Here is a 70,187-nt window from a genome sequence, read left to right on the forward strand (position 1 = left end):
GCCAGCAGGGAAGTACAGATTGAGGCTAGTAAACACACAGGTTGAAATGACCTCCTGGAAAGCACCTGTGAAGCAGTGAAAGTACATTGTCAGGAAGAAAATCCCATGAGGAAAGCCTTTCACTTAGGCTTGGAAACAGCTGGTCAGTTTCATTTTTTAAAGGCATTCCAGCCTGTCAATTTCACAGTTTCATGAACCTCCACTCCACACTGACTGTGGTGACCCTGATAAATGTCACATTCTTCAGTAAAGCTGCCTTCCAGCCGTCAAAGAGCTCTGTTGAAGTCTGTGTTAATTGGCTCTTTAACATGTTAGAACACAGTACAACACAGAAATGGGCCCTTCGGCCCACAATGTTGTGCCGAACATGACGCCAAATTAGACTAACCCCTTCTATTATTTATTTAAGATTTAATTGTATATCAATGTTTGTACTTTAGAGTTTTTTTTTATTTTTGTTAACTTGTAAAAATGTTAAATTTCCAATAAAAATATCTATTAAAAAAACTAACCCCTTCTGCCTGCCCTTGGTCCATATCTCGCCATTCCTTGCATATTCAGTTAAAAATCACACAACACCAGGTTATAGTCCAACAGGTTTAATTGGAAGCACACTAGCTTTCAGAGCGACGCTCCTTCAGAGCTAGTGTGCTTCCAATTAAACCTATTGGACTATAACCTGGTGTTGTGTGATTTTTAACTTTGTACACCCCAGTCCAACACCGGCATCTCCGAACCTTGCATATTCATGTGCTTATCTAAACGTCCCTTAAACACCTCCTATTGTATCGGCTCCACCACCACCCCTGGCAGCGTGTTCTAGACTCCTACCACTCTTTGTGTAAAATACTTGCCCCTCACATTCCTTTAAATTCCCCCGGCACCTTAAATACATGGCCCCTGGTAATAGAAATTGACATTGAAATTACAGACGCAGCAACTCCATAGATGTTTTCTGTGTGCCTGTGAACACACCCGAATAAAAGCTGAAAATGAACAGAATCACGTCAACTGCCTTCCGCCCCAACCTTTACCCGTTAAACTGCTGCCACACGTAGAGAAATCTTGTTCTCAATTTTTATTTATTGGGCATGTTATAATTTCAACAAGAACAAACTTTACACTCTATTGAAGCATTTACACAAACAATTAAGAACTTTTTTTTCTATCAATCTTATTATTAAAAACTACAAAAAAAAGCTGGAAAAATACACAATTATGCTAATACAAAACAATGAGCAACCAATAAATGTTCAGCACTGCAAACTACACAAACGTGTATATAAAAATGAAAATAAATCAGATGAAATAAGATTCAAAACGATGGAGTAGTCCACCTTTCTTCTCAACCATCTCTATTTCTTTGTGACATCTTGATTAACCGCATCAATTGCGAACTGACTCCACTTGCGTTCTCGTTGACTTTTGAAAGGGTTTGTTAAAATACTGTTTCTTTTTTCCTCCAAACTGTGCTATTGTGTTTTGGTTTTGAGGTACATCTATGGATGAGTACTATGTTTTTGGACCTCTTAAAGGAGCTCGGTTGTTTTTATTAAATCTCCATTCCTCCCCACTTTTGAAATGTGGTTTGCCTGTTAGCCAAGTGGCTGCTGTCCACATTTCTGAGTTTGATGGTTGTGGGTTTTGTCCCACTTTAGGAACATTGACTGTGAAATTCTATGCTGATGTCCAAGAGCAGCATCGTTGGAGAGCTTTCTTTGTTATGACTGAAACTCTAGGCCCTACCTACTCTCTGACATGCACATAAATGATTTCATGGCACTACTTTGAAGTACAACAGGATATTTTTCTCTGCCGGATGACCTGGACAAAATGTATCCTTCAATCCAATATCACAAAAAACAAATTAACCAGTGAATAATGCTCCTGTTTCCAACATTGCAGAAGTGTCTAGACTCTAAGAGTACTTCATCGGCACTTTAGGACATCCTAAATTGTGAAAGGCACTGTATAGATGCACCTCTCTGTTTTCCTTTTCTTTAGTTTTTAGATGCAAGGTATTACCGAGGATAGCTTTGGCCTCTGACCTTTACAGATTTGTTTCGTATGTGAACCCCTGGAAATGATATTAATACATTAACTGATTAGAAGCACATTAAGAACCATTAAACAATAAAACTTCAATGTCATTTTGTAACTCTTGAAATTCACATTAGTAAATCCCCCTGTTCTGGTCACCAGATCTGGATTTTTAGGTATTAGGTTCTGATTATATTATTGATTGACTTTGTCTATTTGTTTGAATGTTTTGGGGCCTGACGATACCTAGCTTTGTTTCTGTGCACAGCTTTTGGGTGGCTATTTCTGCGTTCTTAAGGCCTACATCCCAATGTTGAAGTTTGGTGATTGAGAAGTCAGAGATTATAAAGCCAGAGTGTTTTGCTTTACTGTGAATCCTATAAGAGCTGTGCAGTCAATGCTACAAAACTGTACTGTTTTAGGATTTTGGACTTGCTCACAAGGATTTGTCATGCAGAAGACTAAATATATAGTGCAGCTTTCGAACACTTTAAAACTGCCTCATCAGGGCTGAAGGAGTTTTGGTTACCAAAGGTTTTTAGAATGGGAATTAGAATCCCTACAGTGTGGAAACAAGCCCTTCGGCCCGACAAGTCCACACCGATCCTCTGAAGAGTATCCCACCCAGACCCATTCCCATACAGTTACCCCTGAATCATGCACCTAACCTAAACATCCCTGAACACTGTGGACAATTTAGAACGGCCAATTCGCCTAACCTGCACATCTTTGGATTGTGGGAGGAAACCAGAGCACCCAGAGGAAACCCATGCGGACACACACAGGGAGAATGCGCAAACTCCACACAGACAATTGCCCAAGGCTGGAATCAAACGCAGGTCCCTAATGCTGTGAGGCAGCAGTGTCAACCACTGTGCCAATCTGCCACTGTGCAGCCAGTTAATCAGTGAAATGCTTTTCATTATTTGTGGGGTGGTTAAATTTAGGATTAACAGAATACACATTGATAGAATTGAATTCTCACTTTCCAATACAGTGACCTGTGACAGCGTTGCAAAGTATGCAAAGTCTTACTTGAAGAACAGACCAGTATAGTGATTTACAAAAAGCACTTCTGTCTGTGAGCTACCTCCTAGCAAAACACTTTCCTGATATGACACATGTCTGGAGGCATAATGCAGGTGATCCAAGTGTGCTTGGACATAATGGTGGAAGTAAAGTGAAAAATTATATTTGTGCCATTATTCACCCAAAGCTAAGAAGGACAAGCAGAAAGACTCTCTGTGAGAATTCACTTACGCTTTCTCAACCGTACACAATAACAGAAAGCCAGGATAACTTTGCAGAAGTGCCATGCCATAATAAGCAATAAAGAGTGGAAGATGGACAGCTACTATGTTTTAGCATGCCCAAAGGTAAACAAAGTTTGTTGACTCCTCCAGTTTTGTTCAATATCTTACTGATTGATGAAAAAAGATGTCCCCTCCCTTATTCTGCCATGAAAACTATGATGAGCTTTGATTACATTTTGCTCTGAGTTTACCCTTACTGAGTTCTGCACCAAGCTTAGTTATTGTATGTCTGTGCAGAAGTTAATCATAGTGTGTTTTGTGTATAAGGTAAACACAGTGGGATCTGTGTGGGTCTTAAGCCCAGAAACCCATGTGAATTTGAAACACAGAAAGTTAGTACTGCAGCGACAAATGACAAATTCTGACTACAGTTAGGCTCCGGGTAGAGTCAATAGAGGACTCAGACAGTTCCTACGCTGTAATGGTGTCAACATGTTTATGTCTCAACTGATTTTCCTTAAAGAAACACAAGGATTATTTATTTGGTTGGGTCTTCCAGTGAGCTGTGCACACAATATGCATGGAGATCACCAGTCTTCTCACCTTGATGTACCACATGTTTAAATTAATGGATTACAAACCAAGGCCTTCGCTTTATGTCTACAGCTCTTTGTGATCACTTGTCCTCACCAGAAGTGTTCAAGTGGGAACCAGCCCCCATCAAGACTACAATTTTGCTGCACCTCATTCTCTGAATAATATCCACTGCACCCTCATCATATTATAGCTTCCATCCTGGCAACTCATCAGCCCCAATGTTTCAATGAGACATTCCCCCTCTTTAAAAGCATGGGATAGCCAAACTTGCAAGGTGATCTATTCCTGGCTGATGCTGGCAGGTAGATCTTAAACAGAGTTTCCTTCCCTTTGCTCACTCACAGGGAGAATGCCTATTCTCAGTCCAATGACAAATCCCAACCCCGTAAAGCAAATGAGACTGAAACCCAGCCATATAACTACAATACTCTATAAATGGATTCATGATTTACATTGTGTGGCAATTAAAACAAAACAAAAATCTCTGGCATTATAATTTTAGAACCTTCAAAACGTTTAGCACTGCAGTGCAGATATATGCTCTACTTATTTAAATGCTTCACAGAGTGGCATAATGATTTTACAAAATACATATGATTCTAGCAAGGCTCTCGAAGACCTGAGTAACATAATTTTTTTTTGGTCAGTCTCTGATTTAGACGTAAGCTTTTGAATGAGCTGACTCTGTCTTTGTGTAGATCCGTTGTCCACTTTGGGCAGAAGAATATTTGTAGCCACTGTTGAAGAGAACAGAGTATCGTCATTACTTGTACTGGGACACCCCTCTCTACCTTCCACAAAGGCCGTTCCCTCCGTGACTACCTGGTCAGGTCCACGCCCCCCTACGACCCACCCTCCCATCCTGGCACTTTCCCCTGCCACCGCAGGAACTGTAAAACCTGTGCCCACACCTCCTCCCTCACCTCCATCCAAGGCCCTAAAGGAGCCTTCCACATCCATCAAAGTTTTACTTGCACATCCACTAATATCATTTATTGTATCCGTTGCTCCCGATGCAGTCTCCTCTACATTGGGGAGACGGGGCGCCTCCTAGCAGAGCGTTTTAGGGAACATCTCCGGGACACCCGCACCAATCAACCACACCGCCCCGTGGCTCAACATTTCAACTCCCCCTCCCACTCTGCCGAGGATATGGAGATGCTGGGCCTCCTCCACCGCCGCTCCCTCACCACCAGACGCATGGAGGAAGTACGCCTCATCTTCCGCCTCGGAACACTTCAACCCCAGGACATCAATGTGGATTTCAACAGCTTCCTCATTTCCGCTTCCCCCACCTCATCCTAGTTTCTAACCTCCAGGACTTGTCCGACCTGCCCAGCTCCTTTTCCACCTATCCACTCCACCCTCTCCTCCCTGACCTATCACCTTCATCTCCTCCCCCACTGACCTATTGTACTCTATGCTACTCTATCCCCACCCCCACCCTCCTCTAGCTTATTTCTCCACGCTTCAGGCTCTCTGCCTTTATTCCTGATGAAGGGCTTTTGCCCGAAACGTCGATTTCGAAGCTCCTTGGATGCTGCCTGAATTGCTGTGCTCTTCCAGCACCACTGATCCAGAATCTTGTACTGGGACGTACCACTCTCCTTCCTATGTGCCCTCATGCAAAACCAAAGCTTTGCTCCTGCCTGGCTTACATCATCCTTTCTACACACATTCATTTTTATCTTGATGCCCTCCTTCAATTTTCCTACAGGAATATAAAGGCAAACGGGTCTCAAAATATCATGAAAACAAAATAGAAATAAGAAAAATCAATCCAAACAGGTACTTTGACAAAGCTTAGCAAGTCATTTTATAATGGATGAAGCTGCTGCAGCAAAAATAGCCTTGGGCAGTAGATTAATTTGTCAGACACTGTTTTGGCCAACAATGAACAATTATGCTATCTTCCTTGTTAATGGAAAAGAAGTCTCTATGGAACTTGCTCGGGCGGAGTCTAGTATCTAGCCTACTCATAGGCACATGCAGTGCTGACACACAGTTGGACCTATGGAGAGCCAGCTTATCACTGAGTCTATTTAGAATCTACTAGTTATGAGACCTATCTGAGGCTATATCAGCGGGCTGTGTAAAAAAAAAAACAAGTTATTGCAAACCTTTAAAGAGACAACTCATCATTTTGAGTTCAGGAGTAAAGAACTCTTGCTTCAATTGCATACAATACCACTCACATGACACCTGAAATATTGTGTGCAGTTCTAGTCCCCTTGCCAAAGCAAGGATATATTTGTTGTTGATGGAGTACAGTTGACATTCACCAGACTAATTCCTGTGAAAGACATGACTGTCCTATAATGGGCTATTGAGGAAACTGAGTAGGTAGCCTCTGGAGTTTAAAAGAACGGAATCCCTACAGTGTGGAAACAGGCCCTTCAGATAAACAAAGTGTAACCTACCAAGACCCATTCCCCTGCCCTATATTTACTCCTGACTAATATACCTAACTTACACATCCCTGAATACTATGGACTACTTAGCGTGGCCAATTCACCCCAACCTGCACATCTTTGGATTGTCAGAGGAAACTGGAGCACCCAGAGGAAACCCACACAGACACAGGGAGAATGTGCAAACTCCACACAGACAGTTGCCCAAGGCTGGAATTGAACCCAGGTCCCTGCCGCTGTGAGGCATTAGTGCTAACCACTGAGCCACCCCTGCTGCCCCAATGGGAGTCTATCTTATAAAAAAATGCAAAACTCTTAAAGGGATAGTCAGGATGGATTAAGTAACCAACAGGAAAAAAACACTCACCTTGGTTGCGCATTTCTTTTACAGGAACAACACAAGAATGCACCTCCCAAGATGAGGAGAGATGCTCCAGCCCATCCAATGTAGAGAGCAGATCCCAGCTCATATCTGAAAACAAAGAAATCATTAAACTTATGAATCTTAAAGGTAATCATTTACGAACCAACTGGACCAACAACCAATTTTTGGTGACACTTTAAACACTAATGCCATCAACTACTATATTTTATTAACTTACATGAATCATTAAGCCATTGATTACCAATCTCTGCATGTTATGTTTGGGGTGCTACTCAGGCAAGGAGAATAACAGGATCAATCAGCTTTAATCTCTATCCAGTATATGGACATTGAGAAAACATTTGAACATCAAACACAGTGATCCTTATGAACGGTACCTTTGAAAAGTAACATACTCAGACAGAAACTGCTGTCAACCCACATATATGATATTAAGGCTGATGAGGATATTTCTTGAAGGAAGACAGAGATGTAAAGAGCCTGGAAATTTAGGGAGAGCATTCCGGAGCTTTGGCCAACTTAAATAATGAAAGCCTAATTGTCATGGTGAGGCAATGCAAATCAGTGATGCTCAGGAAGTTGTGGAGGACCTCTTTGAGGAATATAGAGTTCAAGAAGGTTGCAGAGAGATAGAGAGGGGGTGAGGCCATGGAGATGAGAAGCTATAATTTTGGGTGTTGCTGGAGCCAGTGTGTCAGTGAGAATGTCTGTGACCGTTGCTCATATGCACTCATCGCATAGATAGTGAATGGTCATGTGGCCTTTTGTGGCGGAGGTGTTTCTAGCGAAGGGCAGGGCCTTCTAGGTGAGAACAGCAAATTTAAACAGATAACTTTTGTTGATTGACACAGGAAAGCAAATTTGAACAAATAACCTGTGCTATTAAGCTCAACAGGTTTTATGGATATTATCGTCTCCATTTACTGTCAGAATATCTTTAGTCGGCTTAAACTCACAAGATCACAAACTGTTCCTTGTTTCTGACAGATTTCTTTCAACTAAATTACCAGGCTGTAAATGTGCTAAATAGCAAGGCCCATATGAACAGTCAGCACCTGCTGATGTAGTTAATAGACTTGCAAGTAGGGAGCTTATCAGTCTGCTTTGGAAACCAAACATTTTGGCAACACAAGGTGATGAACTAGCAAACACAGTGAACATTTTTGTACAGAGCCTTTTACTACGTCATGACATTTAGCCTTCTAGTCTCAACTTTGTGATCAGCAACTTCAACTTGTAACCAAGCTATTACTAATGAATTGGTATGTGCCAGCTATATCCCTATTTGCCAGATCCTTTATTTCCTTGCTCATTCCATTACAAACTCCCTTTGTCTTTCACATCAACCTTTTAAAAAAAATTTAATAACTTCTGCTACCCAGCGTGGATGATTGCTTTGATCTTTGACCCTCGAGTACAACTACATTCATTGAAGTTTAGAAGAATGATGGGTGATCTCATAGATGCTGATAAAATACAAACAGGACTAGACAGGATAAATGCACAAAGGATGTTCATGATGACTGGGAAGTCCAGAACCAGGGATCACAGTTTAAGGACACAGGACGAAGATGAGGAGAAAGGTCTTCACTCAGAGAGTGGTGAGCTTGTGGAATTCTCTAGTGCAGAAAGTGTTCCAGACCAAAACATTGAATGTTTCCAAGAAAGAGTTAGTGATGAAGGGCCAAACTGATGAAAGGGTATGGGGAAAAGCAAGAACAGAGTTTGCAATTGGATAACAATCATATAAAATGGTGGAGTTGGCTGAAAGGGCCGAATGGCTTACTCCTGTGTATTCTATGTTTCTAGTTTCCAGTTCCAAGAAAGGTCATTGACCTGCAATGTCAAATCTGTATGTCTCTCTCCACAGATGCTGCCAGTCTTGCTGAATGCTTTAATCATTTTCCCAATGTACTGATTGCAGGGCATAGAAATTTAAGTATATTTTGCAAGTACAAGTATTTAATCCTAGTAAAAATCTTTACCCCATCCATTTGTTCTCCAATATGCAGATACATGACTGCCAAGCCATTCTCAAAGGACAAGGCAGAAAAATTGATCTGTTGTTCCTTTTGAATGTGTTTGACTTTTGAAAGAGTACAGCTGATAATACCACACTTTAATGAAATGCTATGTACATACTTTGTTCCACCGTAGACAGGATTGTAGAACTCCATAGTGATGTTGTAAGCATACCAAGAAATGGGAACCATTGCACAAATACCTGTCAACCAAGCAGAAAGAATGTGTCAAACTTCAGACGTAAAAGCAGATAATGAATGGAGCATTTTTACTGATTTGCTTAAGTTCTACTTAAGGAGTGAATCACAGAATTGTAGAATGGTCATATCACAGATTGAGGCCATTCGGTCTGTCAAGTCTGTACTGGCTGCTGCAATAGCAGCTGAGTTAATTGCACTCCACCTCCCATTTCCTACAGCTCTGCATCTTTTTTTATAGATGGGCTCATCAAATCCTCCTTTGAAAAACACGCCTGACTCTTCCTTTAGAGTATTCCAGATCCTAACTACTCACTGCATTAAAAAAAAATCTTTTCCATGTGTAATTGTTTCTTCTTTGAGTGATTACCACAAATTGGTGCCCTCTGGATCCTAATCCTTTCATTAATGAGAAGTACGTCAATCGGCATGCCCCGTGATTTTGAACTCTTCTTCTCTTTACCTCTTCTTTTCAGAACAACCCCAGATTCTTCACTCTATCCTCATATTTGACATCCTCCAACCCTTGAACCATTCTTGTAAATCTTCTCTGTACCCATTTTAGTGAAAGACTTTGCTGAAGCCTTTTAAGACTGGAGCCCATTCTCCAGCTGAGGGCAACCCCTTGTGTTTTATACCCGTCTCTCATAGTATATTGGGTTACTACTCAAATATTCCATTTTTCAAGCCTGGGATCCACATATCTTTTTAACCACTTTTTCAACTTGCCTGGCGAGGTTCAACCATTTGTCCTTATAGTCCTGCAAATCTCTCTGTCCCTGAAAACCTCTGCAAAGACTGTAGCCTGCATTTTGTGTTGCCTCCATGAGACCAAATGAAGTAGGACCACAAGGAGGCCATTCGGCCTCTAAAGCCTGCTCTGCCATTCAATAGGACCATGGCTGATCCGGCATTCCTCAATCACAATTTTCTGCTCTTTCCCCCTAACCCTTGATTCCCCGACTAATCAAAACTCTATCTATCTCAGCATTAAATATACACAACTCTCTGTGGCAAGGAGTTCCAAAGACTCACAACTCTCTGAGAGAAGAAATTCCTCCTTGCCTCAGTCTTAAATTGGCACCCCTTCATTCTAAGATTATGCCTTTTGTTCCTAGACTCTCCCATGAGGGGGAACATCCTCTCAGCATTTACCCTGCCAAACTCCTCAAGAATTCATTATGTTTCAGTGAGACCACCTCCCCTTCTTCTAAACTTCAATGAGTAAAGTTCCAACCAGTTTAACCTTAGTTTATAAGACAATCCCTCCATACCAGGGATCATCCTAGTGAATTTTCTCTGAACTTCCTTCAAAGAAGTGATATCTTTCCTTAAATGAGGGGACCAAAACTGCTCACTATACTACAAATACAATCTCACCAGCACCTTGTACAGGTGCAACAAGTCTTCTCTACTCATATACTTCAATTTCCTCGGAATAAGGGTCAACATCTCATTAAATTTCCTGATTACCAGTTGCATCTGTGTAGTATCTTTCTGTATTTCATGCACAAGTGCCACCATATCCCTTGAGTTGCTGCTTTCTGCAGTTCTTCACCATTTAGCTAATACACTGTTCTTCTGTTCTCCCTTCGAAAATGAACAACTTCACATCTTCCATCATCATACTGCATTTGCTTAACCTGTCAATATCTCTCCATAAAGTGTTCCTATCCCTGTCATAGGCTGCCTTTCCACCTACTTTGCCACTTCCTGCCAACAGAATCGCTCCATAATTCTCTACGTTAAATTTCATCTGCTAAGTGTCTGCCTGCCAGTCAATGCCAACTTCAAATCTGTCACTGACCCCTCAAAGTTCACTTTCTACTTAAATGCTATCTGAAAATTGCCCTCTACACCAAAGTCTAATGCATTAGTATTTATCAGGAAAAGCAAGAGTCCCAGTTCTTGTGGTTCTGTTCACTGAGCTGGGAATTTGTGTTGCAGACGTTACGTCCCCTATCTAGGTGACATCCTCAGTGCTTGGGAGCCTCCTGTGAAGCGCTTCTGTGATCTTTCCTCCGGCATTTGTAGTGGTTTGAATCTGCCGCTATGGGTTGTCAGTTCCAGCTGTCCGCTGCAGTGGTCGGTATATTGGGTCCAGGTCGATGTGCTTATTGATTGAATCTGTGGATGAGTGCCATGCCTCTAGGAATTCCCTGGCTGTTCTCTGTTTGGCTTGTCCTATAATAGTAGTGTCCATCCGCATCAATGAACACCAACTAGCCACGAAACGACATGACCAGCTATCTTTAGTAGCCACACACACAGATGATAAGCAACATGAATTCGACTGGGACAACACTACTATTTTTGGACAAGCCAAACAGAGAACAGCCAGGGAATTCCTAGAGGCATGGTACTCATCCACAGATTCAATCAATAAGCACATCGACCTGGACCCAATATACCGACCACTGCAACGGACAGCTGGAACTGACAACCCATAGCGGCAGATTCAAACCACTACAAACGCCGGAGGAAAGATCACAGAAGCGCTTCACAGGAGGCTCCCAAGCACTGAGGATGTCACCTAGACAGGGGACGTAACGTCTGCAACACAAATTCACAGCTCGGCGACCAGAACCACAACAACGAGCACCCGAGCTACAAATCTTCTCACAAACTTTGAGTCCCAGTTCTACTGAGAAACTACATTGTAGACCCTCCTCCAATTCGGCAAAATTATATTCTGTTTCCTGTCAGTCAGTCAACTTTAATCCCAGAGCGTAACCTAATTGGAAGAAATTTCAATTATGAAATATCTTTTGAATAGTGACACTCATCCTTGGCAATGAATAATCAGCTCAATCAAAATTTATATGGAAGTTTTGCTAATGTTAAGTGGGCTATTCAATAATTGATCTCAACGCAGTTCCTGAGGAACTAAAGGCTATCTTCAATCACAGCCTCTGCATAAGTTGTCACTCACACTGAGTGGGTAAGAAGCTCGATTGCAGAGAGTCAACATTTGAACCATGATTGATTAGTACTTGGGACTCAGTTACTGTTCATGTTGGTGCTTCCAATCTGGAATCTGTTGTCTGAAACCAGGGTGGAAGCAGATTCAATGGGAACCTTTCAAAAATAAATGAGGACAGCTTCATGAAAAGCATCAATTGGAAGGGCAACATGGATTTGGGGGATGAGGGAGTGATAATGAGGTGGGACAAAATGGATAGCAGTTTCAAAAAGGCAGCCCAGGATCAATGAACTGTGTCCCCTCCTTTTTCTGTGCTGTATGTTTTTATGGTGATATAATCGCTAACTTGATCTCAAGGAGAAACACCAAGTAAAGCTTACTCATACAACTGGTACTTTTATTATCAATCTGGCATTTCAATTACAACTAGTCATTTACTTGTGATCTGCAGCACCCAATGTGACTCATGTATTTTTTACATGCAAACATATGGACATCCAAATTAGGAGCAGGATCCTAAGGGTCTATCAGTCCCTTTGCCATACAACAAGATAATGGCTGATCATATTGTGGCCTCAACTCCACATTCCCATCTAGCCCCTAAGACAATTGACTCCCTTCAGAGTCAAAAATCTATCGACCTCTATCTTTAACGTATTCAATAACGTACCTCCGTTGTCTGGAGAATAGCGGTCCATAGGCTCACTGTCCACAGAGAGAAAAGGTTTCTCTTCACTTCTTTCTAGATAGAAGATCCCTGATTTTTAATTCATGTCCTCTAGTTTTAGTAACTTCCATGAGGAGAAACATCCTTCAGGTTAACTCACCCGTCTGATATCAGTCGAGTGTGCCTATCCTGAACTGTTTATGATGCATGTACATTCTTCCTTAAATAAAGAGACCAAATCTTGTATAAAGTACTGGAAATGTGGCCTCACCAATACTCTGTACCACTCCAGTGAAACATTCTGACTGTTAAATTCCATTGCCTTTTCAGCAAACAGCATAATTCCATTGACCTTCCTAATCACTTGCTGTAGCTGCATACTAAAGGTTTGTGATTCATGTACCTAGATATCGAGATTCCTCTGTACTTCAAAGCTCCTCAGTCTCTCCCCATTTATCTAATATGCTGCTTTTCTATTCTTCCTGCCAAAGTGGACAAATTCATATTTCCCCCCATTATTCTCTCATCTGCTTTCTACTTCTGTCTGTAAACTTATCCTATCTATACTGCTTTGCAGACTCTTCTATGTCTTTTTCACACCTTGCTTTCCTATCGATCTTTATATCATCAATTGATTTAGCAATAAAACATTTGGTTCCTTCATTCAGTTCATTGGTATAGTTAGGCAATAATTGAGATTCAAACACTGATCTCTATAGTGCACTATAGAGTCATAGAGTCATAGAGATGTATAGCACAGAGACAGACCCTTCAGTCCAACTCGTCCATGCCGAACAGATATCCCAAACTAATCTAGTCTCACTTGCCAGCATCCAACCCATGTCCCCACAAACCCTTCCTATTCATATACCCGACCAGATGCCTTTTAAATGTTGTAATCGTACTGTCTTCCACCACTTCCTCCGGCAACTCATTCCATGCACGTACCAGCCTCTGTGTGGAAAAGTTGTCCCTTGGGCCTCTTTTATAACTTGCCCCTCTCACCTTAAACCTATGCCCTCTACCTCTGGACTCCCCCACCCCAGGGAAAAAAAACCCTTGTGATTTTATAAATTTTTATAAGGTCACTGCTCAGCCTCCAACACTCCAGAGAAAACAGCCCCAGTCTATTCAACCTCTCGCTATAGCTCAAATCCTTCAACCCTGGCAACATCCTTGTAAATCTTTTCTGAAACCTTTCAAGTTTCACAACATTCTTCTGATAAGAAGGAAACCAGAACGACACCCAATATTTCAAATGTGACCTAACCAATGTCCTGTACAGCCAAGCATAACCTCCCACTTCCTGTACTCAAAACACTTGTTAATTTGTGCTAATCTAAATACTGCCCATTAATGCCCAGTTTCTGCCAACTTGCTACACTATAAGCATATATTTTACCTTTGATATAGCATTTTGTCAAATGTCATCTGGAAATCTAAGTACAGTACATCCATCAATTATCCCAAGTCTGCCTTCTCAGGAAGATAAACACTATTCCACTGTGCTTTTTCAAAAAAGAGCAAATGAGTTCCTGGCCACTGTTTAACCCTCAACCATAAGAGGCACCATCTCGATGATTTTACAAATGTTTGTGTGTCCTTCTCATCAGCCTGCAGCACGTGTTGGGGGATTTTAAGTCAACACCCACGCTTTTCCATCCATGTGTTCTCAAACTCCATTTAAAATATATCACCAGCCATGGACTAGTTATTCCTTTTGTTCAGTATGTAACACACCATTCACCTGCTTAACCAATTGTTTGAAAGTTCTTGTCATTGTCTTACCTGATAGAATGAAGACAAGCCCACCAGAAAGGGATATCTTTCCTTTAGCTTTCTCATCCATGCTCCCAATATTGGTACATTTCAGGCCAAACAGAGCCATCAGTGTACCGATAACTCCCAGAATGATGGAGATGATCATGAGTGCCCGACACGCTTGGATATATGCTGCAAGAGAAGGAAATTATTGTTTAAGTGTTGGTGCAAGACTGAGCCAGGCGTGGTGTGGAAACAGCCACAAGGAGAGGTCCTTCATATGAGCCACCACAGTGTGCATGGAAACATCTGAACATTAATATACCCAATATTTTTCTCAACACAGCTTCAAGAGAATTTCCTTCTTCCCTTTCTAGCTACCTAATCCAGACAATATTGAAGCATGCAAATTCTTCTGGCCATAAGAATTATATGTGAAGTGTTTGGATGAACATGAGCCACCCTTAAGAGGTCACAGCATGGGTTTGCCATGCTAATAGCCAATCACTCTCAGAGTTGGCACAAGAATGATCAATTTGTAATGTGGAGGTACCCTCATTGACATGTTTGGGACTACTCCCCTGAGGCTAGAAGACATACATCCTGATGGGTAGATGTTTGAGCGCTCTCTGTTGATTCTGACCCTCTTCTGCCTGTCCTGGGAGTTCTTCCCACTAAAATGGAAACCTGAATTTCCCCAGGGATGGGATGAGGGGCCTCTGCTGACTGGCATCTGTAAAGTTGTTGTTTTATTGTTCCTGCATCTATCCCAGGAATCAATTGATCTTTCTTTGAGTGTACAATGGTTGATTCATAGGATCTGCCCAAAAATAGGTAAGTTTTTAATTCCTCAACCCTTGAGGAACACAAAAAGAATCCCTTAAAACTCACACTAAAATTATTTAGCCATCTGTCTAGGATATTTGCAAAATGTTGAATACAATGATGAAATTTGTTGAATACAGCATGGATGCTTGAAGAACATTGTGTGCTGGGGTCCACATGTTAAGAAATCCCATGTTAAGCTGGACACAGAAGTGCAGTAGTGACTGGGAATATTCTAATTCCTGCCCCCACACTATGTTGAAAATGTGTTGCTGGAAAAGCGCAGCAGGTCAGGCAGCATCCAAGGAACAGGAGAATCAACGTTTTGGGCATAAGCACTTCTTCAGGAATTGATTCTCCTGTTCCTTGGATGCTGCCTGACCTGCTGCACTTTTCCAGCAACACATCTTCAGCTCTGATCTCCAGCATCTGCAGTCCTCACTTCCTCCCCACACTATGCTGTCAAGTCTCAAAACTTGAGATGCTCACATAATGGATCACTCCACGAACTCATGATCCTTATGGGAAGCTACATATAACAGAGTCACAAACTGAACACCTGATCACAGTGTAGATCACATTCAGGACTCTTGCTCATATTAAGCATGACCACCTTCCAGCATGCGACAGTGGGATCATCTCTTGTAATCTTATGGGCAGCAATTCTCCAAATGTGGTTTTTTCTATAATCCAGATAGAGAATTCAGAAGAAACCTCTTTATCTCGTGTAGTGAGAAAGAGGAACTTGCTATCATATGTAAGTTTGAGGTGAATAGGGTTTATGGTTTTCAAAGGAAGTTGAGACACATGAAAGGGAATGGAATAGCAATGGTTATGTGAAGATAAATAGGTGAGAAAAGCTGGAGGATACGCTAAATTGAAACTTAAACAGTGGCACGGACTGGTTGGAGTTGAATGGCCTGTCTATAATTTTAAAAATTTTAATTTTTATGCACGTCTTTTCTCTCCGTCTGTGTGAGTGTATTTGCTCCTTCTCTATCCTTATTGTAAATCCAATGAGCTGGCCTTGCCATATTGTATAAGATGCAAAATAGTAAAAATAGGATATATCCACAATATTATTGAATGTCCAATCGGAATATAGGCATAGGCTGTTCAGCTAATTAGCTTGGATCGTGTTTCACCTCCACATGAGCAGTCATTCTAATTCCATGTATTTGTCTTCTTCCCATTTTCCTTTTTCCCTTAGCCGTCAATATCCAACATTCCCATCCTGCTATCACCTCTGCCTCAACTGTGGCACTGGATTCCACAGTCTCACATTTCTCAGGAAAAATAGATAAAAGCTTCACTGATTTCAAAGTACATGTAAAACAGAATAGAACACAATTGGAGCTGACGTTTGACTCAGGCAACAGTGCAATGTGGTGTTAGTGAATTTGCAGCCCCTTTTACACACTGCCCAATTCATTTTCTGCTGTAAGGGCAGTAGAGTGGAATGCATTGTGGGCAGCATATTCACTTTCATCATTTCAGATTAATCCAATTCTAATTTCCTAACGCAAGGGTTAATACAAGTTCTAGTCATTATGGAATTAAAGATGTGAGTGGTTGAAATTAAGTTGGATTCTTGGGATGAATGATGATGGATAGATTATGTTCAATAAGACAAATTACATTTCTCACTCTTCCTTATATTGCCATATTATCTATTTTGACTCACTTTTTAAAGAGTCACAAATCTGTCAGATTCTGAGATTCTATCTGTCTCTCCTTCCTCTATTAATCTGAAATGCAGTATTGGTGTTATCTCACTGACATTACCTCAAATATATCTTCATTTGTTCTGCTTTCAATATTGCTGGAGTCTTCAACTTTGGACACGGACATCATTTTTTTCTTCAGTCTGATCACATTATGTGAGTACACACATGACCACTCACCATGCTCACATATAAATGCAGACATGTTGGTGGTGGCATCTTACAGTTCACCTAGACAATCCCCTAATGTATTCATGGTGCAGCCTGAAGCTATGGATAGGAATGGTAATGCTCCAATGCCCATGCCATCACACAGCTGACCAGGAATCTCTTCCAATCTATCTGCTTGGCATTGACATGTGTTGAAGGGATTTGCTGTTTGATACCCATCCTACTTGGCTGCAATATGAAAGCACATTGTTTGAGCATGGACTCTATGGGACTTGAACCTCAACACACTGCTTCTGGCTTAGAGGCAGGGATATCATAACGATGCTCAAGACACCCAAGTGTGCCTATGTAAACAAGTACATAGGCACACTTGGGTGGGCGGCAAGGTGGGCAGCACGGTGGCACAGTGGTTAGCACTGTTGCCTCACAGCGCCAGAGACCCGGGTTCAATTCCCGCCTCAGGTGACCGACTGTGTGGAGTTTGCACGCTCTCCCCGTGTCCGCGTGGGTTTCCTCCGGGTGCTCCGGTTTCCTCCCACAGTCCAAAGATGTGCAGGTCAGGTGAATTGGCCATGCTAAATTGCCCGTTGTGTTAGGTAAGGGGTAAATGTAGGGGTATGGGTGGGTTGCGCTTCGGCGGGTCGGTGTGGACTTGTTGGGCCGAAGGGCCTGTTTCCACACTGTAATGTAATCTAAATCTAAGTACAATACCCAATGCTGTATGAAAGCATGCATAATACCTGCAAGCAATGCTCCCATAAATTAGGTAAAGTTGTTGTCAGTAGACCAACGATAGATTTTTAACAAGATCATTTTTGAAATAAGACACTGTCACTGTCACAGCTGTTGACCTAAACAATTCTCTTTCTTCTTCCAGACCCATAAACTGTGATTAATGAATGAATAAATAATTCAATTGACTAGAATTTCTGAGTTTCATTCATAAGTGTTGTTAAATTACGTCCTTCTAAGTGGAATCCTTCAAATATTCTTGCGGGTGGAATTTAAGTCCAATTAGACTGCACCTAAAGAATGATTAACATTTATCAGCAACACCTTCGATCTTGTGAGCTTACCTTTTCCTTTTTTGGTAATTTTCCTAGGGAGCTTAACTCATATAAATTATGACACTAAACTGGTGGGCGAATATTTCACTCATTCCTGCGACGGCGTGTCACTTTTCGCAACATCATTGTCCTCGGTGAAGCTTTGACCTTGTGTCATGGATTTTCAACTGGTGTTATCCCAGATCAGTAATGCTACAGAAACACAGCTAGCCCGCTCTGATTCTCCTCCAAGTTACATTTTGAAACAAGTCAATGGCCCCATATGCCAGGTGGTGATAGGCACTTAATCTGTAATATATGTTTTATAGCAATCTTAAAGCCACACAAGCACCTTCCATCTGTAGCCTTCAAGGTCTTGCCGTAACAGGTTTTATATTTCATGGAACCTTCCTTGGTAGGGTGTATTGGCAGACATATGTTTAGGTCATAGCAAGGGTGTGTCAACCGTCCACAACCTAATTCTTGTTTGTTCATTGTTGAGCCATCCTACAACCTTTTGCTAACATCACAACTAATAAAGACAAAATAGGGATTAAACAGGACACAATTTAAGTAAATTTCTGGTCACATTGAGTTCGCCAGAAGACATCTATATCTAAAACTAATATTTCCACAAATTGAATTTCAATTCGCGCGGTTGGATAATTTCCTGAATCATGCAGGAAAGGTTCTCATTTTGTGACACTCCCTAAAATATCACCATTGGCTAAAGACATAGTACAGTGCATTGTACTTCTGCATGCTTCAGTGAATTGAAACATTTCATTTAGAATATCTTGAAGGTTGACGCATATTTGGTCATAGAATCATAGATTTGTAACCAGGTGCATGGACAGAAACAGTGGGCTCCAGTGCTGCTCCAGGCCCGGGCTCCTGGCTCCTGACCTCTGAGCTGAAGACAATAGATCCTTTAGAATTCGGGTTCTAGTTATCAGGCTCTGAAGTAATCCACCGTCCTAAGCCTTGCTTCCTGAAGCATAGACTTACAATGAAGAAGGGAGGCTATTCAGTTCATCATGATCACGTCAATTCTTTGAAGGAGATATCCAATTAAATCCAGATCTCACCCATCTCCTTCCCCATCTCTGTGCAACTTTCCCATTTCAACCATTTCTCTGATTGCCCCTGCAATTTGGTTTATTAGTAACTATGATGAGCGTACATTAAATGCATAAATATTTCACTATGGAGGGAAATTTCTGCCATGAAAGGGTGAGTTACATCATTAAGGTAAATTCAATGACCTTTGGTTGCCCATACCATGTCTTACAGGAAACAGAAGTGAGAGGCAAGTCTGCTTAATTGTCTGATTCCTGTTACCTTTCAATGAGGTTTAATGCTGGCAGTATGGGATCACTGAATTTATCCATTAGTTACCAGCACAGCCAAGGTTTTTATTTATATTCTTTCATGGAATGTGGATGTTGCTGGCAAGACCAGCATTTGTTGCCCATCCCCTACTTGTTACTGAGCTGAGTAGTTTGCCCTGCCATTTCAGAGATTAGTTAGGAGTCGACCACACTGATGGATCTGGTGTCATATGTAGGCAGGTAAGGATGCCAGATTTCCTTCCCTGAAGGACCTCTGTGAACCAAATGAGTTTTAAAAATGATAATTGGTGATAGTTTCATGGTTACCATTACTGAGACTGGCTTTTAATTCCAGATTTATCAATTAACTTCACATTCCATCCTCTCCCATGATGGGACTTGAACTCATGCCCTCAAAGCCATGCGCCTTCAACAGCACCTTCCAAACCTGTGACCTCTGCCTCCCAGTAGGACATGGGCTATAGGTGCACAGGAACTCCATCACTTGCAAGCTCCTCTCTGAGCCACATGCCATTCTGATGTGGTACTATATTGCCGTTCCTTCAAGTCACTGGGACAAAATCGTGGAACTCCCTTCCTTACAGCACCGTGAGTGTCCTTATAACCCAAAGGCTGCAGTGGTTCCAGAAGACAACTCACTATCCACTTCTCCAAAGCAATTAGGAATGAGTGATAAATGCTGGCCTTGATGCTCAAATCCCATGAATGATTTTTTTGTTAAATTGAAATGATCTGATTTTATCTTTTCTCACTCCTGAACCTTAGCCACTTTGATAAGGTCCCCTTGTAATCTTCGATCTCAATGTCTGGTCTCTCAACGTTTTGGGCCTCTGGATTATTAATCTAGTGACATTATCAATACAACACCATTTCTGAATCTACAAACATTAATATTGTCTCATTAATCTGACTACTATCACTATACTAGTGTTGGTAATGCTTGATTCTGTGCGTTCTATTTGTGGGCAAGAAAGACGCAGACATTTAATATGGGTATAATGCAGGGTAAAGAATGGAAAGAAGACCATTGGAAGGATATCTTTCCTCCTTAATTAACATGGAAGCACACAGCTGGACTCCTGTTTCCAGGAAGTGTCTATCTGTAGCTGGGTGTTCACTTGTGTTACATCTCACCCATTGTACTTTGGCAGTTCTGCTGTCCACGTGCCACTGGCACTCAAATTGTAATCTACCAGCCCTGCCATATTGTTGCAACCTAAGTGCAGGGTGGTTTAGCTGGCAAATGCTTGGTAAACCTGGAGCAGTATTGTACAATCCATAAAAGAACTTTTGACTCGTCAAAGGGAGGTCAGTTAAATGATCAGTGGGCTGTTAACTAATCATCCAACGGCATTTTGAAAGTTCCACTGCCCTTGTACCTGTAACTTCACCAAGAGGGCTGTAATAAGTACTTGTTTGAGGAAAACATTTTCTGGAAAAAAAGACAACTAAAGTTGCAGATAATTTAACATTACTCCCTCCAGTCCTGGCAACCCAATTCACTTTGAAATGATCTGGTTTTATCTGTTTTGCACTATTGAGCACCTTAGAAACTTTGATAAGGTCCCCTTTTAATCTTCAATCTCAATGGCAGGTCTCCCAACTTTCTTCATCTCAGTTTTGAGATGATTACTGCTCCTCATCTCTACACCATCCCCACTGCAGTTACAGCCTTTCAGTAGCGCAATTAGCATTCAAGTATGATCTGCCCACTGCATTGAAATACAAAGTTATAAGCTTCTCAGACATTCACCATCCCATCCTAGATATATTCTCACATGCAGCTTGTTATTTTAATAGATTCATCATCACATTTGAGCAGATGAATTTCATCAAAGTGAGGATCACTGATGGACACTTAATGTGCAAGGTATTTTTAATTTGTTTAGAGCAAAGAAGATTAAGCAGAGAATTCATAGGAGTGTTCAACAATTTTGTACAGAATTGATAGAGGAAATAAGGAGAAACTGTTCCCACTCATGGACACGTTGTTAAGTAAAGGGATACATTTAAGATAATTGACTAAAGAAACTTGGAGAGATTAAGGGAAATAATTTTACACAAAAGCAGTTATGACCTGAAGCTTTTTGTCTGAAAGGATGGTGGAAGCAGATGCAATAGTAACTTTCAAAAAGTAATTGGATTTATACTTAAAAAGCAAAACATTTTACCATTATGAGGAAAAAGCAGAAAGATTAGGACTAATAGGATAATTCTTTCAGATATTATGCTAAGAACAGTGGGTTCTTACTGACTGATATGGGTCAATGATTAATTCCTGCAGCATTATTTAATAGTGCAGCAAGTGCTCATTGTATGAACAATCAATGTTCAACTTCCATCATCTGAGGCTTAATTCTCTGTGACTTTTATAGATGAAAATGCTTTCTTTTAAAAAAAAAGATGAAAATCACTGACCTACGATGGTCACAGTTGACCTCTAATCAGGTTAGGCCAAACTTATGAAGCTATCAATAAAAAATATCCGGTCTGAAATTAACATGTCATTAAAATGACTGAAACCAGTCATTAGGACTTATATCTCCTGTTTCATTTACACCTTTTGAATGTTTTACATATTGGGATGAAAGTTACCTGCAGATTATCCAGCTTGGGAAAAAAAAATGAAGTTAGGCATGGGAATGTACAAATGAACTATATTTCAAATAACAGCTTTTGGGGCAAGCAGGGAGGGAAAATATACTTGTAACAGGAGAACTGGAAGCCTCTCTCTCTTCCTGTTTCACAAAACTTCTTTAAAAAAGCACCCAGTGAGAAAGCAAATTGGAAACATATCCATTTATCAAGAACGCAAAGATATCTACAAATTTTGCTCTAGTTGGGGGATACAGGTCATCGATGAAACAATTGTGGTCTCAAGTTAAATTGAACAGTTCAAAAACGCTAAAGACTTTTCAAATTGCAAATTCTTAATTCCAACCTCCCTTTTTAAAAAAACTAAACACTTTCTTTTTTAAACTTTACACCAGTGCTTGTGCATGTGTTTGATGTTGTCTTCCATTATTTTTCTTGCAGCTAGCAAGTACTATTATCCTTCTTTCCTTCAGTCAAGAAAACTTTATAATTAATTCCTTAAGATGACATATGCCAAAAAGTTAAATATAGTCCTTGCAGCTGAATGGGGGGATTAAAAAGAGGGGAGCTAATTCACCCCTCCTCACTTGGTTGCAACAATATACAATAATTTGGTGGATTTGAAGTTATTTCTTAAAAAGTCATCAATTTGCAGGATTTCAGCAAGCCAGAAATCTACTTGGAAACATCTGCTAAACTTGCATTGTCTTTCTAAACTGGTTTAATCCCAGTTACATAAATCAACCAAGAAGATTGTCTTAACAATTAGCTGATTCCTAGATGCTAATTAAATAAAGATTAAATCTAAAAAATAAAACTCAGAGAGTTAATAAATCTTAGATAAATATATATAGGTAGAACTAAGTCTTACTAATTGAGTAAAAGCTCCATTTGAGCCAAAATATACAATATCCATGCTGTACATCTCTCTGACTCTATGACTCTATTTCATGAAAATTCTAATGTTTCTTCCTTGAAAATCATGGTTTCAACATCTTATATTGTGTGTTTGATATCGTTAAAAGAAAACATCTTCTTCAAGGTTCGTAATCTGTGCCTATAATGCTGGTCTGGGTTTCTGCGCATCCATTTTGATACTTTCACAGCTCCTGCGTGGCACTGATGAGCCTCAAATCAAAATGGAGATCACGAACTACCTAGTAATAGCTTGATGGTCTTGTAAACCAACTGAAACTTCAATAATGATGTAACATTTCACTGTAAAGCAACCATAATGTTTTCATTGATATTTTTGTTGTTCCAAAGATTACAACCAGTTACCATCAGTTAGTCACCATACATACATCTCTTAAGCATCTACCTGCTTTTTAATTCTTTTTAATGAGATCACTTTGCTCAGAGGTGCAAAATATTGCCATCATTACTAAGTTGCTGGAGAAGTTAATCTAATAAAGCTAACGGTCATCGCAATTGACATAAGCGTTTGTTCCAAGCTACAAATTTCAGAACGTCACTGCTTTAGAAAGGGTTTAACTGAGAGCGATAAACAAAACATTTTCCTAAGAATTTAGCCTGCTGGCATTTACTTGTATTACAGTACCAATTGTGCCAGATGATGATTCGAAGTTTAAACTGTATTCACACAGATCAGCATTTATAGAGTCATAGTCATGGAGTCATAGAGTTCTGCAGGACAGAAACAGATCCTTTGGGTGCCAACCAGATATCCAATATTAATCTAGTCCCATTTCCTGTAACCTGTTGATTCACACATTAAATTCAGTTAAAATAAACACTATCCTACAACACAAATCTACATGCATATTATTAATACAAACCTAATTTCAATGAAAAAGCATGGAATTACCTTCAGATGAATAAGGAGAAAGTGCAAACTTTCAGTGATGGTACAAATGTAAGCCTTTCTTATCCTCATTCCTTTAGCCATATCAGTTTAAATAATAGGCATCACTTCATGTTAAACAAAATATAGAAGGATTTTCTTGAATTGACATTGACCAATGTCGCTTGTCAGTATTAAAATGCCAATCAATTTTTAAAGAAAAGAAGATTGAAAATTTAAAGAAAGATTCTGCAACAGTTCAATCCTAATTTAAAAGGAAGTCGATTGGATGAAAGAACACTCTTGCGCAATTATTAATCTACTACTTTTTAAAACGCTGGTGGCTAGTCTTTTTTGGCTAGGGAGATACTGTTCAGTTAAAATTACTAACTAACACTCAGTTACACATTGAGACCAAGCCACGAAGATAGAGTGATTTAAAAAAAAGTTTTAAAACAATCTCTTTGACTGGTAGCCATTCATACAACAGTTAGGTGGTCATCTACCAAGACTTTCAACATGTAACATATCAAAGTGTTTAAAAAGAAATTCTACTGTTATTAGTAAAAGTGAAGCACTTACAGGATAGACCAAGCATGGTCTCAAACATTCGGCAGTTGAAGACGCCAGTACTATCTTGGGCACAGCTTTTCCACAAATTTTCGTATAACCTGGAGCTTGTGATCACACTTCCAAAAACTGTAGAAATCTTCCAATAATTGTTCGCCAATGTGGATCCAGTCAGCATCCACCCTGCCACCCCCATCAGGAAACCAGTAATCTCAATAGCTGCTGCCATAGTCAATCTGTGTTACGGTGTGTTACTTCTCCCAAGATGGAAACCACAAAGAACAGGAATAAAGAAGCTCCTCTCGTTGCGAGCTTGAGCACTGGGAAACCTCTCACTTCAAGTTTAGGTGCTCTTTCCGTCTCTGTCACCCTGTCACTCTGCGTGCTTCATAAAGGCAACTCAACCTTCGCTCTCTTGCTCAAAGACCATAAAATGATAAGGTGGCACGTAAACGGTAATAACCGGGTGTGACCTGGGGTGGATGTGTTAATTACTCAGGTATGGAGTTTCTAGGGCAGAATAATGGTATTGATTCTACAATTATATGCACATTTAAAAAAAAACAGCAAAAAAGACTGACACAGTGGTATATTTATACATAGCTGTTAATATTGCACAGTTATTGATTGCAATGTGAAAGAAAATATTTGAATTGACATTCAGATGAAGCAATAAGCTGTGGATCAGGACAATCAAACATTTGTTTGAAACAATGTTTTGGCTTTCAACTGAGATTTTTGTTACTCTTCATAAATTTTGTGCAATGAGTTGAAACCCAAATGTTGTGCATTGACTCATTGTTCAAAAAGATACTCTGAGAGAAATGTTCTTATTAGTTTCACCATATTGGAACTCTTGAGTCAGACAGTGAAGTTCAGTTAATATTTGACAAGATATTGATCTACAGTATCTATACTACAGGGGACTTTCAGTGAAACTCGACATTGAGAGTGATACTGCAGGGTGAGCAGATGATTCACTTTGAGAAAGGATTATTATCAAAAATGCAGGAAGGTTGAATGAAGAGATATTTTGATCTCACAAGTATGTTGCAATGATTGGCAATCAGGAGATGAATTTTAAAAATAACACAGAAACATTGGGAAAAAGCCTGCCAATAGTTAAACAACTGAAAATCTCTAATATTCGAGCTGATGGACCAATGGATTCAGATTTTATTCAGTGGGATCGAGTTTAGATCCAGCAGGGAGACTACCAATTTTCTTGCTAAAATCAGTCACCTATTCTATCTAGCTGAAGAGTTTGGGTAGATTTAATCCAATCATAGTTGTGTGAAAAGTTTAGAGATTAGTCGCCTCTTTTGCAAAGAAGTGGCTGTTGGAGAAAGTGACAATGTTATTCCTGCATTAATATAGGTCACATTGGAATTGGAGGATGAAGTAAATGGCTGGGCTGAAGCCAAACAGATTCCACTTGGTCAAACCTGGGATGCGCATCGGGTGGAAAAGTGAAAAAGAAGGATTTGATTTTGGGGAATTCCTCAAATAGACAAACTTTAAACAGCTTTTCGCAATAAAAAAATGACGAGTTGTCAAAGCAATTTGTCTGACACTGACACACAATCACATGAGTACCAAATTTTAAAAGGAATAACAATGTGACATAAATTGTTGTTCCCTTTGAAATTTGCTATTCTAGCGTATCTGTCCTGATGAGTGCAAGATGAAAGGTTTCAACAGTATGTCATGCTTTCAGCAATACTCAAGTTCTGCACCAACAAGCAATTATACATAGATCTTGCTCTTCCAAAACTGGAAGTGTAAGCAGTGAGATCGGCACGATGGCTCAATGATTAGCACTGCTGCCTCACAGTGCCAGGGATCCAGGTTCAATCCCAACCTTGGGTGACTGTCTGTGTGGAGTTTGCACATTCTCCCTGTGCCTGCATGGGTTTCTTCTGGGTACTCTGGTTTCCTCCCACAGTCCAAACATGTGCAGGCCAGTTAAATTGGCCAAGCTAAATAGCCCATAGTGTTAGGTGCATTAGTCAGAGGGAAATGGGTCTGGGTGGGTTATTCTTTGGAAGGTCAGTGTGGACTTGTTGGGCTGAAGGGCCTGTTTCCAAACTGTAGGGGAATCTATTCTAATCATGATTTAATCTCCCAGTGGGCAAGTTAGTGAATATTTTCTAAGTTGTGGTACCTTGCCAGAACAATGAAAAGGTTCTATGTTCTATCTCTCGTATGTGCTGGGTTTTCTGACTTCATGACTGGAGAGGTCATGGGAACACTGAAATTGCAGTACCCCAGAATGAGCTCCTTACAGCCATGATGGACCTCCTTCTGCACATATGTGTATGTTTGGCCACTAGGTGGAGATAGCACTGGGCTGAATCAGATATTTAGATTCCTGATGAAACGTCGACTCTCCAGCTCCTCGGATGCTGCCTGACCTGCTGTGCTTTTCCAGCACCACACTTTTCGACTCAGAAATTTAGCTGCCTTACAGATATCGGCTTACTTGGGCAAAGTGCTAGAGGCGGTCATTGAAACTGAAATCTCGATGGTAAGAATCGAACAGAGGAAAGGCAAGAAAATTAGAAGTAATAAAAGAAGGAGGAGCACTTTCAAATTCCATCTTTGCCGATGTGATAGCAATTGAAGATGTGCTTGTCTCTATAGGAGATTAGCTGGGTTGGTCCACTTGTTTTCAGACAAGTGATGTGGCCTGTGATTGTCATTAACAATGAATCTGATTCTTTTCTGAGGTGCATTGGTCAGAGCCTGATCGGTCACCGGGTGGATTTCCCATAATTCCTCATCCTTCATTGATGTGTTTTCGAACAATCTCTCCATGTGTTGCAAAAGTCTGTTTCCCTATGCAGTTTCCACATTTCGCCCCTTTAACATGACATACACCCGAACTTCAGAATTTCCCATGTCCCAGAACATGTCATTCTGCAGATAATGGCCTGCTAAGTGTGCCTGAAATTCTGCTATCTGCATCACTTGTAGTTGCCAAGCCTGGATGTGGACTGCTTCTTACAATTTCCCCATTGGGACTCTTTGTTCTGAAGATATAACCAGGAATTCCAATTGCTATAGAGCATGGCATGGTGCTTCCTGTTAGCAAGGCTACAAACGAGCACCCTAAACAGCATTTAGGAAATGGAATTCACACCATTCTTTAGAAATGACAAGTATTGAATGATTTCATTCCCCATGCTGTGGGACTCAAAGACTCCAGTTATATACCCCAAGGCCAGGCAAGTCTAATTCTAAAAGAACCCACTGAAGAAGATGGGGTAAGTAGATAAGATTTCGAAGAATTCGTACCTTCTCAACCTTTGACAGCCAAAGTGCCATTTTTGGGGTTGTCACCATTGATCATCAACCAGAATAATTTTTGGTTGATGGTAGTGGACTTTTGCGAAACACACTGGCAATGGTATGAAGTGATGCTGATTTTCCCTATCATTTCAGTTTGCATGATGCAGCATCATGAAGTTTTGTTTGATGTATTCATGGAACACGTGCATCTCTGGCTAGGCCAGCATTTATTGCCTATCTGTAATTGCCTTTGAGATGGTACTGGTGAGCTGACTTCTTGAACCAATGTACTTGATGGGAGGGTGGGTGGGCGGGGGGTGGTCAGTGGTGGAGGTGTTCCCAACAATTCTATGAGGAAGGGAGTTCCAGTGTTTCAAACCAGTGAAGGGACAGCGATTATAATTCCATGTCAGGATGGTGGTTAACTTGGAAGGAAATGTGCAGCTGGTGGTGGTCCCCTGCATCTGCTGCCCTTGTGGGTTTGGAAGGTGCTGTTAAAGTAACCTTGATGAGTTGCTGCAATCAATTAGGTGAATCAGTTATGTGAATTGGCCATGCTAAATTGCCCGTAGTGTTAGGTGGAGGGGTAAATGTAGGGGAATGGGTCTGGGTGGGTTGCTCTTCGGAGGGTCAGTGTGGACTTGTTGGGCCGAAGGGCCTGTTTCCACACTGTAAATAATCTAATCTAATCCTTTAGATGGTGCCCAATGACTCCCATGTTTGCAATGGTGCAGGGAGTGAATGTTGAAGGTCATGAATGGGGTGCCAATCAAGTTGGCTGCTTTGTCCTGGGTGGTGTTAATCTTCTTGAAGCAGCACCAACTCAGCCTCCCTTGCCTATTAACAACACCAGGACTAGAATCAGTGGCTGGATAAAGTGAATAGATTGTATGAAGTTGTTGAACAACTGGAGCTAAATAGTAAATATTCATCGAGATGACATTTAGTCTGTCAGATAAGAATAAATATATTTCCAATTCCTAAAACTTTAGACCAAACAAACGTGACCCTTGAAGGATCTGGGAAAGGAGTTCAAAGTAAGAAAGAGTGAAAATTATGTATCAAAGCTTTGCAAGAACAATGGTGCAGGGATGTATGAGATGGATAGAAAAAAATGCTCAACCATGTTAGCAGTGTCTTCACTGTGGCAAAAGAGAAGTCTGAAAAGAAAAATATAACATTTGAAGCTAAGTATAACAGCTGAAGGAAATTCAGTTGTATAACAGTAAGGGAGAAAATCACAAAAGGTAACAGGCAAAATCGAATCTGAGGCTGCGCACAAAATCGTACATATTCTGAATGTCAATATCCCGCAAGTGAGAGAGTTGAGCAACGTGCCCTCTCGAGACAAAGATATCCCAAATCAAATTAACCACTTCATTGTAAATGTGATGCAAGTCCTAGACTGGCTACATTAGCTCACTATGATCAAATCCCTTGGCATGGGTTGCATATACCTCCCAAGTGTTGAGAGGGGCTCAGGAGAGGTTTTGCGGAGCACTAACAATTATTACAAAAGATTCATTGGAGGACTGGAAAACTATAAGAAGGTAATTTCTATCTGAAATAAAAAGGTGGTCAAACAGAGAAAGCAACAATTGATGTTCATCCATTCCACACAACCTCATGGGACTGGTAATGCCATAGTTACCTGTACATTAACAATCTACATAAACAGCATCCAGTAGATTCAGGAGTCTGTCTAGCTGTTGCCTTTGACTTCTTTGAGCAGGTAGCTGCCTGAATGGGCTGAGGGAAGCCCTATACCGGTGCAGTGATGGCAAAGGTTCAAGTGAATAATAATTGAGCAAGCTGTCAGGGGCTAGGATATGCCTGGGTATGGATTAGAAGTTGATTGAAGGAAAGGCAAAACTGTCGGCAAAGGAATCTGGGGAGAGAAAAGGCCCAGTAAAATAAATCATATGGAAAACGTTTTTGTTTTGTGTTGGCTGGAAGGAACAGGAATTGGCTTGCAATGGAAACCCATGAGGCCCCTGTATCCCAGGCCTCCTTCCCCAAGCTCTGACCATGACACCCTGTCATTGCTGCTCTGACATTGCTGCCCTGTTCACATAACTGACTGTTAGGTGCCATTCCTTCGGTCCCCACTGGTGGCCTCTGACTCCTGCCCAATAGTGAGGTAGACCTGTTGGCCAGGCTGATGTGATTGATTGACAGGACCTGTTCACGTTGAATCCCAGAGCCTTTCACTACGGAGAACCGGGTAGTTACCTAACCTCCTCTCAATTTGGCTTGATTTCTAGTGCTTGTCAGGACCCAAGTGGAGGCAGACTGGTGCTAAAATAACACCTGTTAACCATCCTTCCAATTCCCCACCATGGTAGCCTCATGTGCAGAGGGAGGAAGAATCAGGCATGGCCAACGTTCCACACAATTGGCAAAGGCCAATTTAGGTGTCTAACCTGGCCTTAAGGACCATTTTTAATTCAAAATTAAAATCTTTAAAAACAGTGTGGGTGTCTGGCCCCCATTTCAGTCTGAAGACCACGTGGAATATCCACCCCAAACTATTTGCAACAGACGTTAAAATCAGGACTTCAATTTCTGCCAATGAAGCGGGAGTTGAATCTGCTAATTTAATAACTTGGACAATTATTCTGTCAATCTGACAGGCTATGAGAGTGGGTAAAGAAGTGGCAGATGGAGTACAAATGGGAAAGAATGAAGTTATGCGCTTTGGTACAAAGAATAGGGCATAGACTGTTTTCTAAATGGGGAAAGACTTTGGAAAACTAAAGCACAAATGGACTTGGGAGTCCTTGTTCAGAATTCTCTTAAGGTTAACATGTAGGGTCAGTTAGCAGTTCGGAAGGCAAATGCAATGTTTGCGTTCACCTCACGAGAGCTAGAATACAAAAGCAGAGATGTACTGCTGAGACTGTATAAGGCTCTGGTCAAAGTACATTTGGAATATTGTGAACATTTTGAACTCCGTATGTAAGGAAGGAAGTGCTGGCACTGGAAGGGTTGGAGAGGAGGTTTACAAGAATGATCCCGGGGATGAAGGGCTTGTTAAATGAGGAGCATTTGAGGTCTCTGGGTCTGTACTCAATGGAGTTTAGAAGGAAAATCTGATTAAAACTTACAGAATACTGGGAGGGCTGGACAAAGTGGAAATGGAGATGTTTTCACTACAAAGAGAGACTAGGACTTGCGAGCACAGACACGGGGTGAAGGGGCGGCCCTTTAGAAATGAGATGAGGAGGGATTTCTTCCGCCAGGGCATGGTTAATCTGTGGAGCTCATTGCTACAGAAGGCTGTGGAAGTCTAGTCACTGAAGACCGACATAGATAGGTTCTTGATTGGTGAGGGGATCAAGGATTACCAGCAGAAGACAGGAGAATGGGGTTGAGAACTAAGTCGGCCATGATTGAATGGTGGTGCAAACTCAATGGCCTAATTTTGCTCATATATCTTATGGTCTTCCACCTAATTAATTGATATGTTAATTGCTTGCCATCTCATTTATTCAATGTTTCTAGCTCAGATCATGAAATTTCTAGTTATTTAGCACAGAACAAAGATGGAGGAAGTGAGAACTGCAGATGCTGGAGATCAGAGTCGAGAGTGTGGTGCTGGAAAAGCACAACAGGTCAGGCAGCATCCAAGAAGCAGGAGAATTGAGGTTTTAGGCTTAAGCCCTTCATCAGGAATCCTGCTGTGCTTTTCAGCACCACATTCTCGACATTGAACAGAGATCTAAACCAGCCAGCGGGCAAAGGTGAGAGGCACTTTCAACAAACAGGCCTTTGCCCTGTGCAAATAGACAGAATTGATTGCTGTTGTTGAAGATCATTTATAATACAGTGATGATATTGAGATAAGGGTTACTTTGATATCAGTGCTTTAACAAGAAAGAGGACGAACAATTAAAGGATTGTTCATCACTGAAGATTAACACTGAATAGTGACTTGACATAGTCTTCCATCAGAACCACTCCTATGTAATCTCTCCTGCTCCTTGGATAAGTATCACTTCCTTTGGCAGTACCACTTAACCATGTGACCACATCACCGTGCCTTATTAATTACTCCCAACTTCACTGCACTCTAACTGTTAATATTACTCAACCTTCCCATGTTTGTTTTGTTAGTCTCTACTTAGTCTCTTTTACTTTTGCTGTACAATCTTTGATTACACAGAGGAAGGACTCAGTGAAAATTAATTCATCTGTTCTCTGCTTGTGAAATGTAAGGAATAAACAATCCCAGTGTTAAGAAGAATTAAGTGTTTTTATTTTCCAAAGTTAATAGCATTGGGTTCAATTGCACTCGGATTAATGACGTTTGAAGGAGTGTCTCTAATCATCCCTGAAACAGATTGTCCTCTGGGGTTAGACCTGTGTTCTACTGCGTTGAGAACTGATTTCATTAAATCCTAATACCTTTCCCCAGGCTTCCATGATGGCCTCTCCTTCTTCTCTCTTCTCTCATTCCTGGCAAGTGTTAGGAACTGTCTGTGAGCCAAGCCCTGCATTTCACCTTTAGACCTTTGCATTTTGCATTTTAAAACAACCCCAGACAGTCACCATGCAAATCCTGATGAACGTAAAAGAAATCTGCTGAAACCCAGGATGTGTTAAATGACTGCCCAGAATGGGCAGTGATGTTGTTGGGCCTAAAGGGTTTGAGTTATAAGGAGAAACTGGAGAGGTTGAGACTTCTTTTCCTTGAGTGTAGGAGATCGAGGGGTGTCATGAGCCACATTGGTAAGGTAAATAGCAAAGGGATTTTCCCTAGGGTGGGAGAATTCAAATCAAGAGGGCATAATTTTAAGGTTAGAGGGGCAAGATTTAGAAGGCACCTGAGGGGTAACGTTTTCACACAGAGTGTGGTGCATGTAAAGAATGAACTGCCAGAGGAAGTATTGGAGGCTGGTGCAGCTAAAGCATTTAAAAGACATTTGGACAGGTACATGATTGGGAAAGGGTTAGAGGGATATGGGCCAAATGCAGGCAAATGGGACTAGTTTGTTTTGGGAAACCTGGTCAGCATAGATGGTTTGGACCGAAGGGTCTGTTTCCATGCTGCATGATTCGATGACTGCATTTGCTGAACTCTCATTTCTGCAGTGATTGCGATCAAAGGATTGTCGCCCAATGCTGACAGGCCCTGGTAGCCTCACTGCACTTTATGTCCAGTCTCCAATTCTGCGTAAAGCCCTGAGGCAGCTCCTGTTGCAACCAAAGTAAAGAACCATTGTTAATGTCAATATGATCCATTAGGGATTACTACATACCGGAAGCTAAAAAGTCTTGCTATTTGATACTAGGGACAGAATTCCATTGGCACTATTATCAAAAATAATGGTGTTCCAAATCCCGAGTGATGGAGTGAATATCTATGATGATTAGGGTGAGTGCATGCACCATTTATAGTAAAATTGGTTATTCACAAGGGGACGTTTACAGGATGTTAAAAGTGCCAAAGTCTACCCCCTCCATAATTTCTTAGAACTTACTGTGGTGAGGCAAACAATATTACCTTAACCACAACACTTAGCATTCTTCCTGAAAGAAGTGAAAGCCATCAGCTTAATTACATGCCTCCAACTGGAGCATATTGCCACTAATATGTAGTTTTCACTGAATACTGGTTATTGATTTGGATTTGACTCTGCAAAATCCTCAGAGAAAATCCCCAGAGAACCATTTTGTCGGTGAAGAGTTGGGCTTCATCTCTGTAAGTCAATAGTTACCCCTGGCATCAGGATTGTGTACGTGACAGATCCTGCCTGAAATTCTGATAGAACTGCAGAAAATATGGCCTTTATACCCAGTCTCCGACCCCACTTCCCAGTGGAGCTACACTAAAAGGGCATGAAAAACTCTGAGGGATTTCCAGCCAGTTCTGCTGTCAGCAATAGCAACATCATTAGAAGGTTTCTAGGAGTCAGGAAGGGATTTGTTTGGGAATTCATAAAAGTGCAGAGGAGATTGTTTGGCCCATCGTACTGGCACTAGCTCCTTAAATAAGGATCATTACTATTGACAATCTCCTTCTTTATCCCCATATCCTTGCACATTACTTTTATTTTGAAATGTGTAACGATGCTGTGGCTTTAAGAGGTTATTTTATCTTTATTTTTCTGACGTGAGATTGTAAGGCAGAAGTGCTGAGCAATCTGCCAAAACCACTACAGTAAACAGCTTGTGAAGCCTTGGGTTTTTATAAAAATTGGAACAATAGAAGCAGCTTGGATGGGTGTGGCCAGCTCTCATTGACCAGGATTTCTGTTTTTTTTTAGTTTTTAGTTTTAGCTTTAAGCAGTTATTATGATGGGCTTAGAGAAGTACAGGGATGTTGCCAGGTTGGAGGGTTTGAGCCATGAGGAGAGGCTTAATAGGCTGGGGCTGTTTTTCCTGGAGGGTCAGAGGCTGAGGGGTGACCGTATACAGATTTATAAAATCATGACAGTGCATGCATATGATAAATAGAAAAAGTCTTTTCCCTGGGATGGGGAAGTTCATAACAAAAGGGCATAGGTTTAGGGTGAGAGGGGAGAAATTTAAAAGAGACCTAAGGGACACAGAGGGTGGTATGTGTATGAAATGTGCTGTCAGAGGAATTAGTAGAGGCTGGTACAATTAGAGCATTTAAAAGACATCTGGATGGGTTTATGAATAGGAAGGGTTTAGCGGGATATGGGCCAAGTGCTGGCAAATGGGACTAGATTAGGTTAGAATATCTGATCGGCGTGGACAAGTTGGACTGAGGGGTTGTTTCCGTGCGGTACATCTCTATGACTCTAAGTAGAAATTATCTTTCCCCGCTCACTCAGTTACAGCTGGAAGCTAGAGTTTCTCTCTGCTACTGGGCTACCTGTGAGACTAATCTATTTTTCCGAACTTTCTTTTTTGCCAAAGGGTATAGAGTCATAGAGATGTACAGCATGGACACAGACCCTGCGGTCCAACTCGTCCATGCCGACCAGATATCCCAACTCAATCTAGTTCCCACCTGCCAGCACCCAGCCCATATCCCTCCAACCCCTTCCTATTCATATACCCATCCAAATGCCTCTAAATGTCGCAATTGTACCTGCCTCCACCACTTCCTCTGGCAGCTCGTTCCATACATGTATCGCCCTCTGCGTGAAAAAGTTGTCCCTTAGGTCTCTTTTATATCCTTCCCCTCTCACCCTAAATCTATGCCCTCTAGTTCTGGATTCCCCGACCCCAGGAAAAAGACTTTGCCTCTTTACCCTATCCATGCCCCTCATAATTTTGTAAACCTCTATAAGGTCACCTCTCAGCCTCCGACGCTCCAGGGAAAACAGCCCCAGCCTGTTCAGCCTCTCCCTATAGCTCAAATCCTGCAACCCTAGCAACATCCTTATAAATCTTTTCTGAACCCTTTCAAGTTTCACAACATCTTTCTGATAGGTATGTTTCTATATTGGAACAGTTAATTAGTAATTGTTACTGTGTCTATTATTCTGTTAGGGTTTCCAATACAGTTAAGTTATTCTAAGCTTTTTTTTGTTGTTTGCATTTTAATGTCAATGTTGGAATGAATTGTGTTTTAGCTTAATGTTGAGTAGTTTGATTGGTCGAATTGCCTCCGGAACAAGGCATTTTACTTTTGCCTTAAAAATAAGAAAAAGCTGGTGTCTGGGTTACCTTTGTAAATTATTTTGAGGGAGTCTGGTCTGGTCAATAACAAATGGATATCAACTTGTCTTGAATGTTTCACTTTTAATTACTACGACCAGAAATTCAGAAGAATCTGCCACTTACGGTGCAAGGCGAGCAGAGAACTGTAGTAAATACACTGTACTATCCCCATAGCATTTTGAGTACATGCCTTCCAGAGTCCATCGTAGATCCAAGTGACAGTAATGATAGTGGTTGATGTGCTGGAGATCCTCCACTCACTGGACCGTATGGAAACAGTTGTAAGGACTACGCCCATCAAAGTTAGAAATAGAGAGAAAATCTGCACGACTGTCACTCCCATTCCACCTTGTTGCTGAATAAGTGTGGACCAAGAGAATCTGAGGTTCCCCTTATCTGCAGAGAGAGACAAGCAGAGTGAGAGTTACATTTAAAATGATGCCCAAGCCCACAGAATGGGAAAAGAGCTCGATGTTAAAGTGATCAAGCATTGTTTGGATCAGGAGGCAGCAAATTTGCAAACAACAGTGGGAATGAATCTCAAGGTCAAGAATTTGTATAAGTAACCATTTTCCTGTTTGTGAAATGCTGGAACAAGTAACTCGAATAAAAAAGCAAACGCGGGACTTTGGAATCCTGTGTAGTTGAGCGTGTTGCACAATTTTAGTTTAAATAGTGGAATATACTGTTGGTTCGAGATTTGTTTTCTCCTGAGCAAGTGTTTTCAATCTGTCATAGATATGAGGTCATATAAGGAGCTCTCTTGCTTGTTCCTTGATTATTCCTTCATCTTCAGTTTCTAATCTTTCCCTTCCCAACCTCTGAACTTCCTTGCTACTCTCTATGTTATCAACATTCTCCAGACCTGGGTTAACGCAATCTCTAATACAGAAACATGATTTGGAAGTTAGCTTTCTTTCAAATTTGTTCATGGGATTGTGGGTGTTGCTAGCTGGGCCATCATTTATTGCCCATCTTGAATTGCCTGAGAGAAGCTGGTAATGAGCTACCTCCCTGAACTGCTGCAACAAACAAAGAGAACAAAGAAAATTTACAGCCCAGGATCAGGCCCTTCGGCTCTCCAAACCTGAGCCGATCCAAATCTACTGTCTAAACCTGTCGCCCAATTCCTTAGCATCTGTATCCCTTTGCTTCCCATCTGTCCAGATGCATCTTAAATGAATCTACCATGCCTGCTTCTACTACCTCTGCTGGCAACACGTTCCAGATGCCCACCACCCTCTGCATAAAGTACTTGCCGCGTGTATCCCCCTTCAACTTTTCACCTCTCACCTTGAAAGCGTGACCTCTCGTTATTGGATCCTTCACCCTGGGAAAAAACTTATCGCTATTTACCCGGTCTATACCCTTCATGATTTTGTAAACTTCAATCAGGTCCCCCTCAATCACCTTTTCCTAATGAAAACAAACCTAACCTACTCAATCTCTCTTCATAGCTAGCACCTTCCATACCATGCAGTTCATTTGGTTTAAGTATTTCCACAGGGCTGTTTCAGGATTTTGACCCAGTGACACTGAAGGAACAATGATAAATTTCCTAGGTGTATGGCTTGGAGAGGAACTTGCAGATGGCAACGTTTCCAATAATCTTCGCTCCCTCCCCCCAATAATATTTAGGTGGTAGAGTTTGCACATTTGGATTATTGCAGCTGACAGTTTCTGCAGTGCATCTTGTGTAGGGTACATACTGCTGCAACTGTGCCTTGATAGTGAAAGGAATAAATTTTGAAGGTGGTCGATGTAGTGCTAGTCAAGTGGCCTGCTTCATCCTTGATGTTGCCTGGCCTTTGAAAGCCTTGTTGGTGTGTACTCATCCAGGCAAATGTAATGTGTTCCATCCTGGTCCTGACTTGTGCCTTGTAGATGGTGGGCAGACTTTGGGGAGTAAGGAGGTGAGTTACTCGCTGTGGTATTCCTAACCTCTCAACTACCCTTGTAGCCATGGCATTTACATGGCAAGTCTAGTTCATTCTTAGTCAATGATGATCCCCAGAATGTTAATAGTGGGAGAACAGCAGCCATTTTATGTTTTGAGCTGTGTATAAGTTTGACTGTCCATAGCCATTTTGTGCAGAAGCCACTGCTGTTAGCTGATCTAACTACAAACAGCTTGTGAGAGTTTGATCAGAGGAAGACTCCCAGAAATCCTCTCTTTTCTGCTGTAAAAGAAGCTAGGCACTATTAAAGCATTGTGCTTGCAGAACCAATAAAGAAAAAGGGTCTTCACAAACTCCCAGAAGCTGCTCTGCCTCTTATGTCCATCTACAAGGGCAAAATCTAACCATTCGAATACCTAAGTCTTCAACTTCAACTCTTTCTTCCAGATAACCAGCACATCAATGGCAAATACTAGGTCTGCAATGACATCCCAGAGGATTGAATTGAACTTCATCCCTGTATGCATTTTTTATCTTTAACTGTATTTTGTTTTTATTTGCATTTAGTTACCAACTTTATTATTTTTACTTACGAAATGCATAGTCATAGTTTTCTAATGAACCTTACTCTCCTGTTTATCGCCTGACTGCTGGTTATTTTTAAATTGAATGACTCACAAGTTAAAAGGGGGCTACACACAGAGACACAGACACGTGCATGCACACACACGCACACACACAAACATAAACATACACTTGCACACACACACACACAAAACCACTTTGAGGTATCTGATTGCGACTTTAATGTAAAACAAGGTCACTGCAATTTTTAGTTATGAATTGAGCAGTGAAACACCTAACTTACAAACAGTTACACATTGGATTCTACAATACAGGGTGATCACTCTAGTGCACAAAGACTTATCGTGCTGTCGTATGGGGAATGTGTTTTATGACAATTCACTGGATTTCTTGGAGTAATCTGGATGATTTGAAGTAAACACTGTAAGAGCAGAACAATCTATGGTATTTCACCTCAAAATCGTATGCTCAGCATTTATTCATTGCTCTCAAATAGAATAAGCTGCAAATTCACAGTAAAATGTTCATCGGTAAATAGATACTTATTAACAGTGGGAAACTTTGGGATAATCAAACTGCAACTTAGTTCATGACAGAAGTTTCTGTGACTTCTGTTTTGAATTGCTTTCTCTGAATGTTACTCAAAACTCTTTGGAATTCATGGAATTTACAAATTTCAACACTGAGACAAGTGATGTTGGAGCACGGTGAGAGTGGAAAGGAATTGGGCAAATGGAGTTAAGACACAGATTGACCAGGATCAAAATGAGGAGCTGAATGGCTTACTCTTATTTCTGCATTGTGGACATCTGCTGAAAATCCAGGATAATTGTTATCTTGGTTCAATTGGTAGCAGGGAGAAAGTGAGGACTGCAGATGCTGGAGATCAGAGCTGAAATAAGGGCTTATGCCCGAAACATCAATTCTCCTGCTCCTTGGATGCTGCCTGACCTGCTGCGCTTTTCCAGCAACACATTTTTCAGCTCAATTGGTAGCAGTCTTCCTTCCAAAGAAAGATAAGCAAATAAAATTATCATGCAAAACTAAAGTGCACCTGATCGGGGGTAGTGTACTGACATGGATAGAGTATTGGTTTTTAGAAACAAACAGAAGGTCTTTTTCCAAGTGGCAGTGGAGTACCATAGAGCCCAGTGCTTGGACCCCAGCTATTCACGACGTATAATGATTTAGATGAAGGAACTAACTGTCATGTCACCAAGTTGGCAGGTGCCATGAAGCTGGGTGGGAGGGTTGACTGTGAGTGAGCTGCCAAGATGCTTCAGTGTGATTTGGACAAGTTGAGTGAGTAGGCTTATGTCTGGCAGATGTAATATAATGTGCATAAATGTGAGTTTATCCACTTTGGTAGCAAAGACTGGAAAGCAGATGTTTATCAGAAGATTTTGAAAGGGGTGAGGTGCAATACGACCCATCAGTCCAGTTCATTGTCCATCAGTCGCTGAAAGTAAGCATGCAGGCGCAGCAGGTGGTGAAGACACCAAATGGACTTCATAGCGAGATAATTCAACTACAGGAGCACGGATGTCTTGCTGCAATTGTACAGGGCCTTGGTGAGACCAAACGTGCAATACTGTGTCTCCTTATCTGAGAAAAGATGTTCTGAGGAAGAGCAACGAAGATTTACCAGACTAAGTCATATGATGGCAGGACTGAAGAATGAATGGGTTTCGCTTAGATTATATTCACTGGTATTTAGAGGAATGAGAGTGGTTTGCACAGAAATCTATAAAATCCTAACAGGACTAAGATGGAGGATGGGAAAAAAGTTGTAGTTGTAAGAACTCCTTTCTTGATGTATTTTCAGTGTTGGAGCTGATTTCCTTAAATTCTAGGAGCAGACATTACTGTTTTGCAAGCTGTTGCATTGTTTTGGAACTCTGGGGAAAAAAATGATCACAACTTTAGAAAAGGACTAAGACTGACAAAGGCAGTGGTGGTGACCACATGGGAAGTGATTCAAATGGAGAAAGAAACCCACACTGCTGTCTGACCCAGCAGTGAATCTGCACAGCTACTGCCTCTGCTGTTTGCTTTCAAGTATGTCTGGACATCAGAGTTCATTCTAAGAAAAATTAACAAACAGTGAAATTCACAGCTGACCTTGAAGAAACCTGTGTGGGAGAGTTCACAGCATGGAGAGCAGCTAAGTGGCTTTTTAGGCTGGTACAATTACAATATTTAAAAGGCATCTGGATGGATACATGACTAGGAAGGGTTTGGAGGGACATGGACAAAGTGCTGGCAAATGGGACTAAACTTAGCTCAGATATCTGGTCAGCATGGACGAGTTGGACTGAAGCGTCTGCTTCCATACTGTATATCTCTATGACTCTATGACTAGCCAATGTAAATGCAGAAAATTTATTCCTTATGACTGGGGAGTCTTAAACAAGGGGGTCATAATCGTGGTTAGACCATTTAGGACTACAATGAGGAGAAATTTCTCCAATCCAAGAGTGGGGACCCAATGGAATTTTCTGGCAGAGAAAGTGGCTGAGGCCAAGTATCGAATCCTTTCAAGAAGGAGTTAGGTCTAGTTCCTGGGTCTAAAGGGATCAAATGGGTCTGGGTAAATAGTAGGAGTAGGGTAATGAGTCTGATGGCCAGCCATTATTATATTGAATGCTAGGGCAGACTCAAAGGACCGAATGGCTTACACTTGCTGTAGTTGGTATGTTTTCAGCCATCTTCCTAACCTGCAATCTTCTTCCTGACCTCTCCACCCCCACCCCCACTCCAACCTATCACCCTCACCTTAACCTCCTTCCACCTATCGCATTTCCAACGCCCCTCCCCCAAGTCCCTCCTCCCTACCTTTTATCTTAGCCTGCTGGACACACTTTCCTCATTCCTGAAGAAGGGCTCATGCCCGAAACGTCGATTATCCTGCTCCTTGGATGCTGCCTGACCTGCTGCGCTTTTCCAGCAATACATTTTCAGCTCTGATCTCCAGCATCTGCAGTCCTCACTTTCTCCTCGTAGATGTTTTCAGCCAGAAAGGTTCAAGTCCCTGATTTGGGAATGTAAATCAGATTGACTCCTTGGAGCTAATACTGACAATACATTGTCCTGTCGGCGATTCTTTTTTCAAAAGTGAGACATTAAACTGAGATTATTGGTCAGGAGAGACCCCTTGGCTCCATTAATGGAAGAGCTGGTAGCTGATCTGGTGGTGGACTTAGCTTTAATGCCTGCTGACATCCCATAACCCTTCTTCCCCTTGTCAATTAAAAATCTAAATCTAAGTATGTAAGTTAGCTCGCTGAGCTGGAAAGTTTGTTTTCAGATGTTTCATCACCATGACTAGGTAACATCATCAGTGAGAGTCTCCAGTGAAGCGCTGGTGGTATGTCTCGCCTCTCCATTTATAAGTTTTGGTTTCTTAAGGTGGGTGATGTCATTTGCGGTTCATGTTTTCAAGGGAAGGTAGATAGGGTCTAAATCGCTGTGTCTATTGATGGAATTCTGGTCTGTATTAACAAAAACTAGTGATACATGAACACCAACTAGCCACCAAAAGTCACAACCCACTATCACTAACTTCTATACATACAGTGAAGGACACCACTTTGACTGGGACAACGCATACATTCCAGGACAGGCGAAACAAAGACACACACGAGAATTCTTAGAGGCATGGCATTCTAACCAGACCTCCAGCAATAAACGCATCAATTTAGATCCTATCTACCTTCCCTTGAAAAAAGTAACTGGAAATGACATAACCTACCTTAAAAAACCAAAACCTACAAATAGAGAGGTGGGACATACCACCAGCACTTCACCAGAGACTCCCACTGAGGATGATACCTAGTATGGTGGAGAAACGTCTGAAAACAATCCATCCAGCTCAGCAAGCTAACTTACATACTTATTATCAACCTGAGCTACAAATCTTCTCAAAAATCTAAATCTAAATCAGGCTTCAACATATTCCATGACCCAGTCTCCACTGCTCATAAGGATAGAGAATTCCAAAGATTAATGGCTTTCTGAGAGAATAAGTTGCTCTTTATCTTGATCTTCAATGGTAGACCTCTTATTCTGAAATAGTGTATCCTCATTTAAGATGACCCTATGAGGTGAGGCAATAAAACAGCATCTACCTTGCCAGTATCACTCAGAATCTTGTATGTTTCAAAACTCCAATGATATTACAAAGGAAGTTTATAAATTGATTTGAGAAAATGGATTGTAAAGTAGAGGTAAATGGATTTCAGTTCTGTGAAAGATTAATGTGCTTTTTAATGGAGGGTCAAAAAAGTCATTTGGCACAATGAACTAAAGACAGCATTTCCAAGAAATCATGCAATTTAAGTAAAATGACTTGTCAAGCTAGTGAGATAATTGCTGCTTCCTGTTTAGTTGAGTTTTCATAACCTTCAAAAAAGACAGAGCTCCAGGGGCCAAAGCAGGTTGAGTTGAGGAGAAACCATCCATACTAGAAGAAGGGCAGTTTAGTTTGTGGGAGTCTTCAGTGCATCAGAGCTAGAAAGAAGTCTTAGGTTGGCCTCAAGGTAGTCAAAGTTAGAGAAAGGTTAATAAGTTCGTCTCTCTGTCTGTCTTGGGGAGAGACATTGAAAAGCACATCGGTCATGTGCGTTTTTTTCTTTTTTTTGTCATAGATTTAGTTTCTTCTGTTGAAAGTACATTGAAAACCTTGTGTGAATATGGTCAGAGTCTGACCAGCACAGTAAACAAATTGTATAAAATAAAACTTGAGTCAGGAATCTGACTTGTCCAATACTATCATCAACTGGGACAACAACAAAATGGGGTTTTCCAGGAAAAAATTGAAGAGGGATCTGGGAATCATTAGAGATATTGGTATTTGTGTCATGGGTAGACAGGGTAGTTAAGAAGGCGCTTAGCACATGTGCCTTCAATGCTCAGATCTTTGAGTGTGGGAGTCGGGATGTCATATTGAGGATGTACAGGACTTTAGTGAGGCCTCTTCTGGAGTACTGTGTGCAGTTCTGATCACTCTGTTATAGGAAGGATATTATTAAACTGGACAGGGTTCAGAAAATATTTACCAGGATGTTGCAGGGAATGGAGGATTTGAGATATAAAAAAAAGACTGGGAAATTTTTTCATTGGCACATAGGAAGTTGAGGGTTGACCTTTTGAGGTTTATAAACTCATATTTTTAAGGTGAGAGGAGAAAGATTTAAAAAGGGGCAATCTTTTTACACAGAGAGTATGTGGAATGAACTGTCAGATGAAGTGGTGAATGCTGGCCCATTTACAACATTTACAAGACCTTTGGTTAGGTACATGAATAGGAAAGGTTTGGAGGACTATGAGCCAAGCGTAGGCAGGTGGGACTAGTTTAGTTTGGGAAATGGTTGGAGTGGACTGGCTGCATCAAAGGGTCTGTTTCTATGCTGTATGGCTTTCTGATTCTATCCTGTGCAAAGGCAGTGGACAGAAAAACAGAAGCTGTTTTGAAGTTTATTACATGGTTTGGAATTTCAAAATCGCTTTGACTGTTGCTGGGAATTTTCTGAGGGGAGAAATTATAACAATGGCTTATTTGAAATCTCAGATGAAAGCCACACTGAAAAGGCTAGCAGATAATTTGGAGGTACGGTTAAAAGTAGAATTTTGTAAGGATGAGATGCTTATAGTCATCACCCAGGACTTAAAGAAAAAAGAGGGGAAATCTAAAATTGGTATGCCTCTGCCGGAACAGCGAAGGTTCAGTTAGAAATTAATGAAACTTGACTTGGAGAGAGAAAGAGAAATAAAAGGACTTAAGTTAGAGAAAAGAGAGAGAGAGAAAGAGGAATGAAAAAATGTGAATTGAAAAACAAAGAGAGGGAAAAATGGATCGGAAAGAGAAGAGAAAGAAAAAGAGAGAAATGAAAAGTGAACTGGTAGTAAATAGAGTTTCAATTGGAATGAGAGGAGAAGGACAAACAAAGAGAAATGCAAAGGGAAATTGACTTAAAGATATTAAACTCTAAGGAGGTGATGCAATCAGACATGCGTCACACATGATTAAAGATATGCTTACGGTAAAGCAAGAAAGAGAGGATAGTAGCACAGAGGATGATCCTGGATTGAATGCAGGAATTGATTTACCAATAATTCTACATTTAGTGACTAAATTCAGAGAGAACGGACCTGAAAAATATTTCTCCTCATTTGAAACAAGGATGATGAAGGGGCCAAAAAGAGTTTGATACTTAATGCTACAATGTGTCCTGACAGGTAGAGCAATGCATGTATGCTGGTTTGATAGAAGAATAATCTGCAGCTCATGAAACTATCAAAAGAACAGTATTCACACTCATGAACTTGCCCATGGTGTCAAGTAAGCCTGGAAAAACCGAAGTGAAAGGGAATCAGAGGAAAACTCTTCACTGGTTGGAGTCATATTGTACAAAGGAAAAGCGTTGTGATTGTTGGAGACCAGTCATCTCGGTCCTGGGACATCTCTGCAGGAATTCCATAGGGTGTGTCTTCCAGCCAACCATTTTCAGCTGCTTATTTAACCCTAATTTAAATGTAGGGCTCTAAGATAGAAAGCTGATCAGACATGTGTAGAATGCGCAAGGAAAAACAAAGGAAGAAAATGAGATTAGAGGTTTTGATCACTGAGAAAAATTGAGAACACGAGGTAAGTCATGAATATGGAAGAATTCCAAAATCATATTCTGGTAACATTTCAGACTTTAAATAGAAGAGTGTCAATGATCAGAGATTGAGAAGCAGCCGTTCTCGCAAACACCTACTCTATTTCATACATGCGGTGACACATAGCTGACAGTCATGTGGAAAATAACGAAGGCATTGGAAGAATAGAAAATCCGAGGACGAAAAGGGTACTAGTTTTATGGAGCAGGTAGGTGGACAGAAAATAAGAAAAGAGAAAGGCTAGAACATGAAATGGGATGATGAAAATAGTATTCTTTCATTTAAATAAAATGGGACACACTAAAGCCAATCGCTGGTTGTAATGGGAAACATATTGCAGTGATAGGAACACCTTCAGATTCCTCAGAAATGATTGTATCAGGAAAGAGACTGGGTAATAAAACTGCAGCAATGATACAGGGGAGGGGAAGTGGCTCAGGACAGTCAAACACAATCTTGTTTGAATATTGATAAAGAGAATCAGACTTCTGGTACTGCTGGTTATTTTATTTCAAAACATTTTGATTCCTTATTCTTCCAAACAAGGAAGTAAACCAATAAAGCTATTGAGAGACATTGGAGCAAGTCAGTCACCAATATGAGCCGATGATACCATTTGACTTTCAGAGGGGTCATTCATAAACCTGTCTGAATGTGTTTAGTGACTGACTAGCACAGGAACCAAATTGCAAACAATAAAATGTCTGGTCTGTCATGCCATTATTTCAGTTTGAAATCTGACATGTCCAAGAGTACAGTCTGGGATGATAACTGTACATCACCTTTCTTCAGAAGACAACATAATTCCAAGATCCTTTGGGAATCTAATCTGCTCCATTCTACACATTATGTCCTCAAAAAAAAACTCTAACATTTTGTCAAACATATAAAATTCATCAATATCCTTCCCTTCAGCATAAGGTCAGAAGTGGGGATGCTTACTGCTGATTGCACAATGTTCGACACCACTTGAAGCATAGTCCATGCCTACCTGCAGTCAGACTCAGATAATATTCAGGCTTGGGCTGATAAGTGGCTAGTAACTTTGTACCACAAAAGTGGCAGGCAATGACCATGCCCAACAAGAGACAATCTCCGCTTGACATTCAACCAGCACGATCAACACGCTGGGGATAGCCATTGACCAGAAACTGAACTGGGCTAGCCATGTAAATATTAAGGCTCCAAGAGCCAATCAGAGGCAAGGAATTCTAAGGTGAGTTACTCACCTCTTGTCCATGCAAGACTCCACGCAAGGATAAGTTTAAGAGAAACACGAAATGGAAAAAGTGAGTTGGAATTAATAAAATAAATAAATAAAATGTTTAAAGAAAGAAAGACTTGTATCCCTGTATTTTCCCTCCTGTCTAGGTGTGCCCTGTCTACTGTGGGAGAAATGGCAAACAAAAGTCCATAACAAGCTCTTGTAAACAGTGAAAAAAATATTACCACGCAATCTGTTTTATTTCTGAAGAAGGGTCACTGGACCTGAAACATTAACTCTGCTTTCCCTCCACACCTGCTGAGTTTTTCCAGCAATTTCTGTTTTTGAATCTGCTTTTTCTTGGGGCCTTGGTTAAGGGTTAAATGTTGATATGGACACCTGGGAAAATCTCATCTGCTCTTATTCAAGATTGTGCCATGGGAATTTTTTTTTTTAACCAGCTCTGAGATGACAGACAGTTGAAAATTTGCATCTGAACGACATCTTAGAGCTCCCCAAGTATCACATCGAGTTTTAGCCTAGACTTTGTGCTCAAGTCTGTGGAGGCTTTTCAAAAAAATTTAAATATATACTTTATTCATAAAAAATATCTTTACATACAGGCATAGTCATGAGAGCAGTTTGATTTTGTACACAGTTTTTACATACGTAGAACAAACAATCCCAAAGTCTCCAGCAGTCAGTTTGAAATCAAAACTTTCCAACTCAGAAGGAAGAGTTCAGTCGCAAAACGATCACTGGCACCAGATGGTGTGGCGTTGCTTGTTAAAAGGTAGTGACTAAGCCAACTTATCTAAATTAATTTGCAAGATATACTGGTGACTGGTCAAAACAAAGGTCCAAACTGTGAGAAGGCATGCCATTAGAACAGCCTTAACAGTAAAGTAGACTGAAATCTAAAATAGTTTTACCTCTCTGTGTTTGTCAGTCCAAATGTGCTATCGACTGTCTGTTGTGCAAGCAACAACTGATAGTGAATCTCTCATTTTTCGCTCCCCCTCTTAAACTTTGGAAGTACAGGACAGATTGAACATCCCTGGACTAACGGTGCTGACCTTGGTCTGGCAAATAAACCAGGGTTGGCAACCCTACCACTGCCTGGTGATCACCTCTCACTCTCCAAAGCGATCAGAGTGCAAGAGGACAAATGATGAGAGAACAACTGAAAGTGGAATTTATTCGACGGTTAAAACAAAACTTGATTTGCTATAGCACATTTTGCAAATGCAATGAATCAAAGCACTTCACTGTGAAGGTGTTACATTTGGAGTGAGGTCATTGCTGTACTGCAGGGAACATGAGAGCTGTATATTTGTCAGGACACAAGTGGGAAGTAGGGGCCCAGTTAGCTGGATGGCATGTTTTACTGATATGTGGGGATGAAATAAAATATAGTGGGCATTTGGAATTGTTTGTTTAGAGTGTTTTAGTTTCATAAAATGTGTTAATTGTATCAGCTATACAACATCATATTCGATAATTAAAGCAGTAAAAAAAGGAGTATTGGCAAGATGATGGCAGAAAGATGCTCCTGACAGAGGCCTTCTGCCCCGGCTGTTCCTTATCTTTCTTTTTGTTTTCTTCTGTCTTATTTTTCTTTTCTATCCCCTTAGCCCCGGATATAAATCCTAGAGCAGCAGCAAGCGTGGGCAGCAAATGCTGGCGGAGTGTGAGGGGAGTGGGTCCTGGAGCAGTGTGAGGGGAGTGAGTCCCAGAGCAGTGTGTGGGGAGTGTGTCCCGGAGCAGTGTGTGGGGAGTGTGTCCCGGAGCAGTGTGTGGGGAGTGTTCCGCGACACACTCCCCTCACAATGTTCCGGGACACACTCCCCACACACTGCTCTGGGACACACTCCCCACACACTGTTCCGCGACACACTCCCCACACACTGTTCCGCGACACACTCACCACACACTGTTCCGGATCACACTCCCCACACAGGTGAGGGGAGTGTGTCCCGAGCAGAGTGAGGGGAGTGTGTCCTGGAGCAGTGTGAGGGGAGTGTGTCCCAGAGCAGTATGAGGGGAGTGAGTCCCTGAGCAGTGTGAGGGGAGTATGTCCCAGAGCAGTGTGAGGGGAGTGAGTCCCAGAGCAGTGTGAGAGGAGTGTGTCCCAGAGCAGTGTGAGGGGAGTGAGTCCCGGAGCAGTGTGAGGGGAGTGTGTCCTGAGCAGTGTGAGGGGAGTGTGTCCTGGAGCAGTGTGAGGGGAGTGAGTACCGGAGCAGTGTGAGGGGAGTGTGTCCCAGAGCAGCGTGAGGGGAGTGAGTCCTGGAGCAGTAAGAGGGGAGTGTGTCCTGGAGCAGTGTGAGGGGTGTGTGTCCCGGAGAAGTGTGAGGGGTGTGTGTCCCAGAGCAGTGTGAGGGGAGTGTGTCCCGGAGCAGTGTGAGGGGAGTGTGTCCCGAGCAGTGTGAGAGGAGTGTGTCCTGGAGCAGTGTGAGGGGAGTGAGTCTTTGAGCAGTGTGAGGGGAGTGTGTCCCAGAGCAGTGTGAGGGGAGTGAGTCCCAGAGCAGTGTGAGGGGTGTGTGTCCCGGAGCAGTGTGAGGGGAATGTGTCCTGGAGCAGTGTGAGGGGAGTGAGTCTTTGAGCAGTGTGAGGGGAGTGTGTCCCAGAGCAGTGTGAGGGGAGTGAGTCCCAGAGCAGTGTGAGGGGTGTGTGTCCCGGAGCAGTGTGAGGGGAATGTGTCCTGGAGCAGTGTGAGGGGAGTTTCTCCCGGAGCAGTGTGAGGGGAGTGTGTCCCGAGCAGTGTGAGGGGAGTGTGTCCTGGAGCAGTGTGAGGGGAGTGAGTCCCGGAGCAGTATGAGGGGAGTGTGTCCCAGACCAGCGTGAGGGGAGTGAGTCCTGTAGCAGTAAGAGGGGAGTGTGTCCTGGAGAAGTGTGAGGGGTGTGTGTCCCGGGGAAGTGTGAGGGGTGTGTGTCCCAGAGCAGTGTGAGGGGAGTGTGTCCCGGAGCAGTGTGAGGGAAGTGAGTACCGGAACAGCGTGAGGGGAGTGTGTCCCGGAGCAGTGTGAGGGGAGTGAGTCCCGGAGCAGTGTGAGGGGACTGTGTCCCGGAGCAGTGTGAGGGGTGTGTGTCCCGGAGAAGTGTGAGGGGAGTGTGACCCGAGCAGTGTGAGGGGAGTGTGTCCAGGAGCAGTGTGAGGGCAGTGAGTACCGGAGCAGTGTGAGGGGTGTGTGTCCCGAGCAGTGTGAGGGGAGTGAGTCCCGGAGCAGTGTGAGGGGAGTGTGTCCCGGAGCAGTGTGAGGGGAGAGTGTCCCGGAGCAGTGTGAGGGGAGTGAGTCCCTGAGCAGTGTGAGGGGAGTGTGTCCCGGAGCAGTGTGAGGGGAGTGAGTCCCTGAGCAGTGTGAGGGGAGTGAGTCCCGGAGCAGTATGAGGGGAGTGTGTCCCAGACCAGCGTGAGGGGAGTGAGTCCTGTAGCAGTAAGAGGGGAGTGTGTCCTGGAGAAGTGTGAGGGGTATGTGTCCCGGGGAAGTGTGAGGGGTGTGTGTCCCAGAGCAGTGTGAGGGGAGTGTGTCCCGGAGCAGTGTGAGGGAAGTGAGTACCGGAACAGCGTGAGGGGAGTGTGTCCCGGAGCAGTGTGAGGGGAGTGAGTCCCGGAGCAGTGTGAGGGGACTGTGTCCCGGAGCAGTGTGAGGGGTGTGTGTCCCGGAGAAGTGTGAGGGGAGTGTGACCCGAGCAGTGTGAGGGGAGTGTGTCCAGGAGCAGTGTGAGGGGAGTGTGTCCCTGAGCAGTGTGAGGGGAGTGTGTCACGGAGCAGTGTGAGGGGAGTGTGTCCCAGAGCAGTGTGAGGGGAGTGAGTACCGGAGCAGTGTGAGGGCAGTGAGTACCGGAGCAGTGTGAGGGGAGTGTGTCCCAGAGCAGTATGAGGGGAGTGAGTCCCTGAGCAGTGTGAGGGGAGTATGTCCCAGAGCAGTGTGAGGGGAGTGAGTCCCTGAGCAGTGTGAGAGGAGTGTGTCCCACAGCAGTGTGAGGGGAGTGAGTCCCGGAGCAGTGTGAGGGGAGTGTGTCCTGAGCAGTGTGAGGGGAGTGTGTCCTGGAGCAGTGTGAGGGGAGTGAGTACCGGAGCAGTGTGAGGGGAGTGTGTCCCAGAGCAGCGTGAGGGGAGTGAGTCCTGGAGCAGTAAGAGGGGAGTGTGTCCTGGAGCAGTGTGAGGGGTGTGTGTCCCGGAGAAGTGTGAGGGGTGTGTGTCCCAGAGCAGTGTGAGGGGAGTGTGTCCCGGAGCAGTGTGAGGGGAGTGTGTCCCGAGCAGTGTGAGAGGAGTGTGTCCTGGAGCAGTGTGAGGGGAGTGAGTCTTTGAGCAGTGTGAGGGGAGTGTGTCCCAGAGCAGTGTGAGGGGAGTGAGTCCCAGAGCAGTGTGAGGGGTGTGTGTCCCGGAGCAGTGTGAGGGGAATGTGTCCTGGAGCAGTGTGAGGGGAGTGAGTCTTTGAGCAGTGTGAGGGGAGTGTGTCCCAGAGCAGTGTGAGGGGAGTGAGTCCCAGAGCAGTGTGAGGGGTGTGTGTCCCGGAGCAGTGTGAGGGGAATGTGTCCTGGAGCAGTGTGAGGGGAGTTTCTCCCGGAGCAGTGTGAGGGGAGTGTGTCCCGAGCAGTGTGAGGGGAGTGTGTCCTGGAGCAGTGTGAGGGGAGTGAGTCCCGGAGCAGTATGAGGGGAGTGTGTCCCAGACCAGCGTGAGGGGAGTGAGTCCTGTAGCAGTAAGAGGGGAGTGTGTCCTGGAGAAGTGTGAGGGGTGTGTGTCCCGGGGAAGTGTGAGGGGTGTGTGTCCCAGAGCAGTGTGAGGGGAGTGTGTCCCGGAGCAGTGTGAGGGAAGTGAGTACCGGAACAGCGTGAGGGGAGTGTGTCCCGGAGCAGTGTGAGGGGAGTGAGTCCCGGAGCAGTGTGAGGGGACTGTGTCCCGGAGCAGTGTGAGGGGTGTGTGTCCCGGAGAAGTGTGAGGGGAGTGTGACCCGAGCAGTGTGAGGGGAGTGTGTCCAGGAGCAGTGTGAGGGGAGTGTGTCCCTGAGCAGTGTGAGGGGAGTGTGTCACGGAGCAGTGTGAGGGGAGTGTGTCCCAGAGCAGTGTGAGGGGAGTGAGTACCGGAGCAGTGTGAGGGCAGTGAGTACCGGAGCAGTGTGAGGGGTGTGTGTCCCGAGCAGTGTGAGGGGAGTGAGTCCCGGAGCAGTGTGAGGGGAGTGTGTCCCGGAGCAGTGTGAGGGGAGAGTGTCCCGGAGCAGTGTGAGGGGAGTGAGTCCCTGAGCAGTGTGAGGGGAGTGTGTCCCGGAGCAGTGTGAGGGGAGTGAGTCCCTGAGCAGTGTGAGGGGAGTGAGTCCCGGAGCAGTATGAGGGGAGTGTGTCCCAGACCAGCGTGAGGGGAGTGAGTCCTGTAGCAGTAAGAGGGGAGTGTGTCCTGGAGAAGTGTGAGGGGTATGTGTCCCGGGGAAGTGTGAGGGGTGTGTGTCCCAGAGCAGTGTGAGGGGAGTGTGTCCCGGAGCAGTGTGAGGGAAGTGAGTACCGGAACAGCGTGAGGGGAGTGTGTCCCGGAGCAGTGTGAGGGGAGTGAGTCCCGGAGCAGTGTGAGGGGACTGTGTCCCGGAGCAGTGTGAGGGGTGTGTGTCCCGGAGAAGTGTGAGGGGAGTGTGACCCGAGCAGTGTGAGGGGAGTGTGTCCAGGAGCAGTGTGAGGGGAGTGTGTCCCTGAGCAGTGTGAGGGGAGTGTGTCACGGAGCAGTGTGAGGGGAGTGTGTCCCAGAGCAGTGTGAGGGGAGTGAGTACCGGAGCAGTGTGAGGGCAGTGAGTACCGGAGCAGTGTGAGGGGTGTGTGTCCCGAGCAGTGTGAGGGGAGTGAGTCCCGGAGCAGTGTGAGGGGAGTGTGTCCCGGAGCAGTGTGAGGGGAGAGTGTCCCGGAGCAGTGTGAGGGGAGTGAGTCCCTGAGCAGTGTGAGGGGAGTGTGTCCCGGAGCAGTGTGAGGGGAGTGAGTCCCTGAGCAGTGTGAGGGGAGTGAGTCCCGGAGCAGTGTGAGGGGAGTGTGTCCCAGAGCAGTGTGAGGGGAGTGAGTCCGTGAGCAGTGTGAGGGGACTGTGTCCCAGAGCAGTGTGAGGGGAGTTTGTCCCGGAGCAGTGTGAGGGGAGTGTGTCCCGGAGCAGCGTGAGGGGAGTGAGTCCCAGAGCAGTGTGAGGGGAGTGTGTCCCAGAGCAGTGTGAGGGGAGTGTGTCCTGGAGCAATGTGAGGGGAGTGTGACCCGGAGCAGTGTGAGGGGAATGAGTCCATGAGCAGTGTGAGGGGAGTGTGTCCCAGAGCAGTGTGAGGGGAGTGTGTCCCGGAGCAGTGTGAGGGGAGTGAGTCCCTGATCAGTGTGAGGGGAGTGAGTCCCTAAACAGTGTGAGGGGAGTGAGTCCATGAGCAGTGTGAGGGGAGTGAGTCCCGGAGCAGTGTGAGGAGAGTGTGTCCCGGAGCAGTGTGAGGGGAGTCAGTACCGGAGCAGTCTAAGGGGACTGTGTCCCGAGCAGTGTGAGGGGAGTGATTCCCTGAGCAGTGTGAGGGGAGTGTGTCCCGGAGCAGTGTGAGGGGAGTGAGTCCCGGAGCAGTGTGAGGGGAGTGAGTCCCGGAGCAGTGTGAGGGGAGTGTGTCCCGGAGCAGTGTGAGGGGAATGTGTCCCGGAGCAGTGTGAGGGGAGTGAGTCCCGGAGCAGTGTGAGGGGAGTGTGTCCCGAGTAGTGTGAGGGGAGTGTGTCCTGGAGCAGTGTGAGGGGAGTGAGTCCGGAGCAGTGTGAGGGGAGTGTGTCCCAGAGCAGTGTGAGGGGAGTGTGTCCCGGAGCAGTGTGAGGGGAGTGAGTCCCAGAGCAGTGTGAGGGGAGTGTGTCCCGGAGCAGTGTGAGGGGAGTGAGTCCCTGAGCAGTTGTGGGGAGTGTGGCCCGGAGCAGTGTGAGGGGAGTGAGTCTTTGAGCAGTGTGAGGGGAGTGTGTCCCAGAGCAGTGTGAGGGGAGTGAGTCCCAGAGCAGTGTGAGGGGTGTGTGTCCCGGAGCAGTGTGAGGGGAATGTGTCCTGGAGCAGTGTGAGGGGAGTGTGTCCCGAGCAGTGTGAGGGGAGTGTGTCCTGGAGCAGTGTGAGGGGAGTGAGTCCCGGAGCAGTATGAGGGGAGTGTGTCCCAGACCAGCGTGAGGGGAGTGAGTCCTGTAGCAGTAAGAGGGGAGTGTGTCCTGGAGAAGTGTGAGGGGTGTGTGTCCCGGGGAAGTGTGAGGGGTGTGTGTCCCAGAGCAGTGTGAGGGGAGTGTGTCCCGGAGCAGTGTGAGGGGAGTGAGTCCCAGAGCAGTGTGAGGGGAGTGTGTCCCGGAGCAGTGTGAGGGGAGTGAGTACCGGAACAGTGTGAGAGCAGTGTGTCCCGAGCAGTGTGAGGGGAATCTGTCGCGGAACAGTGTGAGGGGAGTGTGTTGCTGAACACTGTGAGGGGGGTGAATCCCAGAGCTGTGTGAGGGGAGTGTGTCCCGGAGCAGTGTGAGGGGAGAGAGTCCCAGAGCAGTGTGAGGGGAGTGTGTCCCGAGCAGTGTGAGGGGAGTGTGTCCCGAGCAGTGTGAGGGGAGTGAGTACCGGAGCAGTGTGAGGGGTGTGTGTCCCGAGCAGTGTGAGGGGAATCTGTCGCGGAACAGAGTGAGGGGAGTGTGTTGCGGAACACTGTGAGGGGGTTGAATCCCAGAGCAGTGTGAGGGGAGTGTGTCCCGGAGCAGTGTGAGGGGAGTGAGTCCCGGAGCAGTGTGAGGGGAATGTGTCCCGGAGCCGTGTGAGGGGAGTGTGTCCCGAAGCAGTGTGAGGGGAATGAGTCACGGAGAGGCATGAGGGGAGTGTGTCCCGGAGCAGTGTGAGGGCAGTGTGTCCCGAGCAGTGTGAGGGGAGTGAGTCCCGGAGCAGTGTGAGGGGAGTGTGTCCCGGAGCAGTGTGAGGGGAGTGAATCCCGGAGCAGTGTGAGGGGAGTGTGTCCCGGAGCAGTGTGAGGGCAGTGTGTCCCGGAGCAGTGTGAGGGGAGTGAGTCCCGGAGCAGTGTGAGGGGAGTGTGTCCCGGAGCAGTGTGAGGGGAGTGAATCCCGGAGCAGTGTGAGGGGAATGTGTCCCAGAGCAGTGTGAGGGGAATCTGTCGCGGAACAGTGTGAGGGGAGTGTGTTGCGGAACAGTGTGAGGGGGCTGTATCCCAGAGCAGTGTGAGGGGAGTGTGTGCCGGCGCAGTGTGAGGGGATTGAGTACTGGAGCAGTGTGAGGGGAGTGTGTCCCGGAGAAGTGTGAGGGGAGTGAGTCCCGGAGCAGTGTGAGGGGAATGTGTCCCGGAGCAGTGTGAGGGGAGTGTGTCCCGAAGCAGTGTGAGGGGAATGAGTCATGGAGAGGCATGAGGGGAGTGTGTCCCGGAGCAGTGTGAGGGGTGTGTGTCCCGGAGCAGTGTGAGGGGAGTGTGTCCCGGCGCAGTGTGAGGGGTGTGTGTCCCGGAGCGGTTTGAGGAGAGTGTGTCCCGGAGCAGTGTGAGGGGAGTGAGTCCCGGAGCAGTGTGAGGGGAGTGTGTCCCGGAGCAGTGTGTGGAGAGTGTCCCGGAGCAGTGTGAGGGGAGTGAGTCCCTGAGCAGTGTGAGGGGTGTGTGTCCCGGAGCAGTGTGAGGGGAGTGAGTCCCTGAGCAGTGTGAGGGGAGTGAGTCCCAGAGCAGTGTGAGGGGTGTGAGTCCCGGAGCAGTGTGAGGGGAGTTTGTCCCGGAGCAGTGTGAGGGGAGTGTGTCCCGGAGCAGTGTGAGGGGAGTGAATCCCGGAGCAGTGTGAGGGGAATGTGTCCCAGAGCAGTGTGAGGGGAATCTGTCGCGGAACAGTGTGAGGGGAGTGTGTTGCTGAACACTGTGAGGGGGGTGAATCCCAGAGCTGTGTGAGGGGAGTGTGTCCCGGAGCAGTGTGAGGGGAGAGAGTCCCAGAGCAGTGTGAGGGGAGTGTGTCCCGAGCAGTGTGAGGGGAGTGTGTCCCGAGCAGTGTGAGGGGAGTGAGTACCGGAGCAGTGTGAGGGGTGTGTGTCCCGAGCAGTGTGAGGGGAATCTGTCGCGGAACAGAGTGAGGGGAGTGTGTTGCGGAACACTGTGAGGGGGTTGAATCCCAGAGCAGTGTGAGGGGAGTGTGTCCCGGAGCAGTGTGAGGGGAGTGAGTCCCGGAGCAGTGTGAGGGGAATGTGTCCCGGAGCCGTGTGAGGGGAGTGTGTCCCGAAGCAGTGTGAGGGGAATGAGTCACGGAGAGGCATGAGGGGAGTGTGTCCCGGAGCAGTGTGAGGGCAGTGTGTCCCGAGCAGTGTGAGGGGAGTGAGTCCCGGAGCAGTGTGAGGGGAGTGTGTCCCGGAGCAGTGTGAGGGGAGTGAATCCCGGAGCAGTGTGAGGGGAGTGTGTCCCGGAGCAGTGTGAGGGCAGTGTGTCCCGGAGCAGTGTGAGGGGAGTGAGTCCCGGAGCAGTGTGAGGGGAGTGTGTCCCGGAGCAGTGTGAGGGGAGTGAATCCCGGAGCAGTGTGAGGGGAATGTGTCCCAGAGCAGTGTGAGGGGAATCTGTCGCGGAACAGTGTGAGGGGAGTGTGTTGCGGAACAGTGTGAGGGGGCTGTATCCCAGAGCAGTGTGAGGGGAGTGTGTGCCGGCGCAGTGTGAGGGGATTGAGTACTGGAGCAGTGTGAGGGGAGTGTGTCCCGGAGAAGTGTGAGGGGAGTGAGTCCCGGAGCAGTGTGAGGGGAATGTGTCCCGGAGCAGTGTGAGGGGAGTGTGTCCCGAAGCAGTGTGAGGGGAATGAGTCATGGAGAGGCATGAGGGGAGTGTGTCCCGGAGCAGTGTGAGTGGTGTGTGTCCCGGAGCAGTGTGAGGGGAGTGTGTCCCGGCGCAGTGTGAGGGGTGTGTGTCCCGGAGCAGTTTGAGGAGAGTGTGTCCCAGAGCAGTGTGAGGGGAGTGAGTCCCGGAGCAGTGTGAGGGGAGTGTGTCCCGGAGCAGTGTGTGGAGAGTGTCCCGGAGCAGTGTGAGGGGAGTGTGTCCCGGAGCAGTGTGAGGGGAGTGAGTCCCTGAGCAGTGTGAGGGGTGTGTGTCCCGAAGCAGTGTGAGGGGAGTGAGTCCCTGAGCAGTGTGAGGGGAGTGTGTCCCAGAGCAGTGTGAGGGGAGTGAGTCCCAGAGCAGTGTGAGGGGTGTGTGTCCCGGAGCAGTGTGAGGGGAATGTGTCCTGGAACAGTGTGAGGGGAGTGTGTTCCGAAGCAGTGTGAGGGGAATGAGTCACGGAGAGGCATGAGGGGAGTGTGTCCCGGAGCAGTGTGAGGGGTGTGTGTCCCGGAGCAGTGTGAGGGGTGTGTGTCCCAGAGCAGTGTGAGGGGAGTGTGTCCCGGAGCAGTGTGAGGGGAGTGAGTCCCAGAGCAGTGTGAGGGGAGTGTGTCCCGGGGAAGTGTGAGGGGAGTGTGTCCCGAGCAGTGTGAGGGGAGTGTGTCCCGAGCAATGTGAGGGGAGTGAGTACCGGAACAGTGTGAGAGCAGTGTGTCCCGAGCAGTGTGAGGGGAATCTGTCGCGGAACAGTGTGAGGGGAGTGTGTTGCTGAACACTGTGAGGGGGGTGAATCCCAGAGCTGTGTGAGGGGAGTGTGTCCCGGAGCAGTGTGAGGGGAGAGAGTCCCAGAGCAGTGTGAGGGGAGTGTGTCCCGAGCAGTGTGAGGGGAGTGTGTCCCGAGCAGTGTGAGGGGAGTGAGTACCGGAGCAGTGTGAGGGGTGTGTGTCCCGAGCAGTGTGAGGGGAATCTGTCGCGGAACAGAGTGAGGGGAGTGTGTTGCGGAACACTGTGAGGGGGTTGAATCCCAGAGCAGTGTGAGGGGAGTGTGTCCCGGAGCAGTGTGAGGGGAGTGAGTCCCGGAGCAGTGTGAGGGGAATGTGTCCCGGAGCCGTGTGAGGGGAGTGTGTCCCGAAGCAGTGTGAGGGGAATGAGTCACGGAGAGGCATGAGGGGAGTGTGTCCCGGAGCAGTGTGAGGGCAGTGTGTCCCGAGCAGTGTGAGGGGAGTGAGTCCCGGAGCAGTGTGAGGGGAGTGTGTCCCGGAGCAGTGTGAGGGGAGTGAATCCCGGAGCAGTGTGAGGGGAGTGTGTCCCGGAGCAGTGTGAGGGCAGTGTGTCCCGGAGCAGTGTGAGGGGAGTGAGTCCCGGAGCAGTGTGAGGGGAGTGTGTCCCGGAGCAGTGTGAGGGGAGTGAATCCCGGAGCAGTGTGAGGGGAATGTGTCCCAGAGCAGTGTGAGGGGAATCTGTCGCGGAACAGTGTGAGGGGAGTGTGTTGCGGAACAGTGTGAGGGGGCTGTATCCCAGAGCAGTGTGAGGGGAGTGTGTGCCGGCGCAGTGTGAGGGGATTGAGTACTGGAGCAGTGTGAGGGGAGTGTGTCCCGGAGAAGTGTGAGGGGAGTGAGTCCCGGAGCAGTGTGAGGGGAATGTGTCCCGGAGCAGTGTGAGGGGAGTGTGTCCCGAAGCAGTGTGAGGGGAATGAGTCATGGAGAGGCATGAGGGGAGTGTGTCCCGGAGCAGTGTGAGGGGTGTGTGTCCCGGAGCAGTGTGAGGGGAGTGTGTCCCGGCGCAGTGTGAGGGGTGTGTGTCCCGGAGCGGTTTGAGGAGAGTGTGTCCCGGAGCAGTGTGAGGGGAGTGAGTCCCGGAGCAGTGTGAGGGGAGTGTGTCCCGGAGCAGTGTGTGGAGAGTGTCCCGGAGCAGTGTGAGGGGAGTGAGTCCCTGAGCAGTGTGAGGGGTGTGTGTCCCGGAGCAGTGTGAGGGGAGTGAGTCCCTGAGCAGTGTGAGGGGAGTGAGTCCCAGAGCAGTGTGAGGGGTGTGAGTCCCGGAGCAGTGTGAGGGGAGTTTGTCCCGGAGCAGTGTGAGGGGAGTGTGTCCCGGAGCAGTGTGAGGGGAGTGAATCCCGGAGCAGTGTGAGGGGAATGTGTCCCAGAGCAGTGTGAGGGGAATCTGTCGCGGAACAGTGTGAGGGGAGTGTGTTGCTGAACACTGTGAGGGGGGTGAATCCCAGAGCTGTGTGAGGGGAGTGTGTCCCGGAGCAGTGTGAGGGGAGAGAGTCCCAGAGCAGTGTGAGGGGAGTGTGTCCCGAGCAGTGTGAGGGGAGTGTGTCCCGAGCAGTGTGAGGGGAGTGAGTACCGGAGCAGTGTGAGGGGTGTGTGTCCCGAGCAGTGTGAGGGGAATCTGTCGCGGAACAGAGTGAGGGGAGTGTGTTGCGGAACACTGTGAGGGGGTTGAATCCCAGAGCAGTGTGAGGGGAGTGTGTCCCGGAGCAGTGTGAGGGGAGTGAGTCCCGGAGCAGTGTGAGGGGAATGTGTCCCGGAGCCGTGTGAGGGGAGTGTGTCCCGAAGCAGTGTGAGGGGAATGAGTCACGGAGAGGCATGAGGGGAGTGTGTCCCGGAGCAGTGTGAGGGCAGTGTGTCCCGAGCAGTGTGAGGGGAGTGAGTCCCGGAGCAGTGTGAGGGGAGTGTGTCCCGGAGCAGTGTGAGGGGAGTGAATCCCGGAGCAGTGTGAGGGGAGTGTGTCCCGGAGCAGTGTGAGGGCAGTGTGTCCCGGAGCAGTGTGAGGGGAGTGAGTCCCGGAGCAGTGTGAGGGGAGTGTGTCCCGGAGCAGTGTGAGGGGAGTGAATCCCGGAGCAGTGTGAGGGGAATGTGTCCCAGAGCAGTGTGAGGGGAATCTGTCGCGGAACAGTGTGAGGGGAGTGTGTTGCGGAACAGTGTGAGGGGGCTGTATCCCAGAGCAGTGTGAGGGGAGTGTGTGCCGGCGCAGTGTGAGGGGATTGAGTACTGGAGCAGTGTGAGGGGAGTGTGTCCCGGAGAAGTGTGAGGGGAGTGAGTCCCGGAGCAGTGTGAGGGGAATGTGTCCCGGAGCAGTGTGAGGGGAGTGTGTCCCGAAGCAGTGTGAGGGGAATGAGTCATGGAGAGGCATGAGGGGAGTGTGTCCCGGAGCAGTGTGAGTGGTGTGTGTCCCGGAGCAGTGTGAGGGGAGTGTGTCCCGGCGCAGTGTGAGGGGTGTGTGTCCCGGAGCAGTTTGAGGAGAGTGTGTCCCAGAGCAGTGTGAGGGGAGTGAGTCCCGGAGCAGTGTGAGGGGAGTGTGTCCCGGAGCAGTGTGTGGAGAGTGTCCCGGAGCAGTGTGAGGGGAGTGTGTCCCGGAGCAGTGTGAGGGGAGTGAGTCCCTGAGCAGTGTGAGGGGTGTGTGTCCCGAAGCAGTGTGAGGGGAGTGAGTCCCTGAGCAGTGTGAGGGGAGTGTGTCCCAGAGCAGTGTGAGGGGAGTGAGTCCCAGAGCAGTGTGAGGGGTGTGTGTCCCGGAGCAGTGTGAGGGGAATGTGTCCTGGAACAGTGTGAGGGGAGTGTGTTCCGAAGCAGTGTGAGGGGAATGAGTCACGGAGAGGCATGAGGGGAGTGTGTCCCGGAGCAGTGTGAGGGGTGTGTGTCCCGGAGCAGTGTGAGGGGTGTGTGTCCCAGAGCAGTGTGAGGGGAGTGTGTCCCGGAGCAGTGTGAGGGGAGTGAGTCCCAGAGCAGTGTGAGGGGAGTGTGTCCCGGGGAAGTGTGAGGGGAGTGTGTCCCGAGCAGTGTGAGGGGAGTGTGTCCCGAGCAATGTGAGGGGAGTGAGTACCGGAACAGTGTGAGAGCAGTGTGTCCCGAGCAGTGTGAGGGGAATCTGTCGCGGAACAGTGTGAGGGGAGTGTGTTGCTGAACACTGTGAGGGGGGTGAATCCCAGAGCTGTGTGAGGGGAGTGTGTCCCGGAGCAGTGTGAGGGGAGAGAGTCCCAGAGCAGTGTGAGGGGAGTGTGTCCCGAGCAGTGTGAGGGGAGTGTGTCCCGAGCAGTGTGAGGGGAGTGAGTACCGGAGCAGTGTGAGGGGTGTGTGTCCCGAGCAGTGTGAGGGGAATCTGTCGCGGAACAGAGTGAGGGGAGTGTGTTGCGGAACACTGTGAGGGGGTTGAATCCCAGAGCAGTGTGAGGGGAGTGTGTCCCGGAGCAGTGTGAGGGGAGTGAGTCCCGGAGCAGTGTGAGGGGAATGTGTCCCGGAGCCGTGTGAGGGGAGTGTGTCCCGAAGCAGTGTGAGGGGAATGAGTCACGGAGAGGCATGAGGGGAGTGTGTCCCGGAGCAGTGTGAGGGCAGTGTGTCCCGAGCAGTGTGAGGGGAGTGAGTCCCGGAGCAGTGTGAGGGGAGTGTGTCCCGGAGCAGTGTGAGGGGAGTGAATCCCGGAGCAGTGTGAGGGGAGTGTGTCCCGGAGCAGTGTGAGGGCAGTGTGTCCCGGAGCAGTGTGAGGGGAGTGAGTCCCGGAGCAGTGTGAGGGGAGTGTGTCCCGGAGCAGTGTGAGGGGAGTGAATCCCGGAGCAGTGTGAGGGGAATGTGTCCCAGAGCAGTGTGAGGGGAATCTGTCGCGGAACAGTGTGAGGGGAGTGTGTTGCGGAACAGTGTGAGGGGGCTGTATCCCAGAGCAGTGTGAGGGGAGTGTGTGCCGGCGCAGTGTGAGGGGATTGAGTACTGGAGCAGTGTGAGGGGAGTGTGTCCCGGAGAAGTGTGAGGGGAGTGAGTCCCGGAGCAGTGTGAGGGGAATGTGTCCCGGAGCAGTGTGAGGGGAGTGTGTCCCGAAGCAGTGTGAGGGGAATGAGTCATGGAGAGGCATGAGGGGAGTGTGTCCCGGAGCAGTGTGAGGGGTGTGTGTCCCGGAGCAGTGTGAGGGGAGTGTGTCCCGGCGCAGTGTGAGGGGTGTGTGTCCCGGAGCGGTTTGAGGAGAGTGTGTCCCGGAGCAGTGTGAGGGGAGTGAGTCCCGGAGCAGTGTGAGGGGAGTGTGTCCCGGAGCAGTGTGTGGAGAGTGTCCCGGAGCAGTGTGAGGGGAGTGAGTCCCTGAGCAGTGTGAGGGGTGTGTGTCCCGGAGCAGTGTGAGGGGAGTGAGTCCCTGAGCAGTGTGAGGGGAGTGAGTCCCAGAGCAGTGTGAGGGGTGTGAGTCCCGGAGCAGTGTGAGGGGAGTTTGTCCCGGAGCAGTGTGAGGGGAGTGTGTCCCGAAGCAGTGTGAGGGGAATGAGTCACGGAGAGGCATGAGGGGAGTGTGTCCCGGAGCAGTGTGAGGGGTGTGTGTCCCGGAGCAGTGTGAGGGGAGTGTGTCCCGGCGCAGTGTGAGGGGTGTGTGTCCCGGAGCAGTTTGAGGAGAGTGTGTCCCGGAGCAGTGTGAGGAGAGTGAGTCCCGGAGCAGTGTGAGGGGAGTGAATCCCGGAGCAGTGTGAGGGGAGTGAGTCCCGGAGCAGTGTGAGGGGAATGTGTCCCGGAGCAGTGTGAGGGCAGTGTGTCCCGAAGCAGTGTGAGGGGAATGAGTCATGGAGAGGCATGAGGGGAGTGAGTCCCAGAGCAGTCTGAGGGGAGTACGTCCCGGAACAGTGTGAGGGGAGTGTGTCCCGGAGCAGTATGAGGGGAGTGAGACCCGGTGCATTGTGAGGAGAGTGAGTCCCGGAGTAGTGTTAGGGGAGTTTGTCCCGGAGCAGTGTGAGGTGAGTGAGTCCCGGAGCAGTGTGAGGGGAGTGTGTCCCGGAGCAGTGTGTGGAGAGTGTCCCGGAGCAGTGTGAGGTGAGTGAGTCCCTGAGCAGTGTGAGGGGTGTGTGTCCCGGAGCAGTGTGAGGGGAGTGAGTCCCTGAGCAGTGTGAGGGGAGTGAGTCCCAGAGCAGTGTGAGGGGTGTGTGTCCCGGAGCAGTGTGAGGGGAATGTGTCCTGGAGATGTGTGAGGGGAGTTTGTCCCGGAGCAGTGTGAGGGGAGTGTGTCCCGAAGCAGTGTGAGGGGAATGAGTCACGGAGAGGCATGAGGGGAGTGTGTCCCGGAGCAGTGTGAGGGGTGTGTGTCCCGGAGCAGTGTGAGGGGAGTGTGTCCCGGAGCAGTGTGAGGGGAGTGAGTCCCAGAGCAGTGTGAGGGGAGTGTGTCCCGGGGAAGTGTGAGGGGAGTGTGTCCCGAGCAGTGTGAGGGGAGTGTGTCCCGAGCAATGTGAGGGGAGTGAGTACCGGAACAGTGTGAGAGCAGTGTGTCCCGAGCAGTGTGAGGGGAATCTGTCGCGGAACAGTGTGAGGGGAGTGTGTTGCTGAACACTGTGAGGGGGGTGAATCCCAGAGCTGTGTGAGGGGAGTGTGTCCCGAGCAGTGTGAGGGGAGTGAGTCCCGGAGCAGTGTGAGGGGTGTGTGTCCCAGAGCAGTGTGAGGGGAGTGTGTCCCGGAGCAGTGTGAGGGGAGTGAGTCCCAGAGCAGTGTGAGGGGAGTGTGTCCCGGGGAAGTGTGAGGGGAGTGTGTCCCGAGCAGTGTGAGGGGAGTGTGTCCCGAGCAATGTGAGGGGAGTGAGTACCGGAACAGTGTGAGAGCAGTGTGTCCCGAGCAGTGTGAGGGGAATCTGTCGCGGAACAGTGTGAGGGGAGTGTGTTGCTGAACACTGTGAGGGGGGTGAATCCCAGAGCTGTGTGAGGGGAGTGTGTCCCGAGCAGTGTGAGGGGAGTGAGTCCCGGAGCAGTGTGAGGGGAGTGTGTCCCGGAGCAGTGTGAGGGGAGTGAATCCCGGAGCAGTGTGAGGGGAGTGTGTCCCGGAGCAGTGTGAGGGCAGTGTGTCCCGGAGCAGTGTGAGGGGAGTGAGTCCCGGAGCAGTGTGAGGGGAGTGTGTCCCGGAGCAGTGTGAGGGGAGTGAATCCCGGAGCAGTGTGAGGGGAATGTGTCCCAGAGCAGTGTGAGGGGAATCTGTCGCGGAACAGTGTGAGGGGAGTGTGTTGCGGAACAGTGTGAGGGGGCTGTATCCCAGAGCAGTGTGAGGGGAGTGTGTGCCGGCGCAGTGTGAGGGGATTGAGTACTGGAGCAGTGTGAGGGGAGTGTGTCCCGGAGAAGTGTGAGGGGAGTGAGTCCCGGAGCAGTGTGAGGGGAATGTGTCCCGGAGCAGTGTGAGGGGAGTGTGTCCCGAAGCAGTGTGAGGGGAATGAGTCATGGAGAGGCATGAGGGGAGTGTGTCCCGGAGCAGTGTGAGGGGTGTGTGTCCCGGAGCAGTGTGAGGGGAGTGTGTCCCGGCGCAGTGTGAGGGGTGTGTGTCCCGGAGCGGTTTGAGGAGAGTGTGTCCCGGAGCAGTGTGAGGGGAGTGAGTCCCGGAGCAGTGTGAGGGGAGTGTGTCCCGGAGCAGTGTGTGGAGAGTGTCCCGGAGCAGTGTGAGGGGAGTGAGTCCCTGAGCAGTGTGAGGGGTGTGTGTCCCGGAGCAGTGTGAGGGGAGTGAGTCCCTGAGCAGTGTGAGGGGAGTGAGTCCCAGAGCAGTGTGAGGGGTGTGTGTCCCGGAGCAGTGTGAGGGGAATGTGTCCTGGAGATGTGTGAGGGGAGTTTGTCCCGGAGCAGTGTGAGGGGAGTGTGTCCCGAAGCAGTGTGAGGGGAATGAGTCACGGAGAGGCATGAGGGGAGTGTGTCCCGGAGCAGTGTGAGGGGAGTGTGTCCCGGCGCAGTGTGAGGGGTGTGTGTCCCGGAGCAGTTTGAGGAGAGTGTGTCCCGGAGCAGTGTGAGGAGAGTGAGTCCCGGAGCAGTGTGAGGGGAGTGAATCCCGGAGCAGTGTGAGGGGAGTGAGTCCCGGAGCAGTGTGAGGGGAATGTGTCCCGGAGCAGTGTGAGGGGAGTGTGTCCCGAAGCAGTGTGAGGGGAATGAGTCATGGAGAGGCATGAGGGGAGTGAGTCCCAGAGCAGTCTGAGGGGAGTACGTCCCGGAACAGTGTGAGGGGAGTGTGTCCCGGAGCAGTATGAGGGGAGTGAGACCCGGTGCATTGTGAGGAGAGTGAGTCCCGGAGTAGTGTTAGGGGAGTTTGTCCCGGAGCAGTGTGAGGTGAGTGAGTCCCGGAGCAGTGTGAGGGGAGTGTGTCCCGGAGCAGTGTGAGGTGAGTGAGTCCCTGAGCAGTGTGAGGGGTGTGTGTCCCGGAGCAGTGTGAGGGGAGTGAGTCCCTGAGCAGTGTGAGGGGAGTGAGTCCCAGAGCAGTGTGAGGGGTGTGTGTCCCGGAGCAGTGTGAGGGGAATGTGTCCTGGAGATGTGTGAGGGGAGTTTGTCCCGGGGAAGTGTGAGGGGAGAGAGTCCCAGAGCAGTGTGAGGGGAGTGTGTCCCGAGCAGTGTGAGGGGAGTGTGTCCCGAGCAGTGTGAGGGGAGTGAGTACCGGAGCAGTGTGAGGGGTGTGTGTCCCGAGCAGTGTGAGGGGAATCTGTCGCGGAACAGAGTGAGGGGAGTGTGTTGCGGAACACTGTGAGGGGGTTGGATCCCAGAGCAGTGTGAGGGGAGTGTGTCCCGGAGCAGTGTGAGGGGAGTGAGTCCCGGAGCAGTGTGAGGGGACTGTGTCCCGGAGCAGTGTGAGGGGAGTGAATCCCGGAGCAGTGTGAGGGGAGTGTGTCCCGGAGCAGTGTGAGGGCAGTGTGTCCCGGAGCAGTGTGAGGGGAGTGAGTCCCGGAGCAGTGTGAGGGGAGTGTGTCCCGGAGCAGTGTGAGGGGAGTGTGTCCCAGAGCAGTGTGAGGGGAATCTGTCGCGGAACAGTGTGAGGGGAGTGTGTTGCGGAACAGTGTGAGGGGGCTGTATCCCAGAGCAGTGTGAGGGGAGTGTGTGCCGGCGCAGTGTGAGGGGATTGAGTACTGGAGCAGTGTGAGGGGAGTGTGTCCCGGAGAAGTGTGAGGGGAGTGAGTCCCGGAGCAGTGTGAGGGGAATGTGTCCCGGAGCAGTGTGAGGGGAGTGAGTCCCTGAGCAGTGTGAGGGGTGTGTGTCCCGGAGCAGTGTGAGGGGAGTGAGTCCCTGAGCAGTGTGAGGGGAGTGTGTCCCAGAGCAGTGTGAGGGGAGTGTGTCCCGGAGCAGTGTGAGGGGAATGTGTCCTGGAGATGTGTGAGGGGAGTTTGTCCCGGAGCAGTGTGAGGGGAGTGTGTTCCGAAGCAGTGTGAGGGGAATGAGTCACGGAGAGGCATGAGGGGAGTGTGTCCCGGAGCAGTGTGAGGGGTGTGTGTCCCGGAGCAGTGTGAGGGGTGTGTGTCCCAGAGCAGTGTGAGGGGAGTGTGTCCCGGAGCAGTGTGAGGGGAGTGAGTCCCAGAGCAGTGTGAGGGGAGTGTGTCCCGGGGAAGTGTGAGGGGAGTGTGTCCCGAGCAGTGTGAGGGGAGTGTGTCCCGAGCAATGTGAGGGGAGTGAGTACCGGAGCAGTGTGAGAGCAGTGTGTCCCGAGCAGTGTGAGGGGAATCTGTCGCGGAACAGTGTGAGGGGAGTGTGTTGCTGAACACTGTGAGGGGGGTGAATCCCAGAGCTGTGTGAGGGGAGTGTGTCCCGGAGCAGTGTGAGGGGAGAGAGTCCCAGAGCAGTGTGAGGGGAGTGTGTCCCGAGCAGTGTGAGGGGAGTGTGTCCCGAGCAGTGTGAGGGGAGTGAGTACCGGAGCAGTGTGAGGGGTGTGTGTCCCGAGCAGTGTGAGGGGAATCTGTCGCGGAACAGAGTGAGGGGAGTGTGTTGCGGAACACTGTGAGGGGGTTGAATCCCAGAGCAGTGTGAGGGGAGTGTGTCCCGGAGCAGTGTGAGGGGAGTGAGTCCCGGAGCAGTGTGAGGGGAATGTGTCCCGGAGCCGTGTGAGGGGAGTGTGTCCCGAAGCAGTGTGAGGGGAATGAGTCACGGAGCAGTGTGAGGGGAGTGTGTCCCGGAGCAGTGTGAGGGGAGTGAGTCCCGGAGCAGTGTGAGGGGAGTGTGTCCCGGAGCAGTGTGAGGGGAGTGAATCCCGGAGCAGTGTGAGGGCAGTGTGTCCCGAGCAGTGTGAGGGGAGTGAGTCCCGGAGCAGTGTGAGGGGAGTGTGTCCCGGAGCAGTGTGAGGGCAGTGTGTCCCGAGCAGTGTGAGGGGAGTGAGTCCCGGAGCAGTGTGAGGGGAGTGTGTCCCGGAGCAGTGTGAGGGGAGTGAATCCCGGAGCAGTGTGAGGGGAGTGTGTCCCGGAGCAGTGTGAGGGCAGTGTGTCCCGGAGCAGTGTGAGGGGAGTGAGTCCCGGAGCAGTGTGAGGGGAGTGTGTCCCGGAGCAGTGTGAGGGGAGTGAATCCCGGAGCAGTGTGAGGGGAATGTGTCCCAGAGCAGTGTGAGGGGAATCTGTCGCGGAACAGTGTGAGGGGAGTGTGTTGCGGAACAGTGTGAGGGGGCTGTATCCCAGAGCAGTGTGAGGGGAGTGTGTGCCGGCGCAGTGTGAGGGGATTGAGTACTGGAGCAGTGTGAGGGGAGTGTGTCCCGGAGAAGTGTGAGGGGAGTGAGTCCCGGAGCAGTGTGAGGGGAATGTGTCCCGGAGCAGTGTGAGGGGAGTGTGTCCCGAAGCAGTGTGAGGGGAATGAGTCATGGAGAGGCATGAGGGGAGTGTGTCCCGGAGCAGTGTGAGGGGTGTGTGTCCCGGAGCAGTGTGAGGGGAGTGTGTCCCGGCGCAGTGTGAGGGGTGTGTGTCCCGGAGCGGTTTGAGGAGAGTGTGTCCCGGAGCAGTGTGAGGGGAGTGAGTCCCGGAGCAGTGTGAGGGGAGTGTGTCCCGGAGCAGTGTGTGGAGAGTGTCCCGGAGCAGTGTGAGGGGAGTGAGTCCCTGAGCAGTGTGAGGGGTGTGTGTCCCGGAGCAGTGTGAGGGGAGTGAGTCCCTGAGCAGTGTGAGGGGAGTGAGTCCCAGAGCAGTGTGAGGGGTGTGTGTCCCGGAGCAGTGTGAGGGGAATGTGTCCTGGAGATGTGTGAGGGGAGTTTGTCCCGGAGCAGTGTGAGGGGAGTGTGTCCCGAAGCAGTGTGAGGGGAATGAGTCACGGAGAGGCATGAGGGGAGTGTGTCCCGGAGCAGTGTGAGGGGTGTGTGTCCCGGAGCAGTGTGAGGGGAGTGTGTCCCGGCGCAGTGTGAGGGGAGTGTGTCCCGGAGCAGTGTGAGGGGAGTGAGTCCCGGAGCAGTGTGAGGGGAGTGTGTCCCGGAGCAGTGTGAGGGGAGTGAGTTCCTGAGCAGTGTGAGGGGAGTGAGTCCCAGAGCAGTGTGAGGGGTGTATGTCCCAGAGCAGTGTGAGGGGAATGTGTCCTGGAGATGTGTGAGGGGAGTTTGTCCCGGAGCAGTGTGAGGGGAGTGTGTCCCGAGCAGTGTGAGGGGAGTGTGTCCTGGAGCAGTGTGAGGGGAGTGTGTCCCGGAGCAGTGTGAGGAGAGTGTGTCCCGAGCAATGTGAGGGGAGTGAGTACCGGAGCAGTGTGAGGGGTGTGTGTCCCGAGCAGTGTGAGAGGAATCTGTCGCGGAACAGTGTGAGGGGAGTGTGTTGCGGAACACTGTGAGGGGGGTGAATCCCAGAGCAGTGTGAGGGGAGTGTGTGCCGGCGCAGTGTGAGGGGATTGAGTACCGGAGCAGTGTGAGGGGAGTGTGTCCCGGAGCAGTGTGAGGGGAGTGAGTCCCGGAGCAGTGTGAGGGGAATGTGTCCCGGAGCAGTGTGAGGGGAGTGTGTCCCGAAACAGTGTGAGGGGAATGAGTCACGGAGAGGCATGAGGGGAGTGTGTCCCGGAGCAGTGTGAGGGGAGTGTGTCCCGAGCAGTGTGAGGGGAGTGTGTCCCGGAGCAGTGTGAGGGGAGTGAGTCCCGGAGCAGTGTGAGGGGAGTGTGTCCCGGAGCAGTGTGACGGGAGTGAATCCCGGAGCAGTGTGAGGGGAATGTGTCCCAGAGCAGTGTGAGGGGAATCTGTCGCGGAACAGTGTGAGGGGAGTGTGTTGCGGAACAGTGTGAGGGGGCTGAATCCCAGAGCAGTGTGAGGGGAGTGTGTGCCGGCGCAGTGTGAGGGGATTGAGTACTGGAGCAGTGTGAGGGGAGTGTGTCCCGGAGAAGTGTGAGGGGAGTGAGTCCCGGAGCAGTGTGAGGGGAATGTGTCCCGGAGCAGTGTGAGGGGAGTGTGTCCCGAAGCAGTGTGAGGGGAATGAGTCATGGAGAGGCATGAGGGGAGTGTGTCCCGGAGCAGTGTGAGGGGTGTGTGTCCCGGAGCAGTGTGAGGGGAGTGTGTCCCGGCGCAGTGTGAGGGGTGTGTGTCCCGGAGCGGTTTGAGGAGAGTGTGTCCCGGAGCAGTGTGAGGGGAGTGTGTCCCGGAGCAGTGTGTGGAGAGTGTCCCGGAGCAGTGTGAGGGGAGTGAGTCCCTGAGCAGTGTGAGGGGTGTGTGTCCCGGAGCAGTGTGAGGGGAGTGAGTCCCTGAGCAGTGTGAGGGGAGTGAGTCCCAGAGCAGTGTGAGGGGTGTGTGTCCCGGAGCAGTGTGAGGGGAATGTGTCCTGGAGATGTGTGAGGGGAGTTTGTCCCGGAGCAGTGTGAGGGTAGTGTGTCCCGAAGCAGTGTGAGGGGAATGAGTCACGGAGAGGCATGAGGGGAGTGTGTCCCGGAGCAGTGTGAGGGGTGTGTGTCCCGGAGCAGTGTGAGGGGAGTGTGTCCCGGCGCAGTGTGAGGGGTGTGTGTCCCGGAGCAGTTTGAGGAGAGTGTGTCCCGGAGCAGTGTGAGGAGAGTGAGTCCCGGAGCAGTGTGAGGGGAGTGAATCCCGGAGCAGTGTGAGGGGAGTGAGTCCCGGAGCAGTGTGAGGGGAATGTGTCCCGGAGCAGTGTGAGGGGAGTGTGTCCCGAAGCAGTGTGAGGGGAATGAGTCATGGAGAGGCATGAGGGGAGTGAGTCCCAGAGCAGTCTGAGGGGAGTACGTCCCGGAACAGTGTGAGGGGAGTGTGTCCCGGAGCAGTATGAGGGGAGTGAGACCCGGTGCATTGTGAGGAGAGTGAGTCCCGGAGTAGTGTTAGGGGAGTTTGTCCCGGAGCAGTGTGAGGTGAGTGAGTCCCGGAGCAGTGTGAGGGGAGTGTGTCCCGGAGCAGTGTGTGGAGAGTGTCCCGGAGCAGTGTGAGGTGAGTGAGTCCCTGAGCGGTGTGAGGGGTGTGTGTCCCGGAGCAGTGTGAGGGGAGTGAGTCCCTGAGCAGTGTGAGGGGAGTGAGTCCCAGAGCAGTGTGAGGGGTGTGTGTCCCGGAGCAGTGTGAGGGGAATGTGTCCTGGAGATGTGTGAGGGGAGTTTGTCCCGGAGCAGTGTGAGGGGAGTGTGTCCCGAAGCAGTGTGAGGGGAATGAGTCACGGAGAGGCATGAGGGGAGTGTGTCCCGGAGCAGTGTGAGGGGTGTGTGTCCCGGAGCAGTGTGAGGGGTGTGTGTCCCAGAGCAGTGTGAGGGGAGTGTGTCCCGGAGCAGTGTGAGGGGAGTGAGTCCCAGAGCAGTGTGAGGGGAGTGTGTCCCGGGGAAGTGTGAGGGGAGTGTGTCCCGAGCAGTGTGAGGGGAGTGTGTCCCGAGCAATGTGAGGGGAGTGAGTACCGGAACAGTGTGAGAGCAGTGTGTCCCGAGCAGTGTGAGGGGAATCTGTCGCGGAACAGTGTGAGGGGAGTGTGTTGCTGAACACTGTGAGGGGGGTGAATCCCAGAGCTGTGTGAGGGGAGTGTGTCCCGGAGCAGTGTGAGGGGAGAGAGTCCCAGAGCAGTGTGAGGGGAGTGTGTCCCGAGCAGTGTGAGGGGAGTGTGTCCTGAGCAGTGTGAGGGGAGTGAGTACCGGAGCAGTGTGAGGGGTGTGTGTCCCGAGCAGTGTGAGGGGAATCTGTCGCGGAACAGAGTGAGTGGAGTGTGTTGCGGAACACTGTGAGGGGGTTGGATCCCAGAGCAGTGTGAGGGGAGTGTGTCCCGGAGCAGTGTGAGGGGAGTGAGTCCCGGAGCAGTGTGAGGGGACTGTGTCCCGGAGCAGTGTGAGGGGAGTGAATCCCGGAGCAGTGTGAGGGGAGTGTGTCCCGGAGCAGTGTGAGGGCAGTGTGTCCCGGAGCAGTGTGAGGGGAGTGAGTCCCGGAGCAGTGTGAGGGGAGTGTGTCCCGGAGCAGTGTGAGGGGAGTGTGTCCCAGAGCAGTGTGAGGGGAATCTGTCGCGGAACAGTGTGAGGGGAGTGTGTTGCGGAACAGTGTGAGGGGGCTGTATCCCAGAGCAGTGTGAGGGGAGTGTGTGCCGGCGCAGTGTGAGGGGATTGAGTACTGGAGCAGTGTGAGGGGAGTGTGTCCCGGAGAAGTGTGAGGGGAGTGAGTCCCGGAGCAGTGTGAGGGGAATGTGTCCCGGAGCAGTGTGAGGGGAGTGAGTCCCTGAGCAGTGTGAGGGGTGTGTGTCCCGGAGCAGTGTGAGGGGAGTGAGTCCCTGAGCAGTGTGAGGGGAGTGTGTCCCAGAGCAGTGTGAGGGGAGTGAGTCCCAGAGCAGTGTGAGGGGTGTGTGTCCCGGAGCAGTGTGAGGGGAATGTGTCCTGGAGATGTGTGAGGGGAGTTTGTCCCGGAGCAGTGTGAGGGGAGTGTGTTCCGAAGCAGTGTGAGGGGAATGAGTCACGGAGAGGCATGAGGGGAGTGTGTCCCGGAGCAGTGTGAGGGGTGTGTGTCCCGGAGCAGTGTGAGGGGAGTGTGTCCCGGAGCAGTGTGAGGGGAGTGAGTCCCAGAGCAGTGTGAGGGGAGTGTGTCCCGGGGAAGTGTGAGGGGAGTGTGTCCCGAGCAGTGTGAGGGGAGTGTGTCCCGAGCAATGTGAGGGGAGTGAGTACCGGAACAGTGTGAGAGCAGTGTGGCCCGAGCAGCGTGAG

General features: G+C 47.8%; 1 protein-coding gene across 3 annotated transcripts; it reads right to left on the reverse strand.

Annotated features, from left to right (window-relative positions):
- Positions 1-1,063: 1,063 nt before the first annotated feature.
- LOC122555730 (claudin-15-like) lies at positions 1,064-46,692 on the reverse strand. Of its 3 annotated transcripts, none has more exons than XM_087993850.1 (6): positions 46,555-46,692; positions 35,396-35,668; positions 14,284-14,448; positions 8,829-8,910; positions 6,669-6,773; positions 1,064-4,627 (listed from the first exon to the last, which is right to left on the reverse strand). In XM_087993850.1, exons 2-6 carry the CDS (start codon positions 35,613-35,615, stop codon positions 4,546-4,548), a joined length of 654 nt encoding a protein of 217 aa, XP_087849976.1. In that variant the 5' UTR covers positions 35,616-35,668; positions 46,555-46,692; the 3' UTR covers positions 1,064-4,545. The 3 variants fall into 3 exon arrangements, with proteins under 3 accessions (XP_087849976.1, XP_087849977.1, XP_043557723.1); XM_087993851.1 differs by lacking the exon at positions 46,555-46,692 and adding an exon at positions 46,292-46,495; XM_043701788.2 differs by lacking the exons at positions 35,396-35,668; positions 46,555-46,692 and adding an exon at positions 24,356-24,889.
- Positions 46,693-70,187: the final 23,495 nt, after the last annotated feature.

Source organism: Chiloscyllium plagiosum, unplaced genomic scaffold (assembly GCF_037043375.1).
Source record: "Chiloscyllium plagiosum isolate Xiang-an unplaced genomic scaffold, Cpla_swu_hap1 HiC_scaffold_13, whole genome shotgun sequence".
In the NCBI taxonomy this organism is placed as follows: Eukaryota; Metazoa; Chordata; class Chondrichthyes; order Orectolobiformes; family Hemiscylliidae; genus Chiloscyllium; species Chiloscyllium plagiosum.

Bases quoted from the DNA above. Each gene is read 5' to 3' on its own strand.
- LOC122555730 (XM_087993850.1), bottom strand. From the start codon at position 35,615: ATGGGAGTGACAGTCGTGCAGATTTTCTCTCTATTTCTAACTTTGATG. The intron at 14,449-35,395 runs GTAAGTGGCAGA...CTTCTCTTGCAG, and splicing joins TTCTCTGCTCGCCTTGCACC to CATATATCCAAGCGTGTCGG. The intron at 8,911-14,283 runs GTAAGACAATGA...CTTGGTTGACAG, and splicing joins GCTTGTCTTCATTCTATCAG to GTATTTGTGCAATGGTTCCC.